Below are 72,089 nucleotides of genomic sequence, written 5' to 3' on the forward strand. Positions count from 1 at the left end.
ATCATGAGAATGGGACTGCTTGTTTTATAGGAAGAGTAAGAGAGACCTGAGCTAGCATGTGAACTCATGCAGTCCCCTCACCATGTGATCCCTGCACCGCCTCAGGACACTGCGGAGAGTTCCCATCAACAATAAGTCCCTCACTAGAGGTGGTGCCTCGACCTTAGACTTCTCAGTCTCCATAACTATAAAAAAAAAAAAAAAATTCCAGTCCTTTCTTTATAAATTACCCAGTTTCAGTTCTGTTGTAAGTGACAGAAAATGAACTAAGACACAGGGACAATCAATAGCTGTACTTAGGATTGTAAGTTGCCTGTCAGAAGGTATGTCAGGTGGGCAGGTAGACATACAAGTCTGAAAACTGGTGAGGAGGTCAGAGTATTTAAATCTATGAAAATTTGAAGAGAAACACAGACCTCTGGTAGAGAAAAAAGAACACAACCAGCCGGAGCCCCAGGATGCTTCTACAATGAAAGGATCAGGAGCTGCCAGTGTGTAGGAGCCAAATTAGGCACAGTGCCCTGGAAGCCGAGGGAAGGAATTCTTTCAAGATAAAGAGATTGTTCGGCTGTATCAAAAACTACATTTTGGGTAAATGAAAAAAAAAATGACGTTGTTGCTAAATTTGTCAAGGTAAACAGTGATAATGAGAATGGTGAAGTGAAGTGGTGGGTTGGAAACCCTGACAAGAATGCGCTGAGGATAAAATAAGAGGTGAAGAAGGAGCAGCTAGCGGAACCAGCTGTTCCAAGATGTTTGGCTAGATCAATGGACTCCAAAAAGTGTGATTCTTGGAGGGTTATTAAGAGTTAAGGATGGTTTTCTTTTGTTTTGCTTTATTAAGAAGTGAGGACTGCAGAACTCTCAGCATGAAATGACTCCATTCAAACATTTGCACTAAGAGACAACCCAACTCTAGCATGGCTCCTAGCAGCATAAGGCCCTGCCTCCTGGATGCTCCCTCCTCCTCCCCATTAAAATGCTTGCTTTTCTTATTTTCTTAAAAGGGGTTACAACTGAGAATCCTTCCTTTTCTCTGTAAGGTGTATATATGTCTCCCATAACTCAGGAGTGTCTTTCTCAAAGACAACAGCGCCCCTCAGGAAGAATGGAGCCTCTGTCTCCCAGTGTTTGTGGAGGACAGAATCCTAACTTCGATCATTGCCAGGTAGAGTGCACAGCTGGCCCAAACGCACTTCCACTGATCAACCTCTTGTAATTTTTTACTTCCCTGACTCTACTGGACGTCTTCTCACCCCATCCCTACTCCCTTCACAACACCCAGTCACCTCTGCACAAGCTGGAATCGAGCTCAGCCCTTTGCCCTCTTGTCAGCAATTACTGAAGAAGATCTGTTTTCACTGTTTTGACTAATGTCTGACCTTGTTTATCTTTGACAGTAGGGAGAGATTGCAGCATATGGGCAGGTGGACGGGATCACTCCAACAGAGAGAAGAATGATGGTATAGGAGAGAGACTAAGGTAATTTGGGGACTCGAGACCTTGAGTAGGCGAGGGTCCCTGTATACGGCATGAGATTGGCAGTCCATCAGCTGCGTGACGAACGCAGTCTAGGGCTTAGGGTCCCAGTAGGATAGTAGCGTTAATGGCAAGAAACCTGAAAATTTTCTCGGGAATGTTTCTAGATTTTAACTGAGGTAAGGGGCCAGGCCATAAACTGAGAGTGACGAAGAGAAGGAAGCTTTTAGAAGTTTGAGGAGAAGAGAACATTGTGAAATAGTGTCTTAGAAAGTGGGAAAGCAAATTGGCAAAGGAAATGCTTTGTTCTCTATCACTGCAACCGCTATCAAAGCCCCAGGACAATAAGACTCACAAGTGAGATGATTGAGTTTTCTTGCTTTATACATAAAGTGTTGTGGCTGCCTAGCCAACAGCCTTTCTCTGGCCCAGCCTTTCTTCCTTTTTAGACCTAAGCTTGCCTCCCACTACTGGTGCTGAAATTCCAGAAACTTGCTTTCCTGCTAGTCTTTCTTTCAACTAAGTCTTTGCTTATTATCTTTTTTGGCCAAGGAGACCGGAAAAGAAATCCATTCTCGGGGGTGGGACTCTTCTTGGAATTATTTTCTTCATTGATGAGAGGGAGATGCTCTAGGAGAAGTGCCTGCTCCTGTCTTGTGGCCTTTGAATTCTGTGACATGGGGTGTGGGGTGTGGCTGTGACAGCCACCTCACAAGGGTGAGTGGAAGCAGAGACTGTGCAGACTCAGTGGATCCAGAGATCTGCACTGTGAACCTGCTGACACCTCTGCCCTGGAATTGTGTTACTTTAGTTTTATTGACCTTTAACCACCTTTAACTCAGTGTTGTTTTACTTGAAACCAAAGCATCCAAGCAGATACAAAACGTGGTTATAGGTAGATAAATTAGGAAATTAGGCCACAACCAGTGATATTCAGAACATATAATAGACCAACATCACAATTATATTGTTCTTTTAAATGTTGAGACAGAGTAAGGCAAATGGTTTAAATACTTCGAATTCTTCTACATTATATAAATAGAAAATCTAATTTACTATATTGAATTGTTAGTATTCCACCTTTAAATTTCATAGTGTATCACACAAGGTCTAATATTAACATATCCTAAATTCACTTAAGTTATACATGCATGCATTCTATAGCTGAAAGTAATAATTTGAATAGAGGAGAGATATATGTGTGAAATACGTTTACTTATAATTGTTTTAAGAAAGAAATTATTATTGAAATTATGATTGCCAGAGATCACTAAGCTTAAGATCTAAAGTTAGAGGAACATAGCCTATGATATTGAGCTGCTATTAAAGAACAATTGCATTTTTCCACAATTCTTTCCTGTTTCTCTGCTGTGAATAAATTATAGCTATCAAAATATAAGGATCTCTGTGGATTTCACAGAAGATCAGTACTTCTCTAAGCCTATATGCCTTCAATTTTAGATTAAATACTTGTGGGGATTGTGGGAGTGGGGATAAAGAAACATAACAACAATAACAACAAAAAGCCCTGGACTACTGTGGTTTCCTAGCACTCTTGGCTACTACCACCTAGCTCTTCTGAGTTTCTGATGTTGGATAGAGCATTATAATTATGTACATATTGCAATCTTAGGAATGCCCTCTACAGTCTTGTAAAAGAAGAATTGTTAACTACATTTAAGGATAAACACCTTTTGAAAAAGGAGCACTTCCTTTCTTTAAAGTGTTATAGAACCCCTATCAATCTCAAAACAAATTACCTGCAGAGGTAGAGAAGAAAACAATCCCCTTTATGGTAAACTGCTTTTCTTCAATGAGTTAGAATGCCTCAGCTATTGAAAGCTTTATAGCTTTATTTGTTGGAAACATGGCAGAAATAACTCATATAAATTCTATTTGTATAAACTGCTGTTTCTATTGCTACAAGTGTTTTAGCTGATGTTTTATGTATTTGATCTTTATGTAGTGTCCCATTAATGCCAAAAAGAATTGCATAGACAGAATGAGATCACCTCCATGAGTTTTCTAAGGAACAGATTTAGCATGGAAATACTTGCCAAGAATAATCCACAGCAAGCTCTGGGAAATCAGTATTGGAATTAAAAGTCACAGCCGGTTCAGCCTCTTATTTTTTTGCATTTGTAGTCCCCTAGATTAAATTATGGAGAATGTGAATCGTTGAAAGAAGAATTCATGTCAGAATTGTGTTTTCATAATACTCTCTGGGATATACATTTGTTTACTTGGGCTAGTTTGCAACAATGTAAAGTTTTAAAGGTTAAATTGAGAAAATTCAGAACTAGGACAACCTGTGATTCTGTATTTTATGCCCTGAGACTTCAATATTTTATAAGAATAAAATTTAGAGGAGGCAGAATCACAATAAACAATTAAATTTTTTCTTACTGCATCTCAATAAGACCACTGGCAACCCAAACACATAAACATCCAGGTGAAGAAAATGTCTGACTTTTTACAGATCTATCAACATATTTCAAATTATACAGCGTCTATATTTTTAAACAAATTTCATTTCTTAGAATTTATAATCCTCAGGAACTAGGTCCAAATATTTTGCTGCATTAGTATTGTTATTAATAACCAAAAATAGGAAGTGGGGAGAATTATGTAAATTGTTAATAAAAGAAAATTTGGCTAAAGAAGAAAGTAGTAAAACTGTACATTGAAATACTCTGTATGCTTTAAAACTTATTGAACAAGTCGGGCACGGTGGCTCATGCCTTAATCCCAGCACTCTGGGAGGCCGAGGCAGGTGGATCACTTGAGGTCAGGAGCTCAAGACCAGCCCAACCAACATGGCGAAGACCCGTCTCTACTAAAAATACAAAAATTAGCCAGGTGTGGTGGTGGCAGGTACCTGTAATCCCAGCTACTTAGGAGGCTGAGGTAGGAGAATCGCTTGAACCTGGGAGGTGGAGGTTACAGTGAGCGGAAACTGAGCCACAGCACTGCAGCCTGGGTGACAGGGTGAGACTCTGTTCAAGAAAAAAAAAAAAAAAACTATTGAACAAAAGCTTAAATGACATGGAAATATTTGCAATACGTATGCAAGCATGTGACAAAACACTATATAAAATACTATGTGCACTTGTGTATTGTTGGAGTAATGGCTGTCTCTCCCACCTGGGAAAAAACTTCATTTTGTTCATTATGTCCAGCACAATGCCTGGCACATTGTAATCAATGAGTAAATATTTGTTTATATATAGTATATATTTCCCTCCCCTCGTAATGAGATTACTGAGATTTATGATTAATGAGATACATAAGATTATTTTCTTATTTTTTATGTTTTTCTAAAATTTTCCACAATGAGTATGTATATCTTTTATAAATACCACGCTACAATGCAGGTTTGCCATCTGTGTATTTCACATAGTTCCTTTTTCTGCCATCATTTAGAACAATATATGTCACTAATTCAGATGACTTTAACTACCAACCTGAAATATAAAAAAGATCAACAAAGGAAAGATGAAGTAGAAGAACGATGCAGAGCAAATCTGCTGCTGAGGCATCCCCTGAAAGTTTCTGCCTTGATAGTTGTGTTGGCAGAGGTGAACTTTTTAAAAATGTAAATTGAACTTTTATTTCCTCAGAAAGCTCTTGGACAAGGTCTTCATGTTTATATTTGTCCACTACTGCCTTCTCTCTGCTTTGTTTTGATCTTTAAAGTCAACTTTATTGATGAATTGCACTCATTTTAAATGCACAGTGTAATTAGTTTAACAACTGTGTAATGTACACCTGTGTAACTACAGCCAGACTTGAGATTTAAGACACATCACCCCCAGAAATCCTCCTGTTACCCTTTCCATTCAACCTCTTTCTCTACTACGGCCACTAATCATTTTCTGATCAGCTTTCAGTACTTACAGATTCATTTTGCCTGTCCTAATATGTAAAAAGACTCATACTTTAAAAAAAGCATGTACTTTTTTAAGTCCGACTTTTTTTGCTTCATTAATTTTTTGAAATTTATCTATACTTTTGCATATATTGACAGTTCATTGCATTTTATTGCTGCGTAGTCTTCCATTGTGAAGATACCCAATAGTTTCTGTGATAAATTCCCACTTGACGGATTTTTGAGTTGTTTTCAGTTTGTAGCTATTATAAATAGCATCTGTATGAATATTTAAAAACAAATTTTGTGTGGGTATGTGTTTATTTCTTTATGCATAAATATAAATATCTAAGAGACCGCTTGTTCAGCTGTATGATGTATTTAATTTTATAAGAAAAGACCAAAACATTTTCCAGTGTGCTTGTAACGCAGACATTCTCTCCAATAACATGAGAGTTCTAGTTGCCTTATATTCTTGCCAACACTTGATATTGCCTTTTCAATTCTAGCCATCCTAATGGTTGTGTTCTGGTATTTCAGTGTGGTTTTAATTGCATCCATTAAGATACTCATATTTTCCCTTTATTCTGCTAATATGGCGAATTACACTAGTTAATTTTCAAATGTTAAACCGACTTTATATTTATGAGATACGTTCCATTTCTTAATGATTTTTTAACCTTTTAATATATTGCTGGATTCATTTTGTTAAAGATTTTCACATTTTGTTAAAGATTTTCATTTGTTTAGGCTATAGTGTCTGTCTACATGATAAATCTGTCCTTATTAAATGAGTAGGGATAGGTTTTTCTTTTACTTAAAGCAGTTTGTGTAGGATTAGTAACATTGACAGGTGAAGCCATCTGAGCCTGTGCTGTTCTTTGTAGTGGCTATAAGGTTATTCAGATGTTTTATTTCTTCTTTTCTGAATTTGGGCAATATATGTCTTTAGATAATTTCATTTCATCCAAGTGATTGAATGTATAAAACAGCATAAAATTGCTCATAATACCTCTGTTAACCTTGTAATATTTGCAAGATCTGTAATGATATCTTCTTTTAGATTTCTGATATTACTAATTTATGTCTCCTCTTTTTTGCACTACTAGTCTATAATTTATCAATTTTATTGATCTTTTAAAAGAACCAACTTCTTGTTTCATTAGTGTTCTTTATTTTGTATTCCTATTTCTTGCTTTCTTTTTTTCGGATTTATATTGCTCTTCATTTGCTAACTTTCTTGGGTCATTGATTTTAGATCTTTTGTGTTTTATAATGTAATCATTTAAAACTTTTAATTTTCTGTCTCAATACTATCACATAAATTTCTCTGTGTATTTTTTCTTTTTATTTAGTTGGAAATATTTTCCAATTTCCCTTCTGTTTACTTTTTAACCCATGTGTTAATGAGAGAAGTACCATTTAATTCCCAAATACTTGGAGATTTTCCAGATTTTTAAAAATTTATTTCTAGTTTAATTTTGTTGTGGTCTGAGTACATGTTCTGCATGATTTCACACTTTTGAAATCCATAGATTGTTTTAGTTATTTTTATGGCCTAGCAAATGGTCTATCTTGGTTAACAGTCTAAGTGCACTGAAAAATATGATGTTATTTGCCTTATTGGGTGGAGCATTCTATAAATGTCAACTAAGTCTAGCTCATTAATATTATTGTTCAAATATTTTATGTATTTCCTCATTTTTTGTCTACTTATTCTAACAGTGACAGAGAGAGGGTGTCGAAATCTTCATCTACTCATAAATTTGTCTTTTTTTAAGTTCTTTCAGTTTTTATTCCGTGCATATTAATGGTCTTTAATTAGGTGCATACAGATTTAGGATTGTTAGGTCTTCTTAAGGAATTAACTTTTTACCATTACAAAATGGTCCTTCTTTACTATGGCTAATATTTCTTGTCCTGAGTTCCACTTTGTATAATAGGAATATAATCCCTCCAGTTTTCTTATAATAAATATTTACATGGTATATATATTCTTCTGAGGTAAGGCTCCTCACACTTGAGGGCATTAGCTGCGGGGGTCTGCCCACAGACCTTGACCCAAACAATGGATGAATAAAACATACACTGACACACAGATACTCTGTTTTGCCAGTCCAGCTGAATGTCCGACTGCCTGCACACCAAGAGAGGCTTGTCACTGCGGCTGGCCCTGAGCAGCTCACACTCCAGGCATTAATTTCGTATACAATTAACAACAGAATCTCTGAGTCAACATACTTGTGGATAATTAACACGGTTAAGAGAGTAGTTCTACGAATGATTAAAGCTCAGGTACTGTGGTCTGAAGTAAATACCATTGGGGGCAATATGCTTAGTCGACCTCCTCCTGAGAGGGCCACCTGGCTCAAAGGTTAGTTAATGGAGGTCCGGTAAACAGACTTAACTGGGGAAGCCTTTATTGTCCCTAGTATTTACACTATGACCTAATGCTCTAAGGTAAGAACCAGTTGTCTTCAGCTTGTTCAATTATTACAAGCTATGTAACCTTTTGGCCTTCCAAAGGTTTGTGATTATTCCCTATAACTTTCCCTAATATTTCCCTTTAATATTACTGCCACCATTCTGATTGAATCCCAACATTCTTCTATCATTATTTTAAATTGAACTGTTTTTTAAGGTGCATTTCTTCCAGATAGCATATACAGTTGAGCCTTGAACAATGTTGGTTTGAACTACATAGGTGCACTAATACATGGAGTTTCTTCAATAAACATATTGGAATTTTTTTTGAAGATTTGTGACAATTTGAAAAAACTCACTGGTGAAATACATAGCCTAGAAATATCTTAAAACTTAAGAAAAAGTTAGGTACATCATGAGTGACTAAAATATATGTAAATATTAGCCTATTGTATCATTTACTACCACAAAGTATACACATATCTATAATAAAAATTTAAATTTATCAAAACTTACACAAACACAGACCATACATGGCGCCATTTGCAGTCAAAAGAAATGTAAACAATTTAAAGATTCAGTATTAAATCATAACTGTATAAAATTAACTGTAGTTCATACTGTAATAATTTCCTAGCCACCTGCTATTGCTGTTGTGGAGAGCTCAAGTGTTGCACATCTCTGCTTAAAATGCCATGTGATGTAATCAACTCCACCTAAGCAACTTATCTCTCTAGTAAAGAGCTATCACAATAAAAAGTGGTCTTTCACAGTCCTTGTGCATTTTTTAAATCATGTTTTGTGCAATATCTTAAACCTTTAGTAACATCATGGGACCCACACACAGTTCCACCAGTGATGCTGGCAGTGCTCCTAAGAAAAGTCATGACATTACAAGAAGAAGTTGATTGCTTGATAGGTACTGTAGATTGAGGTCTGCAGCTGCAGTTGCCACCAGTGGTTGCTACCAGTTCAGATAGACGATTCATCTTGTAAACAGACCATAGAGCTTACAGTATCTAAATACAGTATAGTACTCTTCCTTATGACTTTCTTTTTCTTTTCTCTAGCTGACTTTATTTTAAGAAAACAGTATATAACACATATAACATACAAAATATGTGTTAATTGACTACGTTATCTATAAGGCTTTGGTCAACAGCAAGGTATTAGTAGTTAAGTCTTTGGGTAGTGAAGTTACATTTGGATTTTTTACAGTGTAAGTGTTGGTGGCCCTGACCCCTACATTGTTCATCTGTAGTTAGGTTTTGCTTTTTTATTCCATCTATAAATCTCTGTCTGCTAATTAGAGTGTTTAGACCACTTTTATTCAAAGGAATTATCAATTATCAATTATTCAATGACTGGTTCCAAGACCATCTTGTCATTTGTTTCCTATTGATCCCATCTGTTTTGTTCCGTCCTACCTGATTTCTTGGATTCGGTACTTTTTAATTTTTAGTATTTGATCTCTACTATTGGCTTATTAGCTATGACTTGTTATATTTTCCATTGTTTACTCTAGAGTTTACAATATACCTCTTCAAATTATTATCATCTACCTTCAAATGATATTATATCAGTTTCTGTATACTGTAAGCAACTTACAAAAATAGTGGTTCCTTTCTCTCTTCTCACTCTTTGTGCTATTGTTGCTATACATGTTGCTTCAACATATGTTAGAAACCCTTCATTACACTGTTGTTAATTTTTTCTTGAAGTCAATAAGATCTTTTTTTTAATTTAAAGGAAAATATTCTTGTGTGTCTACCCATCTTTCAGCTGTTTTAAACGCTCTTCATTCCTTTGTGTAGATTCAAGTTTTCATTTGGTATAGCTTTCTTGAGTCCAAAAAGTTCCGGACATCTCTTACAGGCAGGTCTTCTGGTAAAACAAAACAAAACAAAACAAAACAAAAAAACAAAACAAAACAAAACAAAAAAAAAGTCTCTCACCTTTTGTTTATCCAAAAAGTGTTTTTATTTCACTATCATTTCATAGGATATTTTCACTGAATATAGAATTCTAAGCTGCAGTTATTTTACTTTCAGTTATTTAAAGCTGGTTTCATAGTTTCCTGGCTACAATGTTTCTGATATGAAGTTCTGAGTTTATTCTTATATTTGTTCCTCTGTATATAATGTCGATATTATCTGTCTGCTTTTAACATTTATTCTTTATTTTTCTTTTTCAGCAATTTGATGATTATGATGCACCATGGGTTCATTTTCTTTGTGTTTTTCATGCTCGAGCTTCTTGAATGTGTGGATTTCTGGTTTCCAACAAACTTGAAAAATTTTGTGACTGTTTTGTCTTCTTTTTTTTTTTTTTTCTGTTACTCTCGCTTCTTTAGAGGCTCTAACTGCACACATATTAGAACATTTGCTCTTATCCTAAAGTTCAATAAGGCTCTATTCTTTTCTTTGTTTTTCCCAGTCTTTTCTTTTTTCTATTTTTGGGCAGTTTCTATTGTCTATAATCAAGTTAATTGATTTTCTTCTGCAGTGTCTTCTGTGAATTTTATGTTGAACATTGACTTTTTCATCTCTAAGCATTCCATTTATTTGTTTATCTTCCGTTTCTCCTCATTGTGTTGATTTATTTAAATTCTTAAGCATATTCTTAATAACTATTTAAAGTTCTTGTCTGATCATTCCATTATTTCTGTCATTTTGAGGTCTCTTTCTCTTGATTCATTTCTCTCCTGGTCACATTTTCCTTCTTCACATGCCTAGTACTTTTCATTGGGTGCTAGGTGTTGTTAGTATTACATTATTGAGTGTTTGAATTCAGGTATTTGTTTTTTTTTTTTTTTTTTTTTTTTTGAGACGGAGTCTCGCTCTGTGGCCCAGGCTGGAGTGCAGTGGCCGGATCTCAGCTCACTGCAAGCTCCGCCTCCCGGGTTTACGCCATTCTCTCGCCTCAGCCTCCCGAGTAGCTGGGACTACAGGCGCCCGCCATCTCGCCCGGCTAATTTTTTGTATTTTTTTAGTAGAGACGGGGTTTCACCGTGTTAGCCAGGATGGTCTCGATCTCCTGACCTCGTGATCCGCCCGTCTCGGCCTCCCAAAGTGCTGGGATTACAGGCTTGAGCCACCGCGCCCGGCCCAGGTATTTGTTATTTTAACAGTATTGACTTTGTTTGACGTGGCAGGTAACTTTTGCATCAACTTAATCCTTTGGAAGCTTGTTTTGAAGATTTTCAGGGGTAGTCTGGTAGAGTCTTTAATCTAGAGCTATTTGAGCTCTACCACAAAACCTAACCCTTTCAGACTCTCTGTTGAATACCTTGGATATTTAAGTCTCTTCATTCTAGATGGCTGTAGTTTTAAGGTCTACCAGTCCTTAGGGAGCCGTTTTTGTCTAACTTTGTGGACGTTGTCTACGTATGCACAGCCTAGAATTCAACAACAGAATCAAGAGATGCCATGAAGATTTCTTTGTTTCTTTGTACTCCCTCTGTCCTGCAAATTTTAATGTCCTCAGAAGCCTGGGACTCTAATCTCTATCTTCTCAACACACTTAAAACTACACGCCCTCCCCGAATTCTCCCTTCCTGCACTACTTTCTAGAAAGTGTCCCAAGGCAGAAAGCCAAGGTAATAAATGACTCACTTCATTTCATTCCCTCAGGCATCATAGTCCTTGTCAGGCTTCTGAGCCCAAGTCAAGCCATCGCATCCCCTGTGACTTGCACATATACACCCAGATGGCCTGAAGTAACTGAAGAATCATGAAAGAAGTGCAAATACCCTGCCCCGCCTTAACTGATGACATTCCACCACAAAAGAAGTGAAAATGGCCGGTCCTTGCCTTAAGAGATGACATTACCTTGTGAAATTCCTTTTCCTGCCTCATCCTGGCTCAAAAAGCTCCCCCCACCCAATGAGCACCTTGTAACCCCCACTCCTGCCTGCTAGAGAAGAACCCTCCTTTGACTGTAATTTTCCTTTACTTACCCAAATCCTATAAAACGGCCTCACCTTTATCTCCCTTCGCTAACTAAATCTTATAAAACGGCCCCACCTCTATCTCCCTTCACTGACTCTCTTTTCAGACTCAGCCCGCCTGCACCCAGGTGATTAAAAAGCTTTATTGCTCACACAAACCCTGTTTGGTGGTCTCTTCACACAGAAGTGCATGACAGTCCTGTGTTGCATATTGTCCAATGTCTGAACACTGTTGTTTCATGTGTTGTGTCAAATTTTCAAATTGTTTATGTAGAGAGGGCAAGCCCAATACTGTAAAGGTAAACTGAGGCTGGAGCCAAACTGGGAACGAAGACACAAGGCAAATGGCAGTGAGAATAGCTTTTATTAGGGCTTGCAGGCGAGGTTCCTCGGTCCAAAGGTGTGGGCCGAGGAAGTCGCGCTGAGGGAGGAGGGTAGGGGCTTCTTATAGCCTGAGAGGTAGGGAAGCTGATTGTGCAAACAGGGCCTGGGGGGTCTTGAAACTACTAGGGCAGGAGTTGAGTAAGGGTCATGAGGAAGGGGTCTTTGGAAACTGTCAACCGAAACTGCTGTTTACTAACTTGTGGAATGCAAGTGAGCTGCAGTTCGTGGGGGAGTATGACTGCCTAGCCGGAACGCTGACACATGTAAGTCTGTGGGTATGTACAGGGGTGAAGGGAGTCTTTAACAAAAGGTCTGCTACGCCAGGTAACGCCACCATGTTGGGTCTAGATTCCTGCCTAACAAATACCATTTATTCTGCCATGGTTGAAGAAGTTTAGTCTGTACTTTGCTGCAATTCTGACTTTTGTTTTTCCAAGACAGACCTGCAAGGAGGCAGCCCTGACATAATTTGCCAGTGGACTGTTGATGAAAAAAGTCAACTCTGTAAAATATTTGAAGAGATCTATTCTAAGTCAAATATGAGTGACCATGACCCTAAACACAGCCTTCAGGAGGTCCTGAGCACATGTGCCCAAGGTGGTAGGGGGTAAAGCTTGGTTTTATCCATTTTAGGGAGGCATGAGACATCAATCAAATACATTTAAGAAATACATTGGGGTCAGGCGCAGTGGCTTATGCCTGTAATTCCAGCACTTTGGGAGGCCAAGGCAGGTGGATCACTTGAGGTCAGGAGTTTGAGACCAGCGTGGCCAAATTGGTGAAACCCCATCTCTACTAAAACTACAAAAATTAGCCAGGTGTGGTGGTGCATGCCTATAATCCCAGCTACTCAGGAGACTGCTTGAACCCGGGAGGCAGAGCTTGCAGTGAGCCAAGATCATGCCACTGCACTCCATCCTGGGTGACTGAGTGAGACCCCATCTCAAAAATAAAAAAAACAAAGAAAGAAAGAAATACATTGGTTTGGTCCAGAAAGGCAGGACAACTCAAAGTGGGGGTGGGGTGGGGTGGATTTCCAGGCTATAGGTAAATTTAACATTTTCTGATTGACAGCTGGTTGAGTTTGTCTTAAGACCTGGGATCCACAGAAAGGAAATGTTCAGGTTAAGATGAAAGATTATGGAGACCAAGGTTCTTTTGAAGTCTTAACAGTGACTGCCCTTAGAGACAATAGTTGACAAATTGTTTCCTATTCAGACCTTTAAAAGATGATAGACTCTTAGTTAATCTCTTGAGGACTGGGTGGGCCTAGAAGAAAAAGGTCTAGCTATGTTAATAGAGATTCTTTACAGCTGCAAATTTTCCCCCACAAAGGACAGCTGTGCAGGGCCATTTCAAAATATGGCAAAGAAACATGTTTTGAAGTAAAATATTTTGACTTTCTTCTTTGTCACATAATGTTATACCACAGTCAGATTGGAGAATAAGTAATGACATATAGGGTTAAATAAAACCTCCTTGATGAGAATTTATGGTTTGTAGGGCATGAATCCCCAAACCCCTTAGATGGGAATTTGGGCAAGATAGAAAAAAAAAAACAAAAACAACTTAGTCCTCAAGATGATCACATTGATTCACTTTACTAAGGGAATGAGAAAGAGTAGCAAGAGAAGCCCAGCAAAGGCCTTGGAGAGGCCACAAGAGGCAACACAATGAACACAAACTGGGGTGAGAACAATTATAAAAGTGATCAGAAGTGAACTGAGATAAATCATATAGCCTGTTGGATATAAAATACTTCAGGAATAAATGCTCAGTGCCACAAAGTAAAACCAGTACTCAGGCAAAAGTTTAATTCTCTCAGCAAGGCAATTTACTTCTGCAGAAGGGTGCCACTTGCATCAATCAAGACCACAAGAGCACAGGGAACAAAGGAGATTAGGGGTTTTTAAATCCTTAATGCAATCCCTACCTCTGTGTCCTTCCCTCATGGGCTGGGGTCAGACTGTACAATCTGAGCTGACCTGATTGGCTACTTGCACATATTTTTCTAAATATAGAAGGGGAGGTGGACTTGAGGTACAGAGGTGGAGCATGTGAGATGTGCAGTTTCAGGGGAACAATGGGTGCAGGTAACCAAGGGAACAGATGTGAGTCATTGATTAGAGCTGATGGGAAAGGGGTAGGCTCTTTTACGGTAACTAGGGGGCAAGGAGGAACAGGAAAGTTGAGTTTGAGAACAAAAGACAAGGAAGTTAGCAGGATAAATTTTTGGAGAGAAACTCGAAGAAATTCATTGTATCTTACATAGCCCAAAGTTATCAGTTTATCAAAACGAAAACTACAGCTTAGTAAAGTTGCTATTTGCTCATTGATACACAAATAATTAATATCAGAGAAGTATTCTAAATCTTTGTCCAAAAGTCTGTCTATAATAGAAACTGACAAGATCTTCAACAGCCCATAATCCTTAATAAGAAATCAAACTTATTCCATCCTAGGAAATGTTCTGGGGAAACTGTGGTCCACAAAGACTATCTGTCTTAGTTCTATAGCAATCTATGCTTTTAAACGGCAGGAAGGCCCACCCAAGCCTCATTCCCAGTAATAGCTTGGTAGTCTATTAGACTTCCTCTTGAGTCTGGGCTTGGAAGATATCACCTCTACTTTTTTTTTTAATAAAGAAGTCTCATCAGGCTAAAGGATAACCAAAAGAGTGACCTGTGTCCTTCTGACCCCCATATAGACCATACCCTTCAGAAGGTCTCCTTAAATTCAACCCATTTATCTACGGGTTGTCTATGGCAAGTAATTGATAATCAGGAGTGGGTTGGCTTTTGGGGTCTCACCTATACATCTCTGAATTGACAGACTGAGTTTTGCAGAGCCCTGCAAAGAGTAGATCCAGTAGTTTTGATAGGCCTAATATGATTTCTCACCTACTTCTTAATAAGAATTCAGGTTTTTACTGGTCTGTCAGTGAATATTTGGGTAACTTGACAGCAAGGTAATATAATTCTAATATTCAAAGGCAAAAATTAGGAGTTGGTGATCCTAACTGCACTCTGTACCTTCAGTGTTGGGACTCAATTATTCATTTACTTGTCTACCTCCTCATCTCTTTATCAGAAGTGGGAGGCTGGGATGTGCAAGGGTCCAGGTGTCAGCTGATGGGCTGAAACTGGAAACATCAAGTTGCACTGGGGTGGTTTGATTTGGTTCTGAAAAGAGGGAAAAATAACTTCTAAAAATAGATGAAGGAAAAGGTGGAGAAAGGCAGGATTTGTTTTCTTTTATGGTAGTGAATAAATTGGAATATTTCTTGACTCTTCCTTCTTACCCTCAATCTCAGCATGCAATTAATTTATGATTCCTTTCCAACTAAAATCTGTTACCTACTCTCAGTTCAACTTGCAATCTTCTAATCCATGACTGCTTATCTCTTGCCTGGACATTTGTGATAGTCTTATCTCTTGACCCTTATTCTTTTCCTTCTGCGGTTCACCCTCAATACTGCTACTGTAAGTTAACTTGTCAAATCAATGCTCAGAAACCCTAAGTAGATTCCCATTAGAAGTAAGATAATATCCAAACTTAACTTCATTCTAAGTCCTTAAAAATTCTATCTCTCACCAATGCCCCAGCTCAACAACCTGCCCCATGCTCCAGCCTTAAATACCATTCCCCCAATGTGCCATTCACGTTCCTTTTCTCTGGTCTTTGTTCCTAGTATTCCCACTATCCATAAAGCCCTTTCTTTAGTTTCACAAAGTTCTATTCATTTTCAAGGTTCTTTTGGCCTGTACTTCCTCCGTGAAGCCTGCTCACAACTTCCCAAGCAAGAATACCGTTTTTCTGAAATTATGTAACCTTTTAACAACCACTAGAACACTTGCCCTGAGTTAGTGTTCAATGGGTCTGCCTACCTTCTACGTTATCTTTATTTCTCTATCACGTAGCACACAGGAAGTGATCATTAACGTCTATTTAAATAAATCAAATTGTATAAGAGTTCACAATTAAGGCACATTGTAATCTAAAATAGGTGTGACTGAAGCCTAGAATCCATATAGATATATCAGATTACAGGATACTTGTGAAAGTACTTTGGTGATGTAGCTAATCAGGGGATTATGCAGGTGATGTGAGGGTGAGTGGAGCTGATTCTTTTCATTAACTAGAATTATTATAAAATGTAGTACTGGAAGTGACTTGAAAAATCATCTAATCTCAGTATGATTTCAACTCTTACGCTTATACTAATTGTTTGGTGGAGGCTCCCTGGGATACTACATTAGGGATTCTGTGGTCATGCAGAAAGGACAATTACTAACATGCTCTGACATGTAAGTAATGTTTGACATGTGTATTTGTGAAAAGAGAGTGAAGGGGGGAAGTACTAGTGTGTGAACCTAATAGTTGCTAGTCCCTGATGACTAATCTATATGTTTCTTTAGGACCACAATGTAAACATCTTAGAAATATCCATTTCTATCACATTTTTAAGACTTCCATAAAAAAAAAAAACAAATCTTGCTATATGATTTGCTGTGGTATATAATTTTTAATATATAAAGATTTGTGTCCTCTCTAATCCATAACTATGCTGTGGGTTAACAAAGCCTCCTTAACTCTGCCTTTGGGGAACATAGAAGCCTGTGTTATAATTCATGTAGGAGCTAGCTATGGTTTGGATATTTGTTCCTTACAAATTTCATGTTAAAATTTGATCCCCAGTGTTGGAGATGGGACCTAGTGGGAGGTGTTTGGGTCACAGGGATGGATCTCTCATGAATGGCTTGGTACCATTTTCCCAGGAGTAAGTGAGTTTTTGCTCTACTGATTCACGCAAGAACTGGTTGGTAAAGCCTGGCACCTCCCTCCCCTCTCTCTTGCGCCTTCTCTTGCCATGTGATTTCTGCATGCCAGCTCCCCTTCACCCTCTGCCATTAGTGTTCCACTGAGAATAGCCTGAGCCCTCACCAGAAGCAGATGCTAGTGCCATGCTTTCTGTATAACCTGCAGAACTGTGAGCTAAATAAGCCTCTTTTCTTTATAAACTACTCAGCCTTAGGTCTTCCTCTATAGCAACACAAATGGACTAAGACAGAGCTCCTACAAACCTGAAGGTCACTGTTATTTTTCCCCACTATTTCTGTTTTCATCCATCCATTACCCCATTACCCATCTGTATTTGTCAGGATTCTCCAGAGAGACAGAACCAGTAGGATATATGAAAAAAGATTTATTAGGGAAAAATTGGCTCACACAATCAGAGAAGTAGAGAAGTTCTATGATAGGCTGGTCTGTAAGCTGGAGAAACAGAAAAGCCATTAGCATGACTCAGTTCAAGTCTGAAGCCTCAGAACCAAGAAATCTGATAGTGCAGCCTCCAGTCTGAGACCAGACCTCCAAGATCCTCCAGGAGGCTGTGTATACAAGTCTCAGAATCCAAAAGCTGAAAAACCTGGAGTTTTATGTCCAAAGGCAGGAAAAGAAGAAGCACACCTCTCCAGAAGGAAGAGAGAGAGAGCAGAGAGAGCGCAGTCCTCCTTCTTCTGCCCATTTGTGCTAACCTCCAACAAATAGGAAGGTGCCTGCCTGCACTGAGGACTGGTCTTCTAGTCCATTGACTCACACATCAGTCTTCTCTGGAAACACTCTCACAGACACACAGAAACAATGTTTTACCAGCCAACTAGGCATCCCTCTATTCAGTCAAACTGACCCCTAAAATTAACCATCACACCATCCATCTATCCATCCATCCAGTTCGTATTTTATTAAATGAGATAGTAAAAATAACATAGTTGACCCTTGAATAACTCAGGGATTGGTGTACTGACCCCTGCACAGTAAAAAAAAAAAAAAAAAAAAAAAAAAATCCATATATAACTTTTGACTCCCTCAAAACTTAACCACAAATAGTCTATTATTGACCAGAAGCCTTAGGGATAAGAAACAGTCCATTATCACAAATTTTGTATATGTGTTATACACTGTAGTCTTACAATTAAATAAGCTGGAGAAAAGAAAATGTTGTTAAGAAAATCATAAAGAAGAGAAAATATATTTACTATTCATTAAGTGGAAATGAATCATCATAAAGGTCTTCATCCTCATTGTCTTCACATTGAGTAGGCTGAGGAGGAGGAAGAGGAAGGGTTGGTCTTGCTGTCTCGGAGTAGCAGAGGTGGAACAGATGGGAGAGGTAGAAGGCAAGGCAGAGAAGGCAGGCACACTTGGTATAACTTCCATTGAAAAAAATCACATCTAAGTAGATCCATAAAGTTCAAGGATCACCTGTATTGGAAAGGCACTGTGCAAAGGCTAAGAGGTGCTAATAAGGATCTGCTAAGCATTGATTGGAAGGGGAATATTACTGTCTTGGATCTAGCAGTTGACTCATTGCTGGCTTACAACTCACAATCATCTCTGTGTCACTGACCTTCAGTTCCTGGTGCAAGCCAGGCTATATGACATTCTAGTCCACAGCTAACCCTTCTTAGTTTCTTGACTAACATCGTTTGCACCAGCACCACACTGGGATTTTGAAATTCACTTTCTGTTGCTCTAATTTGTATCACTGCCACTTCTGCTTTGTTATTAGAAGGCCTTACAAATGTACTGTCAATATGAAGCCACTTTATAGAAACAATAGACTTTCTACTGCTCTATTTAGTATGCAGAGGCGCTCCAACCTCCCATCCTTAAATAAAATAAAACCCTTCTAGCCACTTTAATCTCCTTCCTTCTACTAACAGCAAAACTCCAAAGAGAGGACTCCAAGTTCACTGTGTCTGCATCCTTACCTCCCGAATCAGGACCATCCACCACTCTCCAAGGTCCCCAAGTACCTTTTTTTGCTGAACCCAAAGAATGTTCTTCAGACTTTATCTTTGTAACTGAAACGTTAACTTGAGTTACTTTTACCCCGGAGATTTAGATCAGATCTAAACTATATGCCACCACCCAGGACATGTGGGAGCATAATACAGTCTCCAATCTTTCCATGGTTACCCCAAACTTGGGTCTGCAGCTCCACTCTACCAGTTCTGCAGTGGATTATTTTACAGCCTATGCATATTTTCCTACTCCACAACAATCCATATTTGCTATTTAATCCCTTTCCATTATTTATGCAAACTACACTCAGAAAGGTCTGTGTGTGGGCAGCAGAATTTACTATAGTTTAGTAGATAGAGAGGAGATGAATTATGCTGAGGCAAACTCAACAACTTCAAACATGGCGTTAGTCATCCCACTTTTCAGCAGCTCTTCAGCCTCCCCCTCACTCCTTCATCCCACTTGTTTAGCATCAAGACATATCACTGGCTCCTCTTTCTTCCTTCTCCTCTGATCCCTCCCTTTTACCTCATTCCTAAGTTTCTCCTTGTCCCCTCTCCACACTTAGGATCCCAAATTCTCATTCTATTAGGCAAAGTAATTCAGTTATCTCCAAGTTTTACTCCTAAACACTAAACTAAGCCCACTTAATTAAGCCTACGCCTAGCCTGGCAAAACCACAAAGATTTCTGTTTGGCAAATTCAAGTCCTCCTTCTAAGGCAATTGGGGTTTTACACATATTTTTTCCTCTACTACATCTTACAACCTCTCCATGGCATTTGACACTTTGATAATTCTTTCTCTGAAATGTTTTCCTCCTCTGACACCTTTCTGTCTTGATTTCAATCTCAGTTCTCTATTTTTCTATTTGGAAGGCTTTTATTGCTTTGCATACTTTTTAAAAGTTGATTCTAACCTTGCCCCATGTATTTTACTCTAGATCAGCTCCCACTTTGTTTAATAGAAATATAATGCAAGCAGCATATATAAGTTTAAATGTTCTAGTAGCCACATTGTGAAAAGTGAAAATTGACAGGTAAAGTTAACTTTGTAACATATACTGTCTAACCCAATGTAGGTAAAGTATTTTTATTCATCATGTAATCAAAGTGAAAATTATTAATAACTATATTTTATGTTTTTTAAACAAAATCTTCAAAATCCAGCATATATTTTATACTACAATGTGTCTCAATTCAGATGTTATATTTTCATGAAAATATTTTATTGGTGCTTGGATTCATAAACTTTGGACTTGAAAAAGTGGATGTACGGACCAAATTGTTTGAAATGTAACCTTTCCAATAATTGAATGCACACCAAAAATCATTATCTTTTCATATTTACATCCATTTTGACAAACCTGGTTCATCACTTTTCAAAGAATGGATTTGACTTTGAAGCAAAAGCATAGCTGTCCAAGCTTAGTAAATTTTCTTCTCTTTTTTTTTTTTTTTTGAGACGAAGTCTCACACTTGTCCCCCAAGCTGGAGTGCAATGGCACAATCTCGGCTCACTGCAACCTCTGCCTCCCAGATTCAAGCGATTCTCCTGCCTCAGCCTCATGAGTAGCTGGGACTACACCCAGCTAATTTTTATACTTTTAGTAGAGAGGGAGTTTCACCGTGTTGACCAGGCTGGTCTCAAACTCCTGATGTCAGGTAATCCATCTGCCTCAGCCTCCCAAAGTGCTGGGATTACAGGAGTGAGCCACTGTGCCCGACCAAAGCTTAGTAAAATTTCTAATTCTTATGCCAACTTGGTGTTATTAACATGAAATTCAAAGGTCTATTACAGACATTGAAAAGCAGCTCTACATGTACTATTACAAACAAAGCATTCCTTAAATTTTTCATGTGGTTCTTATAGCCAATATACACAATTCTGTCAATTACAATTAAAAGCTTGTACATATTGATTCATATTGTAAAAACATGTAAAGTTTTTTTTTTGGTTTGTGTTGTAGAAGGTTTCAATTTCAACATAAATGATCATACCTGTCTTAGCTAAATCATAAATAAGCTTTTCTTTCCCTTGGCACTTAAAATTTTGCTCAGTTGTAATATCTCCTGTTTCATCTCTGATTTTATTTATTTTGGATCTTCCCTCTTTTTTTCTTAGTCTGGCTAAAGGTTTCTCCATTTTGTTTAAGTTTTCCAAAAATCAACAGTTTATTTCATCAATCTTTTGGATTGTTTTCATTTCAATTTTATTTCTTCTCTGATGTTTGTTATTTCTTTTCTTCTACTAATTTTGGGTTTTGTTCGCTCTTGCTTTTCTAGTCCTTTAAGATGCATCATTAGGTTATTTCTTTTAAGTTTGTCTTCTTTTTTGATGTAAGCACTTATAAACTTCCCTCTTAGTATTGATTATTGACAATGTAGCAAACATTCCTTTCATGGTTACTGGGTACTTGAAATGTGGTTAGTGCATCTGAGGAGATGAATTTTTAATTTAATTTTATTTTAATTATTTTACATTTAAAATTTAAAACCAAGGCTATGTAAAATATTTTTCTTTGTTGTTTCAGTAAACAAAGTTTTACAAGCACTGCAACATGTAAGACACCACCTATATTCTGTTCATAGCAACAGGAGGCAGCCAAATGCCTAAGCAGATCGGGGTGGGTATCTGGTGAAACCCCACCTTCAAGACAAAAACAGCCTGAAGGCTGAAAGACCAGACTGCTGGTCCTGGATGAAACCCACAACCCAGAGTGAGAACTTCTGTTCCTGTCTGCCCACCCTTTCCTGATTAAATTTTTCTGAATAATGCCTTTTAACCAATCAAATATTGCCTTTTCAATTACTACCTATGTTCTGCCCCTCCCCCATTCTGAGCCCATAAAAGCCCAGGACTCAGTCACACTGGGGGGCACTTTCCTGCCTTTAGGTAGGGGAACCACTGCCATGTCCCTTCTTTGCCAAAAGTTGTTTCATCACTCAATAAAAACCCCTGCCTTGGGCTTAATACCTAGGCAATGAGTTGATAGGTGCAACAAACCAGCATGGCACATGTTTACCTATGTAACAAAGCTACACCTCCTGCACATATATCTGGAACTTAAAATTAAGTTAAATTAAATTTAAAAACCTGCCTTGCTCACTCTTAGATTGTCAGAACATTCTCATTCTTCTGGATGTGGGACAAGAACTTGGGGACTGGTGTGCAAGACAGACTTGTCCCTGGCAGCTGAGTGGGTGGGCCATCTCCTGCAGTGGGTAGTGTGCCCAGGCAGCGTGGCACTGGCCAGAGGTCCCTAGCTTGCAAAGTGACCAAGAAGAAAACCCTGTTTCACTAGATAGTGTGTGTCGAGCATCTGCATCATTTCTTGTTATTGTCAAAGGGTTGATTCAGTTTGAATGCTTATTTTTTATGCACTGATGTAACATTGTAATATATTTATTAGAATATTTTATATGTGGAGCACAAGTTACAGTGGTACCTATGTAAATCAAAATTAGTAATTAATTTGAAATACTTATTATTTTAATTATCTCATAATTAAAACATTTTTCTAGATTGTTTATCTTTTAGCCTCTTTGGGCTTGACAAAGACTCTCTCCTTTGACCAAAATCTCAGGCTCCTCTGAGTGCTGAACTTGGCCTGCTTTTGCTTCAAAATCAAATTCATTCTTTGAAAAATGATGAACCAGTTTTGTCAATATGGATGCAAATGTGAAGGACAATGATTTTTGATGTTCATTCAGTTATTGGAAAGCTTACATTTCAAACAATTTGGGTATTTACATCTACTTTTTCAAATCCAAAGTTTATGAAAACCAAGTACCAATAAAATATTGATGAAAATTTAGCATCTGAATTGAGACATATTGTAAGTCTAAAATACACACTAGATTTAGAAGATTTTGTTTAAAAAACATAAAATATAGTCATTAATAATTTTCATTTTGATTACATGATAAATAAAAATACTTTATAATGAGTTAAATCGTATATGTTATTAAAATTAATTTTACCTTTCAGTTTTCACTTTTTGCTATGTGGCTACTAGAACATTTAGAATTATACATGCTGCTTGCATTATATTTCTTTCTTTCTTTCTTTCTTTTTTTTTTTTTAGATGGTGTATCAGTCTGTTGCCTAGACTAGAGTGCAGTGGCGCAATCTCTGCTCACTGCGACCTCCACGTCCCTGGTTCAAGCAATTCTCCTGCCTAAGCCTCCTGAGTAGCTGGGATTATAGTCACATGCCACCTCTCCCAGCTAATTTTTGTATTTTTAGTAGAGATGGGGTTTCACCATGTTGGTCAGGCTGGTCTTGAACTCCTGACCTTGTGATCCACCTGCCTCGGCCTCCTAAAGTGCTGGGATCACAGATGTGAGCCACCACACCTGGCAATTTGCATTATATTTCTATTGGACAGAACTAGAGCTACTCTAGAGTAAAATACATGGGGCAAGGCTAGAATCAACTTTTTAAAAATATGCAGTTATAAAAGCCTACTGAACAGAAAAATAGAGAACTAGGAATGAAATCCTGTGTCCTTACGGAATCTAGCTTGAGCAGCAATCCTGCTAAATCAGATTAGTGAAAAAATCTACCACCCTTGGTATCTGACCACTTTAATATCTTATCGTCATGGCCTGCCTCCAGCAGTCCTATCAAGTCAGTTTAATCAGGAACTCCTTATCCTTGATGTTTCTTCTAGTAATTTTCCATCCACTGACCCCACCCTTGGTTATAAATTCCCACTTACCCTTGTTGGAGTCGGAGTTGTCCAATCTCTCCACTGCAAGACCCTGTGGTGGTGACCCTATCACCATAGCTCTCTTGAATACAGTCTGCCTTACCATCTTTAACAAGTGTTTGGAGAATGTTCTCATTTAGCAGGTGGCAAGAGCTGTGTCTTTTCTGCTCCATACTTCTAGTGCCTAGCATAGCACATAGCAAAGAACAGGTGCTCGATTAGCACTTGTTGACTGAACAGTCAGGGCTCACCATGCACCTCTTCCCTCCCATTCTTTCCTCTAGCTGACTTGCCAGTATTGCAGCACTGCATTAGATGTCTAGATACGCTCCTTATTTAACATATGGCATATCTAGCAAAAAGAAAAATGAAAATGCTTAAAAGGAATTCTGTATACATATTTTCTCAGTGTGGGTCTCAAAACTTGGAGAGTTGAGATATTCAGAATGCTATCTATACAAAGATCAGAAAAGAGTTGTTTTCAATTGCAGGCTTTATATATTTCCTTGAGAAGATCTGTGCTTAACCCACAGGATCAAAACAACATATACTGTACTTGTCATGACTAGAGGCAGTTTGAGACGTCAAACAGACCTGACGTTCAAACCATGCCTCCTCTACCTGATAGCATAATCTCTGGCAAACTACTTAGTCTCACTAAGTCTCGCGGTGCTCAAGGGTAAATTGGCAATAAATCTAACTATCCCCTGAGGTCACTGTGGAGATCAAGAAGCATGCAAAACACACAGCACAGCACTCACATGGTAAGATCGCAGTATACCTTAGCAATTTTTAGCAATTTTTATTATGAATAATAGTAATAAACAAAATGTGTCAGCTAGCATATTTTATTATAAGCATCAGAAATAGAGTCCGATTAACTTAAGCAAACAAGGGGGAAAGGAAGATTAGTTATAAATGCCGTAAAGCAGCAGAGAACAGAAAGGAAGACTGAATCAGGAAAAATAGGAAGCAAGGATGCTCTGGGAAACTACATTTCATAAATTAAAAAATTTACTCAAAGTGCCATGATCAGAATGATTCACCTCGGATGATTGTTCTGCCCTGTGCTGCTAGGTTAGATGTTCAAGTTACAAATTCATGGAAGAGAGTTTTATCAGCCTAGTACGGGTAATTTTATGCCAACCCTTTGGCACGGTGGCAAAGGTGGCAGGGGTGGCTTGCAGGTCTGCACCACCTTGATTGACAGTTTCTTCAAGAATATATTCACATGGTATGGGTTATACCTCTCAGTAAAATTGGAGTGCTGCTTTCAAAACGAGGAGTAAGGAATGCTTTATAGGTAAAAACAGCAGATGTTCTCTACACATCATTTTATCATAAGCTATAGATTACACAGTCTCTGCAGTGTTTGTACAGGATATAGAAAAGCTTTTGTTATTATCTGGTTCACTCCAGTGAAACAGAAGTAAAACAGGTGGAGAGCTGCCTGCTGAGGATGTGGCCCTGAGATAAGGATTCCTGGAATGTTTGAGCTGGGAGGGGTGGATTGCCCAAAGCAATCTATATTATTTGAAACTTTAGGAAAATTTGAATAGTGGTGGAAGGATGCCAAATTCTAGATAGAGAGACATGGCCATTGAACTCTAAAGCACAACATGAGACAAGAGAATGAGCAAAAGTGAGAGACTAAAAAATAGAGAGTAAAATGAATTGGGTTTGAAAGACTTAGAGCATCTAGTGCAGTTAAAGCTCTGAATACGAGTAAGGTGGTTTATTTCTTGTTTTTCTGCCTCCCAGAACATTTCCAGTGACTAAAGATGAGTGCTTCAAGGACTCATCCGAAGAGGTTCTGCAGGGCTAGAGAGACTCCAAACACAAGAATTGGGCAAACACTGAAATGGATGTGGTTGCTGAATTGTTTCTGTCCTTATCTTGTCCAGATGTTTTATATCTTTCATCAGGAAATTTCTCCACTGTCCTTGAGCTAATGTTTTCCAAATGCCCGTCAATAGAGCAGTGCTGATCTGTGACATTTTCACTCATCTGTAGTCATATCAAAGAATAGAAAAATAGGCTGGACGTAGTGGCTCATGCCTATAATTTCAGCACTTTGGGAGGCCAAGACGGGCAGATCACTTGAGGTTAGAAGTTCAAGACCAGCCTGACCAACATGGATAAACCCCGTCTCTACTAAAAATATAAAATTAGCCAGGCGTGGTGGCACATGCCTGTGATCCCAGCTACTCAGGAGGATGAGGCAGGAGAATTGCTTGAACCCTGGAGTCGGAGGTTGCGATGAGCCGAGATTGCACCATTGTACTCCAGCCTGGGCAACAGGAGCAAAACTCCATCTCAAAAAAAAAAAAAGAATAGAAAACTAAAAATTCATATTTCTCAAGTGAGGTTTTCATAAAATTAAACTTCCTCAATTTGAAGGGTTTTCTTTTATTCTAAAATTATGTCCTTCTTCATTCTGGTTTCTCTTCAGATTGTATAAACCTTTTGGTTTTTACTAAAATTATGTCCTCACACATTTTGATGTTAAAATGTCTATTTTTAGTGGGAAGATGGCAAGAATGGATCATAGTTTTTATAAATATCTTTACTTGGCACAGTAAATACCTGGCAACTCTATATTGGTTTCCTCTCTACTTTTTTTTTAAAAATCATGTTAGTCTGTAAAATATAAAACCTGAAAACCATGGCTCTAAATGCCTCTAACTCGCTCATGGCTTACTTCCCACGTGAGTGCACACGGGGAAAGTTGTTACAGTCCCCATCAGCAGGAGAAACACAGGAGACCCAAGTTCAAATCCTGCTTCTCCACTTACTGGTCCTTTGACCTGGAATAAGATGTTTGGTTTTCGGCCGGGCGCGGTGGTTCAAGCCTGTAATCCCAGCACTTTGGGAGGCCGAGACGGGCGGATCACAAGGTCAGGAGACCGAGACCATCCTGGCGAACACGGTGAAACCCCGTCTCTACTAAAAAAAAATACAAAAAAAAACTAGCTGGGCTAGGTGGCGGGCGCCTGTAGTCCCAGCTACTCGAGAGGCTGAGGCAGGAGAATGGTGTAAACCCGGGAGGCGGAGCTTGCAGTGAGCTGAGATCCGGCCACTGCACTCCAGCCTGGGCGACAGAGCAAGACTCCGTCTCAAAAAAAAAAAAAAAAAAAAGACGTTTGGTTTTGTCTGTAAAACAGCAATGAGTATTGTACCTACCTTATAATGGTTCTTATGGGGTGCGCAGTAGATGTTTGCTCTAATGACTACTATTACTAATTTCAGGTAAATTTTTTTGTCTCTCAAATTATAATTAGAGTTTAGACTTTAAAGACAAGATCTTTTCATCTAAATTTTTATATCTCAAAATACTATCTAAATAATGAACAAATCCCTCCTTAAGGTAACCATTTAAATTCATTCTCCAAAAAAAAGTATTGCATCATGAAATGAAAATCACTTTTAAAAATAGAAATTGCAAAGTGAATGGTGATTTTCCTTTGACTTTCCACTGATACCAGAAGGAGCTGGATTGTCAGAATCCTTTAGAATTGTAAAGAAAATGGCAAAGGGGACCCCTGTCTGTTCCTCATTTGTTGTGAGTAGATACTTATCACCAATACCCATAGGTCTAATCCTGTCTAAATCTAGAAATAAGAGCTTATACTCAATAACTTTTAAAAATTCCCCAGATCAGAGCAATTGGATTTAAGCTTCATAAGCAGACAATATTGTATAACTTTTAATTGCCTAATTGTAGGCTCAAGCATGTTAAGTTATTTTCATTTCGAAGTTTAAAGCCCAAGTCTATTTAAATAAGCTGAAATCAATGGCACTTCATAAACTGCCTCTTTTACAACAATTCCACAGTCATTCTCCGTCCTTTTTTTCTTTGCAACAGCTTCAACTTTCATCCTTTCAGAACAGATCACTGGCAGAATGTTCTTACAGTAGAAATAACTACTTTGTAGTTTTGTTTCATTATCAAGATCTGAAATATTTTAACAAATGTAAGTCGGTTGGTGGGACCTGGCAAGCTCTGGAAAGAGCTCTGGAGAGGAACCAAAATATGTCTCTCACATGTTCCCACGCCTTCTTATGTAATAAAAGAGAACATGCTGCCTGAATGTCTTTCATCATTATGATTCTCTAAGGCTGTCTGAAGTGTATGGATAATTCCATTGTTACCTAATCCATCACAGTACTTAATATGCCCAGGAGCACCCTTCCGGCTTTCCATGGAAAATTTTGGTTTCAGAAACCTGGGTTTGGAAAACTCAACATTCTTGATTTCAAGCAACGAATTGAGAAGCCTAGTGAGCAGGGTAGACTTGAAGGGTGGGGCTGGTATTCAGATCTGGGTATTTTCACCTACAGTTCCCTCAGGTGGGTTTTGCGATTAGATTTGACAGTCTCTGGAGGCTGTATCTCCATAGGCCTAGAGCAACAGGCTCACTTTCAAACAGTAAAAGGAAATCTGATAGAATGCAATGGGTGATAAGGTCATGTTTTCCTGTGCAGTATTTATTTGTTCTGCTCTGACACTAGGTTTTATGGCTCAAATTAAATTTTAACAAAGGCTGTCTGAGAGTTTCCCCTGGGAAGGGGCTGAGTCAAGTTGGGAGGGTAGAGCACTGTGGCGGATGAACTTGGGGCAAGGCTGGACTGAACATTTGGATGAAAGCTAAGGGCTCAGGATGACCGCTCCATGTGAGCAGGGGGACAAGGTCACACTGCAACATCAGCCAGGTGTGCAGTGAAGAGTGGGGTTCAGGGCGGGTGCAGTGGCTCACACCTGTAATCCCAGCACTTTGGGAGGCCAACGTGGGCAGATCACTTGAGGCCAGAAGTTCGAGACCGGCCTGGCCACCATGGTGAAACCCCATGTCCACTAAAAATCCAAAAATTAGCCAAGTGTGGTAGCACACACCTGTAATCCCAGCTACTCAAGAGGCTGAGGCATGAGAATCACTTGAACCCAGGAGGTGGAGGTTGCAGTGAGCCAAGATCACACTACTGCACTCCAGCCTGGGCAACAGAGCCAGAATCCAGGTGCTGAAGATATAGCAGAAAACAAAACAGACAGTGTCCCTGTCCATTAAGAACCTGTTTTTTATTGAGAGTTGTGTATGATAAATGCATAACAAATAAAGCAGAGTATAATTTCAGGAAGTAATAAATGCTAAGAAGAAATCTGAATAAGAACCACAAGATGGAGATAATGAAAAGAAAGCCACTTTAAGTATGCTTATCATATTTGAGGGACAGCATCTGTGAGAAGAAGAAATTTGAGTTGGGGGGAGCTGATTAAAACCAGGGAATTTTCTATGTAAAGATCCCATGGAGCAGTTCTCAGGGAGAGCAGCACATGCAAAGGCCCAGTGGTGGAACAGTTTGGCATGACTGAGAAATAGCAAGCTCAGTGTGTCAAGAACAGGTTGAGCAAGAGGAAAAACTGGCAGGCAATGAGTTTGAAGAGAGACAGCAGGCAGGTTTTAGGGCCTTCCAGGCCCTGGTTAAAAGCTTGAATTTTATTTAAAATGGAATGAGACATCACTGGAAGATTTTTAATAGAAGAATTATTTGATTAAATTCCATTCTAAGAAAACCACTCTGGCTATATGTTGTAGCACAAATTGGAGGTAGACAAAGAGTCATGGCAGGGAGAACAATTAATAAACCAGACTGGACATTATGGACCAGGATCGTGAAAATAGAAATAAATATCTCAAAAATATGTACAAAATTAGAGACAGAAATAATAGATCTTGCTAACAAATTAGTTGTAGGGGTTAAAAAAATAAGGACAGAATCAAGAAAGGGTCTTTGAATTTCAGATCAAGAAGGCAAGGATTCTGAGCAGGTTGTTCTCCTTATTTATTCTCCCTTAAAATTATAAACCACCATTTCTTGGTTACTGTAGATTTTTGCTCTCAGCCTTGTAACTGTTCATTTTTGTCACTTGCAGCATAGCTACACTCTGCAAATGATCAAAATCAGCATCGCTCACTCTGTGGGGCTCTTGGAAACAAGTCCACTTAGCTCTCCCCAAACTCCACAGGGTTCCCCCAAATGGCAGCACTGGGGCCCAGCATGAAGCAGCTAATGCTGTGTATGGGATGCAATTTCAAAACAACCCAGATTCATTCTAGCTAATCAAGTAGGCCAGAGGGGAGCGCTCCTCAGATGTCCACAACCACACAATCCCCATAGCCCATTTTATATTCTCAAATATATTTCTTTGAATAATTTTTTGAAGTGAAATTGTTTTGAATTCCCATAATCTTTCTGTTGAAGTTTATGAAAAAAATGATTCATGTGCTCTTCTGGATATAAAATATAACTAGAAAAGTAAAGCAAAAATCAATTCCATGTTAGGAAAGGAAATTCAGAATTTATACATTCGATGAAGAAAGCTGGGACATAATTAATTAGCAACTATTCTTAAATTTGGATGAGCAAATGTGTTCTGTTTTTATTGTGGAACGCTGAGCTGCGGAGACGTTCTGGATCTGATGCCAATTAGCCTCCCATTTTTACTTAATTAAGTGTCATCTAGAGCTCCTGCTGGCATAAAATGGTTTCAAGTTCTCCTGTTTTTCTTTTGCTTTCTTGTCAAAATCCATTTACTAAGTGGTACCAAAAACTATCTTTTAATACAGAAAATGTAGAGGTGTGGATAGTTACGCAGAACAGGATCTGTGGCAGCAGATAAACTCACCTGAATCCAAGCTCTGTCACTTTCTACTGCCAGCTCTTTGCTATTATTTCACCTTTCAAATTCTTAATTTCCTCACGTGTAAAACAGGTAAAAATGCTCACCTCATAATGCTGTTGTTAGGACTAAATGACATAGAGTAAGGACTTAATGAATGAATGGTTGTTCTTTTGTAATAATTATAGACTCATAGGAAATCGCACAAAGAATATGGAGATGTCCCTGTGTGCTTCGCCCAGTTTACCTCAGTGGTTTCTCCTTACATATAGTACAATATCAGAACCACAGGATTGATTTTGATATAATGTGGATGTATATTTTGAGGTCATTTTATCACACATATGTATTCCTATAGTCACCACTACAATCAAGATAAAGAACTCTTCCATCACTACAAAGGTCTCTCCCTCACGCTACCCATAAAGTCACACCCACATCTTTCCCTCACTCCCACCAACTCTAACCTCTAGCAACTACCAATCACTATAGTGATGAGTTTTCCATAGCTGTAATTTTGTATTTATATATAAATGAGAATGTTGATGTAAACGGAATAACAGTGTATGACCTTGAGACTGGCTTTACTTTTTCATACAGCATAATGAACTTGAGATTGATCTATGTGGTTGCATGTGTCAATAGTTCATTTCTTTTTATTCCTGAGTAGCACTCAATGGTATGCATATACCACAGTTCGTTTAGCAATTCACTTATTGAAGGACATTTTGCTTGTCTTTGGGTTTTGGCTATTACAAATAAAACTACTTGGGAACACCTTATACAGGTTTTTGTCTGGATGTAAATTTTCAGTTCTCTGAGATAAACACCCAGGAATGTGATTACTCATTTTTGTGAACTTTTTATCAAATTCTCCTGTTACGAGTCACAGGATTGCAATTGTTGCAATACAAGAGATTGCCAATAAGCTCCACCAAAGGCAAGGAGAGAGAGTTGGATAAAATCCTTGGGTAGTACATTAGTCCATTTTCTGTTATTTAGAATACCTAGAACTGGGGAATTTATACAGAAAAGAAATTTATTTCTTACAATTATGGAGGCTGAGAAGTCTCAGATTGAGGGATCACATCTGAAGAGAGCCCTCTTGCTGGTGGGGACTCTGCAGAGTCTTGAGGCAGCACAGGGTGTCATATGGCAAGGGGTTAAGCATGCTTACATGCTAGGTCAGATCTCTCTCCTCTTCTTATAAAGCAGCAAGTTCCCCTCCCATGGTAATTTATTAACTCATTAATCCCTTAATGGTTTAATCCATTCATGAGGGCAGAACCCTCATGACCCTCTCACCTCTTAATTTTAGGCCTACCTCTTAATACTGCCATGGTGGAGATTGAGTTTCAACATGAGTTTTCTAGGGGACATTCAAACTATAGCAGGTAGGATTGGAAAACTACTACATGTTAGTCAGTATAATCAATATTAGCTACTCTAACAAACAGCCCCACAATCCTAGTAGCTCAAAACAGTAATCATTTATTTCTTCCCCAGTCAATGTCCACTGTGGGTTGGGCAGCTCTGCTGAGTGGCTCTCTCTGTCTACTCTGTGGCTCCACCCATTCCAGGGCTCTAGCAGCTCTGCTATCTTTGCTTTTAGCTGGGTGGATGGGAGAGAAAGGAGAGCCCATGAAAGATCAGTCTGGATGTTTTTGGACTCAGGCCTGCAAATGGCATACATTGCTTTTGTTTACATTCCATTAGCTAAAACCAGTTACATCACCTCCACTAACTACAAGCAAGATTAGGAAATGCATTCTCCCGAGGAGAGGTAATGAAGCATCTATCTGGCTAGGCTCTGTCTCAGAGAAGCATTGTATCACTAGTAAGCAGCAGCTGTGAACTAGCAGAGAGACAGACATTGTGTTATTGCTATTAAAGCATCGCAAGTTGAACTTATATTTTGTTTGAGGTAAACTCAGTAGCAATCCTTGAATCACTTTCTATGAGGATGACTGACAGAACTAAAAACAAGGTAATACCTGTAACAAAGATAACAGTGCCCACTATTTGGTAGTCACAATCATGAAGGCAGCTGATGCATACTGCATATATTAAATGCTCCTGACTGGAAGCAGGTGATCTTTGGGAATTTCAGGAGTGAAGAGGGGATGAAGAAAGAAGAGATGGAAATGTGCCCAGACCAGACTCACTGGCCTCTCTTGACAGCTTTCAAGGATTCTGCTCATTCTACAAGATATAGCCAGGCTAAATCCAGGTTAAGCCAGGATCATCCAAGGGTCACGTCCAGCCCTCTGACTGTTTTTGTATGGCTGTGAGCTAAAGACAAGGTTTGTATGTTTAAATGTTTTTTTTAAAAAAGTAAAAAAAGGAATATTATTTTGTGACACTGAAAATTACATGAAATGCAAATTTCATTGTCTATAAGTTTTGTCAGATCTCAACCAAATTTGTTTGTTTCCATATTATTTACAGTTGCTTTCATTCTACCCCACAGAGTTGAATAGTTACAAGAGAGACTGTATGTGGCCTACAAAGCTGAAAACATTTACTCTCTGGCCCCAGTTTGTCAACACCAAGTATAAGCCATCTGGGCCTCATAGCTTTTCAAAGTTTTGAAAATGTTATTATGTTCATGGAAAGCCATGCCTCTTTTATGCCATCTTTATTTAATGACTTTTTCACATTGGAAAAATAGCACTGTTATTTTTTAAAATCCACTTTTAACTAACCTTCATCATCTACTTGTCAGAGGAGCAGTCATCCTGAGCATTAATAATCCTACTGCTGAGCCAGCAGGGATAATGGTATTATCCTTGGAATCTACCAGCATCGACCTTAGAGTTTTCAGTCCTGAAAAAGAACTGCAACACATCCAACATTGCACCATCCTAAAATGTTACATAACTGTAGCATAGTCATATAATGTGACTAAAAACCTTCACTATGAAAAAGACATTCCCTGGGCATAAAGTGTGCAGGTTTTTAACTGTATTTATAAATCGTTAGCTTTTTAAACTTGCTTGTTTCCCTTTGAACAACAAGTTCAAAAGTGTCAGAAAAAAATACAAAGTTTTCTTTAAAGAAAAATGTTCCCATACTGGCAGTGTTGTGAAATACTTCATCTTTTAAAATAACCTCCAGAAACTCAGCTGTAACACCAAAATTGACAGAAATGAATAAGTAGCCCTTGGGTTATTTTGGTATCCTGAGAGAATACCTGAATCTCTCTTCCTCTGATACCTTAGGAAAATTACCACATTTCATACCTCCTCAACAGCTCATGAGATTTCCTTTTCCATATCTGTTTTTTTTTTTTTTTTTTGACAGGGTTCACTGCCATCACCCATCACCTAGGCTGGAGTGCAGTGGTGTGCTGTAGGCTCACTACAACCTTCACTTCCCAGGCTCAAGGGGTCCTCCTGCCTCAGCCTCCTAAGTAGCTGGGACTATAGGTGTGCACCAACACACCCCGCTAATTTTTGTATTTTTAGTAGAGATAGGGTTTCATCATGTTGGCCAGGTTGAACTCCTGACCTCAAGTGATCTGTCCACCTCAGCCTCCCAAAGTGCTGGGATTACAGGCATGAGCCACTGTGCCCAGTCTGGTTCTGTTTTGACAAGAGCACTGGCTTAGAAATCAGACTGCTCCAGATTCACACTCTCCTCTGGTACTTAAGCTCTGTGACTTTGGGTAAACTACATGCTGCCCTGTGTCTCAGTTTCCTCCTCTGTAAAAAGGAGGTCACGCAGGGCTGACTTCAGAGAGTTACTGTAGAATCAAAGGGGGTATATCATAGAAAGTCCTTACCACAGTGCCTGGCACACAGAAAACTGTCAATAATATTGTTTATGATTAGTGATTTTTGTAGACTCACTATTTTTCAACTGCATGGTTGTAAAACCCAGAAATAGTTAGAGACAAGTAGTGACCATTATCAACAAAATGTAAACCATCTGTCAGTGAATTAAACAAATTCAAACAAAAAAAAAGTGTCTCTCATTTAGCAAGGTACAGAGTGAAATATATCAGTTACATGGTCAGAAATATTACAGGTATTAACTTAATCCGACATAATCATTTTGCATAATGCTGTCTTAAACGCTTAGTAAATCTTAAGATTTATATAACCACCTGATTAACTCATCCTACCCCTATTTAAGTCCTTCTCATGATGAGGAAAACACTGTACCTTGAAGCAACCCATTATGATTTGAAACAATCTTCCTTAAACTGAGCTGAAAATTGTTTCTCTAGTGCTTACAACCTTTGGACTAAGTCCCGCACTCTGGAGACAAATCTAATAGTGCTTACCTTTGACAGGCCTTCAAATGTTTGATAACGTCCACACTTCTGAGTTAACTTCTCCATTTCCTTTAACTCTTCATCACACCACAGGATTTGTGGAGCCTTCATCATCTTGGCAACGAATCCCATTGTGCTTTAAGAATAACATAACCCCCTTTAAAAAAAAAAATCTCTAGACCCTGCCCTGTGGCAACTGAACAACCACCTAAATTAACCCAACTGTGCAGTTGGAGAAAAGGATTCTAAGTATGTTCTCAGAGCAAAATTCAAAGCAACTTATTTAGTGTTTTCACTGGTTCTGTTCTGCAGGTTAGAATAACATAACAATAATCCTGAGAGACAGCATGAGAAACTAGAGCTTTAGGACACAGTGTTTAGATAATTTAAAATTGGAGGTCTTGTTTATTTAGTCCCCCATACCTCTAAATAGATTCTGAATGTCTGAATGATATTGAACCCAGCAATTAAATGAATGTGCTTTTCTTTCCAACACTATGTCAAGAACTGTGAAGGTCTGAGATTTTATCCTATTTGCAAACTAACAAGTGAGCTTGCCACAGTTTTGTGGATGCTGTCAGAAGACACGCGACTCCTGGGTCAGAGCCAAGGGAGTTTATTACCAAAGCATAACAAGTAACCTAAGCTTCATGTTCCTATTGTTTCCATTTGCCCCTGTGTTCCATGGGTGTGAGGTGGAACAGTGTATGTGGATGGTAAGATTGCAGTGGTTTGCATTACAGCTGAGAAACCTGTGGCTTAAACATCCTTCAATCTTTTATAACAGACTGCAAGCAAGCTTACCCAGCTTTTGCCCCAGAGAGAGACATTGTCTTTATTACACTGTACAGTAAACAAGCCTGCCCTCTGCTTCAGAGGAAGGTACTAATCTCTGTTTTCCATGGCTGTACTCTATGCAAATATCCTTGAAAAGAGAGTCTATGACAAAAGCTGTCAAGGCCTCTGCTTGCAAGATGTGTGCAGGGCAAGAGACGCATGGAGAGTGGTCTCTCAGCACACCATAGGGTTTTATTAGAAGGAGTACTTACTTCTCTAGAACATTAAACCAATCAGTAAGTATTTGCTGAATGTCTGCTTTGTGCTCAGCAGTTTTCTAGGTACTGTGAAGAATGAAAATTCCATGATCTCTTGATTCCAGGTACTTAGAATTTATCAGGTACTACTTGACCCAAAACAATAGGAAACAATGCAAGATAAGCAAAAGCTAAACTAGGACTTACGCATTCATTCATACAAACACATATTGCATGACTTGTGTAAACACTAGCACTTACTTAGTGCCAACAGTATGCCAGGCACTAATCTAAGCCCTTTACATTTATCAAGACAAGCATGCGAAATACCTCCTAGTATACTCCTTTTTACAGATGTGGAAATAGAGGCACAAGCATGTCGAGTAGCTTGTCCATAGTCACACAGCTAGGAACTCTTCATTGTGCCCAGACGCTGACTCCAGAGCCACAGTCTTACCCTGAACACTGATCTGCCTACCTCGTCACAGACACTTATCCAAGCTGGAGCTCTAAAGTCAGGGCAGGGACAAACCCTGTCTTCGCAGAGCTAACAGCCTCAAATGGCACACTTACTAGTCAATAATAGCTTGATGACAGGGAGAATAAAAGGGCATTTTTGACAGGAAGCCCAGTCAGAAGTGATTGCAGAAATCAGTCCAGAAGTGTTGATGGCCTGAGCCAAGCAGGGGCAGGGGAAATGGGGAAGAGGGCACAGAAGAGGGAGAACAGAGACATAAAGCATGAGAGATGTGAGTAACTGGAGGTCAGAGGTGAAGAAGAGAGAAGTGTCCAGATGGACCCTGGCATCTGGACTGGGTTCTGCATGCCTGTGTCATCTGCATGCACAGATGGCCCAAATTAATGAAAGTAGGAGGAAGGGCAGTACTGGGGAAAGGACACTGATTCCATTTGGGACATGTCCAGTTTGAGGTATCTATGCAATGTCCAAGTCAAACGTCAGTTCGATCCAGAACATAGATACTAGTTGCCACCATGGATGTGTGATTTGGCCCAAGGTGTGTGTGGAGCATGCCAAGAGTACAGAACCAACCAGACAGCAGAAATATACTCCGGGGACAGGGAGAGAGGAAGAGAGAAGTTCAAAGAAAGGAGCGATCAAGCAAGCCTGTAGTAGCCAGGGAAGCCCCTGGAGCAGGGTTTTGAGTGAGCATTGGCAGGAGCAGCCTTGGTGCCATCATCCTGGAGAGTGGAGTGCACGAGGCAGTGCAAAGAGCTCATGCAGGCCAGAACATGCATCGTGATGGCATCAATTATAGTTCTGGGCCCTGGTAACTGGATGTGTCTTTGTTTCCTAAGTGCTCAGAAGGTGGAGATATGCAGGTTTGAAGGCAGAAGCCAGGAGATTTTCAAGTATGAAGGTATTTAAAATACAGTATGTCCCATAATAGGAACTCAGGAGGAGAGAGATATCAATGTAGGATTTAAAAAGAGTTGGCTCCCAGCACACATAGTTAAACTCTCTTATCCATCCTCCTTATAAAATACAGATTTGGCTCTAATGCTGAGCTCTTTCAGGGTAGTCTTGGGCGAGAGCAGTGGCTGCAGAGGGGGAGAGTAGACAACTACTTATACTATGAGGGTCTTCTCTGGGAGCCTTGGAGCACATGTCAGATTACTTCATCCCCCTGGTCACCAGTGTTTGGACGAATGGAGGCAAGATGGCGCAGTTCCGGGATCTTCACCGTCAACTTTCCCGTGCCAGGGAAAGGCACCCGTCGACTGTGCAGGCGCAACCCGACCTCCGACAGAGAAAAACCGGAACCCGCCTAGCCACGCCTGCCGCCCGCCCCGACCCGCCTATGTCCTGACCACTGCCCTCCCACTCCCAGGCCCAGGACATAAAAGCCGCTCCTGGCGGGCGCCCTGCGTGCACTTCCTCAGCCCTCACTCCTGTCGGGACTGTAGGAACTCCGCCCGAGAGTTCCACCGGGTGACTCCCCCGGCCTCCCCTGCCTGAGACCGACAGACCTCACCCCTCCCCCACACCTTCTTTCCTGAAGCTGAGGGACCAAAAATAAATGTGCAGTTTTGCTCCTAGCCTTGCCTACTTGCTGGTCATTTAATACTCGCCCTGGTTTCCTGGAAAGCAAATCAGCTTCCTAGAAAGCAAATCAGCTTCCTGGTGAGCCTAGAAAGCAAATCAGTTGGTGCCGAAACCCAGGAGGAGACCCCTCCTCTCCTCAGGCCTCTGAGGATTGAGGAACCTCCTCCTGCTTCCATGCTGCGGATGGACCAGGACCTGAGACCTGTTTCCCTCACTCTCACGGCCTCTCTGGGGTAAGTGCTCTTGTCTCCTCTTTACCTCCCTCGGCCAGAAATCCTGCGCAGGTCCGAGGCCCACTTTTGAGCCACCAAGTGGCTCAGGAGACCCGTTCAGGACGGAGACGTCTGCCTGAAGGTAATCTCCACCTTGGCTCCAAGAGCCTCCAGTCTGTCTCTGCTGGTTCCAAAGGACACTTTGAAGCCAGGCAGAGATCCACTTCCACTTCCATTGTGTCCATTGTGCAAGTAAAGAGGAAACAAATGGGAAACCCCCAGTCCAAATTTCCAAAGAGCACCCCTTTAGGGTGCCTCCAGGCCAATCTAAAAACTCTGCAACTCGAATAAGACCTCAAAAGAAAGCGGTTAATTTTCCTCTCCACTGTGGCGTGGCCCCAATCAATGGCCACCAGAGGGCACCCTAGCAGCAATTTCTGCCAGCGACTAGGCAAGTGGTCTGAAATTAATTACATTCAAGGCTTTTGGGCCTTACGCTCCAGTCCCGACCTGTCCTATACTCCTCCTTCTCTCCCCGCTCTCTCCACCCCCTCCCTTCCTGCCTAGACTCCTCTTCCTTCCTCCTCATCGACTGGTGGCCCGCTCGCTCCCGTGCCCCCTTCCACGTCCTCAGCCGGCCGCCTTGGGTCCCCTATCTCTGCACACACCAGCTCTAAGTGCCCTGCTGACACCCCCACTCCTGCCCCACACCTTTCTACAGTGTTAGCATCTTTGCAAGAGGTAGCTGGGGTGGAGGGGGTAGTCAGAGTACATGTCCCTTTGTCACTGGCTGACCTTTCCAACATTGAGAAGCGTTTAGGGGATTTCTCAGCTAATCCCACTGTATACATAAAGGAATTTAGATACCTTTGTCAGGCCTATGACTTAACTTGGCATGATCTCCAGGTTATCCTAACCTCTACCCTAAACCCTGAGGAGCAAGAGCGCATCCTAGTGGCCGCCAGGCAGCACGCCAACCAACATTTAACCGACGCCACCATTCCACTAGGGGACCAAGCAGTCCCCTTGGCAGACCCAGACTGGGACTACCAGGTAGGCCAGCCTGGGTGCCGTAGGAGAGACATCATGGTCCAGTGCCTGTTGGCTGGTATGCAAATGGCTTCAAACAAAGCCATAAATTTTAACAAATTGAAAGAAATTTCTCAAAATCCGGAAGAAAATCCAGCCACATTCCTAAATAGGCTAACTGAGACTCTAACCCAATATACCCGGCTAGATCCAGCCTCCCCCACAGGGGCCACTATTTTGGCATCTCATTTCATTTCCCAATCAGCTCCTGACATTCGCAAAAAACTCCGAAAGGTGGAAAATGGCCCCGAGACACCAATACAAGACCTAGTTAAACTAGCCTTTAAGGTCTATAACTCCAGAGAGGAGACGGCTGAGGCACAGCGGCAGGCTCGCCTCAAACAGAAGGTACAGCTCCTAGCGGCGGCTTTACAGCCCAGTCGTAACCCCAAACCAGAGAGCACACACCCCGCAGACTCCAAGGCTAAAAAAGGAGCCTGCTATAAATGCGGCGAGGCAGGACACTATGCCAACAGGTGTCCACAAGGCCCCCGAGCCCCAACTCAGCCTTGCTATAAGTGCAAGGCGTCAGGACATTGGGCCAGCGAATGTCCTAACCCTCGTCCACCAGCAACCCCCTGCCCTGCTTGCCAACAGGAAGGACACTGGAAGTCTGATTGCCCCACCCTGAGAACAGGTGCCATGTCTCAACGTGACCCCCTTCCCAGGATCCTGGGAGCTCCTTCCAGCTCCTACATCTGGACGACGACAACTGAAGGTGCCGAGACTCGGGGACCCCCATCACCCTCGCCGAGCCGCGGGTAACTCTCCTGGTAGTGGGTAAGACAATTAATTTTTTGATCGACAGTGGGGCTACCTATTCTGTTTTGCCATCCTTCTCTGGACCTAGCCTTCCATCCAATATCTCCATAGTAGGAGTAAACGGAAAGCCATCCACTCCACGAAAAACTCCCCTCCTTAATTGCTGCCTGGCCAACAACCACTTTGCGCACTCGTTCCTCATTATACCCTCATGCCCTACCCCCTTATTAGGCCGAGACATCCTGAGCACCTTAAAGGCCTCCATATCCATTCCCACCAACTCATCTACTCCCCTTCAATCCCCTCACGACCTGTTGTTCATGCTTTGTGCATGCGCACACGTTCCTCCTATGCCACCCCCACCCCCCATCTTCCCAATTTTTGTACACCCTCAAGTGTGGGACACTTCCATCCCAGTCATAGTGGCCCACCACCCACCAGTTCTCATCAAGCTCAAAGACCCCACTCGTTTCCCAAACCGCCCCCAATTCTCTCTCTCTCCGACACATCTACAAGGTTTAAAGCCAGTCATCTGGAAAGAGAGAGGGTTTTTAACCACCTGCGGTACCCCTATTATCAACAAAAAACCAAATACTCAAACTACTGGATGCACTGTCGGAACCTTCCAAGGTAGCCATTATACATTGTAAAGGCCACCAAACTCCATCTAACCCAGTAGCAGCTGGCAATAGTTTTGCCGACACCACTGCCAAATCGGCTGCCGGATTCTCCACCCCCACGCTTCCCTCTATTTGTTTTCTCTCTCCTCAATATACCCCTATTTACACCCAAGAGGAAAAGGCCAAACTATTACAAAATCCAACAGCCAAACTAACTACAGACGACTGGATATATATTGATAACAAATTAGTTATTCCTGAAACACAACTCCATACCATTCTAACAGACATACATAATTCTTTACATATAGGACCCAAAGCCTTATACAATTTTCTAAATCCCCTCCTCCACTGTCCAACACTACAAAAACACTTACTTATAATCAACCAGCAGTGCTCTATCTGCCTAAAGGCAAATCCTCAAGGCACATTGTGTAATCCCCACCCCAGCCACCAACTCAGAGGACACCAACCAGGCGAAGACTGGCAAATTGATTTCACACATATGCCAAAACATAAAAAATTCAAATACCTCTTAACCCTTGTGGACACCTTTTCAGGGTGGATAGAGGCCTATCCCACCACAGGAGAAACCGCTAACGTTGTTGCTTCAATACTCACTGAATATATTATCCCTAGGCTTGGCCTCCCGGTCACCCTTCAGTCCGACAATGGTCCAGCATTCATCTCCAAGGTAGTCCAACAGGTGGCAGCTCTCCTACACATCACCTGGAAACTCCACATCCCTTATAGACCTCAGTCTTCTGGTAAGGTAGAAAAGGCTAACGGACTCATCAAACAACAGCTCACCAAACTCTCCCTCGAGACTCGACAATCGTGGGTAACTCTCCTTCCTTTAGCCCTAATCCGGCTGCGAGCAGCCCCACAGAGTCCAACAGGCCTCCGTCCGTTCGAATTAGTTTACGGCCGGCCCCTCACCCTCCAGCAGTTACCCACCCTTTCTTCCCCGCTGGCAACTTCTCTTCCATACCTCACCCTCTTGAGACAACTCCTGAGACAACATGCAGAACTAGCACACCCCCCTCCAACAGACACCTATAGCTCACATCTCTCTCTCAGCCCAGGAGACCAAGTATACTTAAAAGATATCCAAGCCAAAGATCTTCAACCCAGGTGGAAAGGTCCCTATACTGTCCTCCTATCCACATACACAGCAGCCAAACTTCTAGGACACACGCACTGGGTCCATATATCACAATTAAAAAAGGCCCCCACAGAAGACAATCAGTGGACATCTACTAGACTTACCCCTACCCGTCTCAAATTCACCAAACTCTCCCAACCACCACATGTTCCCTGACCTCTTACGCTTATCCCGATTTCTCACCATACTCTATATAGACATAACAGAATTCCAATATCTTACCCTAGATCCCTACTTGCCTCCAGATAATAGCCCATCACAGTGGTTCTCCCACTTACCTTTATAGAACATCTTCAGTGACAAGGTGTACCCTGTGATTACACTGAAGATGAAGTACTATTTCATACTAATATTACTATCTTTTTCTTGCATTTCAATCTCTATTACTAACCCAACTTTCATATGGAGATTCTCTACAGTTGAAACCTGGTCACGCAAAAATAAACGGCACTTACAGCTGCAAGGCACCGCTGACTGCCCCCCTTCAGGCTGCCAACCCCATCTTACTATAAATTTCACCCTATCGTGTTGCAGTGCAGCCAGAGCTAAGGCTCTCTGCTTCCTGCATGATCAGACACATTACAATTGTAAGACTTACTGGAAACAAAAGAACCTAGGATGCCCTTATATTTATTGTAAGATCCATTATGCAACCTTGAGACAGGAGAAACCCACTGCTCTCTTCACTGTTGCGAATCCACGAACCCCCCTTCAATACCAATTAAATATCAAAGACCCATGGGACCCCCGATGGGCAGACGGAGTCAAAGGCGGACTCTACACAGGCTACACAATTCTTAGTTCATTTCCCATGGCTACTCTCCTGATAAAAAGAACACTTGTCCAGCAAAAATCCCTTCCCCAAAACATACAAGTCTTACAGAATTTAACCTTAGCCATACAATCACAAGAACAGGCCTTACAAGATCAATTACACTCCTCCAATAAAGACCCCTTCTCATGGTTAAAACTAGTCCATCAAGGGTTAAACCTAACACAGGCAGCCAACATAACAAATCTCTCCCACTGTTTCCTCTGTGTGGCCCTTGAAAGAGCCCCCTTAGTGGCAGTCCCTTTATCTCCTGCTTTCAAGGCCACAACTAACTCTGCAAGCGCCTCCCAAAAACCATTCTTACTCCAAGTCCCACTATACCAAAACCCAGAAAGTCCAATCCTTCCTTTCTGCTACTCTACTCCAAACACCTCCTGGTGTAATTATACCCAGCCACCTGCTAAGACCCAGATGGCTCCCATCGGAGGTTATTTCTGGTGCAACAAAACCCTCTTCAAGGTCCTTAATCACACATCCATTAGTTAATCCCTCTGTGTCCCAGTGTCCCTAGTACCTAGTTTAACCTTATATAGCAAAGCAGAAATAGCTGAACTTGTCATACAATTTAACCCTCCTAATGACCTCCAAAAATGGGCTGTCTTCCTTCCCCTAGTCATCGGAGTCTCCCTGGCCTCCTCCCTAGTGGCATCAGGGCTTGGAACTGGGGCACTTGCCTACTCGGTACAGTCTACCCGATCTCTAACAGCTCAAATTCGAGAGGCCACAGAGGCTTCAGCTGAAAGCCTGGCCTCTCTACAGCGTCAAATTACCTCAGTGGCCCAGTAGCAGCACAAAATAGGCGAGCATTAGATTTACTTACTGCCAAAAAAGGAGGAACATGTCTCTTCTTAGGAGAAGAATGCTGCTATTACATAAACAAGTCAGGCCTAGTAGACACTAACATTCAAACCCTAAACAGGATTAAAGCGGAATTAAAAACCTACAATACCCCCTTCACCCCCGGACCACTGATATGGCTGCTGCCTGTGATACAGCAGATGCTCCGGTTCCTAATTCCCATACTAATCCTCTGTTTTGTCTTATGTCTCGCTCCTGTTTTAATCAAATTTCTCCGAGCCAAAGTTCAAGAGATCACGTGCGTCACCTTCAACCAGATGCTTCTTCATCCATACGTCCAAATACCAACCATAGACCCCAACCTTAACGAGGTCCCTTAACAGCAGGAAGTAGCCAGACAGACCACGGTGCCCCTTATCACTATTATCAATAAAAGGTTGGACTGTTTGGATGAACGGAGGCAAGATGGCGCAGTTCCGGGATCTTCACCGTCAACGTTCCAGTGCCCGTGAAAGGCACTGGTCGACTGTGCAGGCGCAACCCAACCTCCAACAGAGAAAAACCGGAACCCGCCTAGCCACGCCTACCACCCAGCCCCCGACCTGCCTATGTCTCGCCCACTGCCCTCCCACTCCCAGGCCCAGGACATAAAAACCGCTCCCGCAGGCACGCTGCGCACATTTCCTCAGCCCTCACTCCTGTCGGGACTGTAGGAACTCCGCCTGAGAGCTCCACCGGGTGACTCCCCTGGCCTCCCCTGCCGGAGACCGACAGACCTCACCCCTCCCCCACACCTTCTTTCCTGAAGCTGAGGGACCAAAAATAAATGTGCAGTTTTGCTCCTAGCCTTGCCTACTTGCTGGTCATTTAATACTCGCCCTGGTTTCCTGGAAAGCAAATCAGCTTCCTAGAAAGCAAATCAGCTTCCTAGAAAGCAAATCAGCTTCCTGGTGAGCCTAGAAAGCAAATCAACCAGCCTGATGCCCTTGTGACTGTCAACAAGTTCATCACTCTGGGAAGGTAGATTTACACTGGCAGGATCTGTGATCATCCTTATGCTACCACCTTGCAGTCAGAAGGAAGTTACAGTGACTGAGCCACTGCCCAGCTTTGGGGGAGTCATGGTGCAGGAGTGGGCATTTCAGATGGAGTGAGCACGGTCAGCCTCACAGGAGCTTCTAAATTGGTAAATGTGAGAAACTCCCTTGGCAAGTGGCAGGCTGCAGATGACTTTTAAACAAGCCTCAAGAGAGGCTGAAACACTTAAGAATTGAGAGTCATTTCAGGGAGGGAAGAAGTACATCCTGACAGACAAGGCTGACCTGTTTCAGAGTCTCATCCTTGGATGACTCAGAGATGCTCTGCTGCCAGCAAGCACTGAGGAATCTGATCAAGGCTGCAGAGTGCTCCAGACACTGGCAGTATAGCCAGGGAGTCAGTGCTATGCACTAGAGAGGAAGAACATGGAGTAAGTTGGAATAATACGACATTAAAATATAACAAAGGTTTTAGAGAGGCAACAGAGACTCATGGAAACATTTCAGGGTCTGATGTGGGGAATTACACACATCTTGGAGCTGTGCATCCTTCTCTTTGGCAGAAGGCTGAGAGTGGTCACTGAACAGTTATCCATGAAGTCACAGTTCTCCAGGAGGGTCCCCATCAGCTTTTCCACGTGCTACGCCTTCTATCAGGAAGATTCTCCAGCCCACTGCTTCCTCCTGCTGTTTGTGAAAAATACCTACTCATCTTTCCACACTAAGCTCAAGAGCCCCTCTTCTCCTCCCCAGGAAGGATAATCCTTCCTTCTTTTGTGTACCCCAGTACCCCATATGTGTCTCTGGTTGAAACTGGTATACTTTATGGGACCTTTTCATTTCCAGGTAGAATTCCTCTGGTAAATTCCAACCCTTAAAGGACACTGACCATGTCTTATTATCTGATTCCTCAGCCCCTGCCCCAGTGCTTGGTATAAAAGAGGTACTTGGCAAATGGTGGGTGGCCACCATTCTCCACCCCCTGTTCCCACCGCCTCCAGGAGAGCAGAGTGCAGTGTGGGAGCCAGGACCCGAGCTGTGAGAACTGGGGACCTAGAGCAGTTCTGGATTTCTGGGATGGATTGGGAGGAAACTGGAGAACTCTAGAGGAGGCAGGAAGCCAGAGTGACTGTGTGGGAAGCCAGCACTTACCCAGCCAGCCCCTGTGACTGTGGAAAGGACCCCTGAGAGAGGGAGTGGCCAGAGTAAACAACTGCTTCAGAGCCCAGAGGGGGAAACGGCTGGGAAGAAGGAGGTGGAACCAACTTCCTGGTGCAAAAGGCTGCTAAAGGCCTACGTGTTTTCTTTTCACTTTCCTGGATCAAAGAGAAGATCTTGAGATAGGAAAGGTGACTGACTGAGTCAGGAACACTAGTCACCACGAATGCTTCCCTCGTCCTGCCTGAAACCCCACCAATCAGAACACCAGGAGGTTGAGACAGTTGTGCAATGCAGTGCCTTGATGTTCTGGTGGTGAATGGGGTGGATGCACAGGTTCCATTCCTGTGGATCAGGGTTGGGGATGTGGGGAGGCATTGTGTGGGAGGGCTCCTATTCCAGGGATATCACAGTCCAAGTCCAACACAAGCAGACAGAGCCTGGGTGTGCCGGCCCCAATTTGTGTGCCTTCCCGGTTTTCTCTAACTGATCTTCTGCTGTGTGTTGGAGATGGTCCCCTAGATGCTAGGAGATGGCCTGGCACCAGCCCCATTCTCATCATTCTTGTAAGTTCCATATGCAAGCCCCGGATTACCATGAGGGTGGCTGGGCCCCATCACCAGGGGGAAGTCCATGTCCCCTCCTGCCACCTGCTATGGCCACAGTCTTGGGCTGGCATTACACACGCCTCCATCCCTATAACTGCTGCTTTAGGAACCAGCTTTCCTGATGACTACCAGGGGCCCAGGGACCATGGGGGAAGCAAATGTGGCCAGAAGCAGGTGGAAGGCTATAGCTTTTTTCCTTTTCCTTCTGCCTTTCTCTCCAACATGTAATGTTTGAAAATGCAGCAGCCTCAGCCTCTCTGAAGATATCCTGGGAGACCCGGTAGGCAGCTTGGGAACATACTTTCTTGTATTTACTCTCTCCCTTTCTAGGCCTCACCCTATATTTGCTCTGGCACCTGCTTCCCTGGAATTTCATTTCCCAGCAGTGTTAGCTGTAAACTTGCATCTCAGGCCTTAGTCTAGGGCCTGCAGGCTCAGACCCTGGGAGCCAAAAAAAGGAGGGTCTAATAATCAAAGAAAGTACCACGGAAGAAAGGGCAAGATAGATTCTAATATTCCAAAAATACAATGGCTTGGGCTCTTCTGGACCCTTATTCTCCAGAGGTCACATGAAACAAGTTACTTGCCTTCAGGGTGCTCCCAGTGGTATCTGGACACAGGCCCCTGCATGTGCCGTGGTTCCAGAACCTGGTGCTAGAGATATCTCATGCTGGGAAGAGGGAGAGAGAGCTGAGTGCTCTGCTTCAGGGGCATGAGGACATGAGGAGTGGGGCTCCCCCGGAAGACGGGCACAGAACTTGGCTCTTCTACTAGACTCACCTCAAGAATCCCTTTTCTTTCTTTGCAGCCTGAGCTGAATAGAAGGCCAACATGGGGAATGCAGCCAGCTCTGTCGGGGCCAGGGAGGGCGAGCCCCCACTGGTGAGGAACCCAGCAGATCTGGAGGCTCACCAACCCTGGTATGTAAAGACCTCGGCCACATTAGTCAACATTTTAAGCTTTGGTTTACTCATCTATCCAATGGAAAAAATATTCAGAGAAATTATGAAAGACTGAAATGGGCAGAAGAGATTCCTGGGAGAATTTTCAATGGAGAGCCAGGCATTAACTGTCCCAAGAACCCTCCCGGCCTTTTAGATTCTGTAGATCACCTTTGGTGATCTCTGAGGAGGTTATTTCACAACTTGCTAGAGATAAAAGCTAATTTATAGAAAAATGATAGAGATGCAACTATGTCATATTACTCTTTTTTAGGGCAATATGAATCAAATCTGTCTGGTTGAAAATATAAGTCTCTACAAGTTAAATTCAAATTTGAACTAGTTTTACATTTTGTCAGTTCCCTTATTAATGAATGAGCTAAGTAAAATCTTTGCTGCATGTTCATTTTATATGAGTCATAGTGTTACCATTTTGAAAATTATCCTTTATAATGATATCAATTGAAAAACGTTGTCTCAGAATTAACTGAGATCACTTACATGAGGTGTCCAACATTGAAACACTAAAATACAGGTCAGGTAAAGTTTATTTTAAAGTAAAAGATAACAGCAGAAAGGAAAGAAAAGGAGAAAATTACAGCTGAGCTGTGAGTTTAACTGCATAATCTCATTTAATATTGACATGACCGTGTGTGGTAGTTTTTAAAACCTCATATTATAGATTAGAGCCCAGGCTTCTAGGTGCTTGGGAACTTGATCCAGGCCAGGATGGTAGGGCATAGAGCTAAAATGGAAATCCAGGTCTGTCTGACTCCAAAAGCCCATGCAAACCCCCACCAAACTTTGGCACAGGCCAAGAATCAGCAGTATAGTGTTGTGGCGAGGACATCTCCGTTCATCACAGTGGGTGCTGCAGGTGGGGAGGGAGAGGACAGCTGAGAACACTGGGCACCCAGAAAGGGCACCAGAACGAACAAGGCAAAGAAGAAAGCTGTCAAAACTGAGGACTTCCAGCCTTTGGCTGGCACAGGCTGTGTTCCCCACTGTGTTCTTCCTACTTTTCTGCCCCATAGAAAGCTGAGTTCAAGGAAATTCAAGTTCACACTAACCTTATACCTTTATCTAAGCAGGGACATTAACATTTTCAAAGACCTAAAAGTCACTCTTCTAAGCCATGGGCGATTGTCAGTGACAAAATAGAACTGAGGACCCCTGACTCATAGGATCATGTACCTGCCCCCAAACCACATTCCTCTGAAGGCACTAGAGAGCCATTATTCATCAGAGCGGTGAACTCTCTGAGAGTCATTTATAATATGATTCATCAAACCACTGGCCAATGTGTCAAGGCTCTTAAAAGGCTGAATATTTCCCCGTTTGTTTTTCAATGTAAAAATAGATAAGAATGCACAGCTAGTAGTTAGGGAAAAGTTAAGACTGAGGATATATTAGCACATTTTAACTGTTTCACCATTATTTTTATTGGCAAAGAAAGTGAGGGCCACAAAAAAGCACAACCAAGAAACATCTGTGGGAGCTCTGTTGCGTACCAGTCTGCTTAAATGGATCTGCTATGGGCTTTCTGGTTACACTCCACATCTAGCTCTGCACATCCTTGATATCAAAACTAATGTCTGCCTCAGACTCCGTGGGCCTTTTCAGTGATTTTTTAAGTTTATTCTAATGTATCCTCTTTCCAGGGTAGTATATGGTCCCAAGTGCTCATTCAAATTATCATTGCAATATTTTAAATTACTATTCCTTTTCCTTACCTTATACTCTGACTAGTGATTTGGAAATACATAGGATTTTTTTTGAAGAAGAAAAAATATTCTGGGTATGTTCTTGGTAAGTGAGAACAAAATGTCAAACTTTCAAAATGAAGGTATATTTCCTAAATTATGAAACAAGGGACAGTTCCAATGGACCATTTTTCTACTCCTGACCTACTGGAGGTCATTTCAGTTAAAGCCCTTTGAGGATGAAGTGGCTACATTTTTATCCAACTGCATGCCCAGGAGTCAGGGAAGGGAGCCTCTTCTCTTTCCTTAACAGGCTTTTGGACAACTAATGTAATCTCTCATCTAAAACAGACTCAAACCTTATTAGAAGTGACACCAAATATCCTTCAAGTGATTGTGAAGATAACAGTGGATTATGCTTCCTGACGAGGTACAGTAATAATTGCTTAACTTCCTAGAATTTCTGTCCTCACATTTTTCCTGAAGGATATACAGCATACAAAATACAAAAATCATGAATAATAATAAATTACTAATAATCAACTAGAAACTTCTCCTAATTTGATTCCTTAAAATGATAACTTGGACTTTATATACTAGCATAAGAAAAATGCAACCTACTTGATATTAGTAATAACATTTTTGACAAAATATTACTGTCATTTAGTCACTTGACATTTGTCCAATCAGTTAAAGCAACCACATTATTTAAAAATACACTGTTGAAGAAAAAATTAGTAAGGACACCATGGTCATTAAAACAGGTCATTTTCTGGTGTTTAGTCTTGACTAAATCTACTAAACTTACTGAGTGAACCACTTAAAGTGACCAAAAGAGAGAAGCAATATTCATTTCACAAACTGTTGGCTGATTGATTTTAAAATAGAAACTCATTAAAAGATATATAGTGATCTATATACATCTGCTCCTTTTAGTCTCTACATAGAGAGAAATTGCTTATCACTTGGCCCAAACCAGGAATAAGAAAGATTTTCCATATGGTGGGCAAATGATCCATAGTAAAATAATAATAATAATAATAATAATACCAACTATTAAATAGGTCACGCCTTATATTAAATATTAGTTGTTTCTGGATACATACTAATGGCAATAATATTAACTACTAATCTTATAATCAATATATCTTAGTAAATTGTAGTAAGACAGTTCCATAATCATAAACTAGGAATGAATACACGAACAGTGCTGCTAAAATCCTGCATTATTTATTGCAAATCCTCTCTAAATAAGGAGTGGGTCAATCTCAACACTAGACTGTGAATTCCCTCCCCAGAACTGAAGTACCAAAACATTTTGGGAATAGTAGAGAATCCTTGTTTATTTTTAAGGAAATACTAACTTCTCTGAGGATACACAATTTCTTACCAATCCTGGCAGTACATTCCAGAATGCTCTGATGTTAGGATATCTCTTTATGATAAAGGCACGTCTCTTCTCCTTAGTCCTTTATCCCAAGGTAAGGACCTTGGGATGTCATTATACACCTTGTTCTGTGATGGCTTCAATGTGGGTTGTGTTCAGTGGTGCTCAAGCACAGCTGCTGGGATTCCCTAAGCATGAAACTTGCTTGACTGTCTGCCTGTACCCAGCAATAGAAAAAGAACACTTCATTCTCCTTTTCCTGCCATCCACAACAAATACCAACCGATGATTCTGTAAATTGTGCCAAGAGAACTTCTAACTTGTCCCTAAGTTTAACAGATGTTCACTGATGGCATAAAGAATGGAAGCACATTGCAAAACATATTGGGTCAGAGGCTACTCTGGTGTCTCATCCCAGGCACAGCTTCATAGGACTTTTTTCCATGTTCTTCTCTTTGTTTGGGTGGCCAAGTTTTGTTTTAACCATTGTAATTTGACAGGAACACTATAGCAAAGATTACAACAAAACTAACCTGTATTTTCAGGTTTTGTCCTAGAGAGTTTATGTGTATAGATATATTTGTTGCCTCGACAAAGAGACTAGTTGTTTCACTGCTATGAAATATAACTCTGCAACTAGCACCATGTTTACTTAGCTACTAGATAGCTGTGAATGGAGACTTGATATATACCAAGGAATTGCCCCTGGTCAGTTAGTTCTAAGAATAAAGGGAGACACTGGATGGAAATGCTCTCTCAAAGAAATTATCTTATACTTTCAGGCTTAATAAATTTGTTTTGCTTTAAGATGATTATGATTAAAAATGAAAAAATAGGATATGTCAAGAATATACCTTTGAATTACATTCTTGCAATAACTAAGTTAAAGCACTTATAAATGTGTTCTTTAAGCCCACATTGCCAAGACAATCCTAAGTCAAAAGAACAAAGCTGGAGGGATCACGTTACCTGACTTCAAACTATACTACAAGGCTACAGTAACCAAAACAGCATGGTACTGGTACCAAAACAGAGATATAGACCAATGGAACAGAACAGAGTCCTCAGAAACAATATCAAACATCTACAGCCATCTGATCTTTGACAAACCTGACAATAACAAGAAATGGGGAAAGGATTTCCTATTTAATAAATGGTGCTGGGAAAATTGGCTAGCCATAAGTAGAAAGCTGAAACTGGATCCTTTCCTTACTCCTTATATGAAAATTAATTCAAGATGGATTAGAGACTTAAATGTTAGACCTAAAACCATAAAAACCCTATAAGAAAACCTAGGTAATACCATTCAGGACATAGGCATGGGCAAGGACTTCATGTCTAAATCACCAAAAGCAACAGAAACAAAAGCCAAAATTGACAAATGGGATCTAATTAAACTAAAGAGCTTCTGCACAGCAAAAGAAACTACCATCAGAGTGAACAGGCAACCTACAGAATGGTCGAAAATTTTTGCCATCTACTCATCTGACAAAGGACTAATATCCAGAATCTACAGAGAACTTAAACAAATTTACAAGAAAAAAACAACCCCATCAAAAAGTGGGCAAAGGATATGAACAGACATTTCTCAAAAGAAGACATGCATACAGCCAACAGACACATGAAAAAATGCTCATCATCACTGGCCATCAGAGAAATGCAAATCAAAACCACAATGAGATACCATCTCACACCAGTTAGAATGGCAATCATTAAAAAGTCAAGCAACAACAGGTGCTGGAGAGGATGTGGAGAAATAGGAACACTTTTACACTGTTGGTGGGATGTAAACTGGTTCAACCATTGTGGAAAACAGTATGGTGATTCCTCAAGGATCTAGAATTAGAAGTACCATATGACCCAGCCATCCCATTACTGGGTATATACCCAAAGGATTATAAATCATGCTGCTATAAAGACACATGCACACGTATGTTTATTGCGGCACTATTCACAATAGCAAAGACTTGGAATCAACCCAAATGTCCATCAGTGACAGACTGCATTAAGAAAATGTGACACATATAAACCATGGAATACTATGCAGCCATAAAAAAGGATGACTTTGTGTCCTTTGTAGGGACATGGATGTAGCTGGAAACCATCATTCTCAGCAAACTATCGCAAGAACAGAAAACCAAACACCTCATGTTCTCATTCATAGGTGGGAATTGAACAATGAGATCACTTGGACTTGGGAAGGGAAACATCACACACCAGGGCCTATTATGGGGAGGGGGGAGGGAGGAGGGATGGCATTGGGAGTTATACTTGATGTAAATGACGACTTAATGGGTGCTGATGAGTTGATGGGTGCAGCACACCAACATGGCACAAGTATACATATGTAACAAACCTGCACGTTGTGCACATGTACCCTAGAACTTAAAGTATAATAAAAAAATTAAAAAAATAAATAAATGTTTTCTTTATGAAAAATGTAGTAAATTAAGAAGCAGTGTAAGAAAGAGGTAAATAATACGTGTTTTGCATCACACAGAACCTGGATTTGTGCCCTGGCTTTGCTATGCACCAGCTTTGTGACCTGGCATAATTATTTAACCTAAGACTCAGATTCCTCACATGTGAACTAGCAAGAAGAAGGAAAACAATACCTTTTTCATAGTTTTGATGTCTGGCAAAGAGTAGTTCTCAATAAGTGTTCATTGTCATTATTACATTTATTAAACATTTAACTAACATTCCTTTATTTAAAAAACATTGACTGAGAATCTATTGTGTACCAGACACTCTTCTAGATGCTGAAGACACAACGGTGAAGGAGGTAACGATTGCTATTATTTACTGAGGTTTGACTTTGTGCCTGGTATTGTGCTAAAGGTGTTTTACATGCATTGACACATTTCAAACTCACAACAGCTCATTGTTATGAATATTCGCATTTTTCAGATGAAAAAACTGAAGAAAAAGCTAAATAGCAATAAGGGGTGTAGGCAAAGAAACCCTGCAGCCTTCAACGTGGTACAAGTTCTACTGCCTAAGCCAGGTAATGAACAAGTGAATGAACAGGCAAATTCACAGACCAGTGGTGGCTGTGAACAAAATAAACCTTGGGATAAAGGACAAAGGAGAAGAGAATGGAAAGGGACTGGTAGAAGTGTAGGTCATGCACCACAGAAACACAAACTACCATCAGAGAATACTATAAACACCTCTATGCAAATAAACTAGAAAACCTAGAAGAAACGGATAATTTCCTGGACACTTACACTCTCCTAAGACTAAACCAGGAAGAAGTTGAATCCCTGAATAGACCAATAGCAGGCTCTGAAATTGAGGCAATAATTAATAGCTTACCAATCAAAAAAAGTCCAGGACCACATGGATTCACAGCCAAATTCTACCAGAAGTACAAAGAGGATTTGGTACCATTCCTTCTGAAACTATTCCAATCAATAGAAAAAGAGGGAATCCTCCCTAACTCATTTTATGAGGCCAACATCATCCTGATACCAAAGCCTGACAGAGATACAACAAAAAAAGAGAATTTTAGACCAATATCCCTGATGAACATCGATGCAAAAATCCTCAATAAAATACTGGCAAACCGAATCCAGCAGCACATCAAAAAGCTTATCCACCATGATCAAGTGGGCTTCATCCCTGGGATGCAAGGCCGGTTCAACATATGCAAATCAATAAACATATTCCAGCATATAAACAGAACCAAAGACAAAAACCACATGATTATCTCAATAGATGCAGAAAAGGCCTTTGACAAAATTCAACAGCTCTTCATGCTAAAAACTCTCAATAAATTCGATATTGATGGAATGTATCTCAAAATAATAAGAGCTATTTATGACAAACCCACAGCCAATATCATACTGAATGGGCAAAAACTGGAAGCATTCTTTTGAAAACTGGCACAAGACAGGATGCCCTCTCTCACCACTCCTATTCAGCATAGTGTTGGAAGTTCTGGCTAGGGCAATCAGGCAAGAGAAAGAAATCAAAGGTATTCAGTTAGGAAAAGAAGAAGTCAAATTGTCCCTGTTTGCAGATGACATGACTGTATATTTAGAAAAACCCCATTGTCTCAGCCCAAAATCTCCTTAAGCTGATAAGAAACTTCAGTAAAGTCTCAGGATACAAAATCAATGTGCAAAAACAACAAGCATTCTTATACACCAGTAACAGACAAACAGAGAGCCAAATCATGAATGAACTCCCATTCACAATAGCTTCAAAGAGAATAAAATACCTAGGAATCCAACTTACAAGAGATGTAAAGGACCTCTTCAAGGAGAACTACAAACCACTGCTCAGTGAAATAAAAGAGGACACAAACAAATGGAAGAACATACCATACTCATGGATAGGAAGAATCAATATCGTGAAAATGGCCATACTGCCCAAGGTAATTTATAGATTCAATGCCATCCCCATCAAGCTACCAATGAGTTTCTTCACAGAACTGGAAAAAACGGCTTTAAAGTTCATATGGAACAAAAAAAGATCCCAGCTTGCCAAGACAATCCTAAGCCAAAAGAACAAAGCTAGAGGGATCACGTTACCTGACTTCAAACTATACTACAAGGCTACAGTAACCAAAACAGCATGGTACTGGTACCAAAACAGAGATATAGACCAATGGAACAGAACAGAGACCTCAGAAATAATACTACACATCTACAGCCATCTGATCTTTGACAAACCTGAGAGAAACAAGAAATGGGGAAAGGATTCCCTATTTAATAAATGGTGCTGGGAAAATTGGCTAGCCATAAGTAGAAAGTTGAAACTGGATCATTTCCTTACTCCTTATATGAAAATTAATTCAAGATGGATTAGAGACTTAAATGTTAGACCTAAAACCATAAAAACCCTATAAGAAAACCTAGGTAATACCATTCAGGACATAGGCATGGGCAAGGACTTCATGTCTAAAACACCAAGAGCAATGGCAACAAAAGCCAAAATTGACAAATGGGATCTAATTAAACTAAAGAGCTTCTGCACAGCAAAAGAAACTACCATCAGAGTGAACAGGCAACCAACAGAATGGGAGAAAATTTTTGCCATCTACTCATCTGACAAAGGACTAATATCCTGAACCTATAAAGAACTCAATCAAATTTACAAGAAAAAAAAACAATCCCATCAAAAAGTGGGCAAAGGATATGAACAGATACTTCTCAAAAGAAGACATTCATACAGCCAACAGACACATGAAAAAATGCTCATCATCACTGGCCATCAGAGAAATGCAAATCAAAACCACAATGAGATATCATCTCACAGAAGTTAGAATGGCAATCATCAAAAAGTCAGGAAACAACAGGTGCTGGAGAGGATGTGGAGAAATAGGAACACTTTTACGCTGTTGGTGGGACTGTAAACTAGTTCAACCATTATGGAAAAGAGTGTGGCTATTCCTCAAGGATCTAGGACTAGAAACCCCTTTGACACAGCCATCCCATTACTGGGTATGTACCCAAAGGATTATAAATCATGCTGCTATAAAGACACATGCACACGTATGTTTATTGCGGCGCTATTCACAATAGCAAAGACTTGGAATCAACCCAAATGTCCGTCAGTGACAGACTGGATTAAGAAACTGTGGCACATATATACCATGGAATACTATGCAGCCATAAAAAAGGATGAGTTCATGTCCTTTGTTGGGACATGGATGTAGCTGGAAACCATCATTCTCAGCAAACTATCGAAAGAACAGAAAACCAAATACCACATGTTCTCACTTATAAGTGGAAAGTGAACAATGAGATCACTTGGACACAGGAAGGGGATCATCACACACCGGGTCCCATTGTGGGGAGGGGAGAGGGGGAGGGATAGCATTAGGAGATATACCTAATGTAAATGATGAGTTAATTGGTGCAGCACACCAACATGGCACAACTTGAGGTCAGGAGTTCAAGACTAGCCTGGCCAACATGGCGAAATCCTGTCTCTACTAAAAATACACACAAAAGAATTAGCCAAATGTGGTGGTGGGTGTCTGTAATCCCAGCTACTTAGGAGGCTGAGGCAGGAGAATCACTTGAACCTGGGAGATGGAGGTTGCAGTGAGCTGAGATCGCACCACTGCACTCCAGCCTGGGCAACAGAATGAGACTCTGTCTCAAAAACAAATAATAAATAAATAAATAAATAAATAAATAAATAAATAAATAAAATATTTAAAAATTGTAATGGTGTGTACTCCAAGCAGCTGTAAAGAGCTGGTAAAGGGGCAGGCGCAGAGGCTCACACCTGTAATCCCAGTACTTTGGGAGGCTGAGGCGGGTGGATCTCGAGGTCAGGAGTTCAAGACCAGCCTGGCCAAGATGGCGAAACCCCATCTCTACTAAAAATACAAAAATTAGCCTGGTGCAGTGGCAGTTGCCTGTAATCCCAGCTACTCAGGAGGCTGAGGCAGGAGAATCACTTGACCGTGGGGTCGGAGGTTGCAGTGAGCCGAGATTGTGCCATTACACTCCAGCCTGGGCAACAGAGCAAGACTCCGTCTCAAAAAAAATAAATTGCTGGTAACGACCTTCAGGTGTGACAGCCCTGGCTGAAACTGCCTGAATATGAACTAGGCCATCTTGAGGTTAAAGGTACACTGAGCATATGCCTCAGTGAGCCCAGGAGAAGCCTCTTATATAGGCCTAATTTTTTAATGCTTTTTTCACTTTTAATTCTCTCTTAACTTAGATAGCCTGGTAAAAGGGTACTCTATCAATGAAAGTATTCAATTAAAGTGTGGTAACCAACTAGGAGGATGCAGAAGAAGGAATTCTAGCATTTTGTTGTGGAGCTGCACTAGTGGTTTCCCAGGTCCTGTTGTCAGATTCTTACAGCTATGGTGTATTCAGTTATGCTGGGGCCCCTGCATCCTCTCTACAGCTGAAGAAGTGCTTGTGGAACTGCGTATACGCTTATAAATTTCCCCAACCCACTTTCCTTATGATATCGTGGTCTTTGCTTCTACTAACATCCCAGCTGATGCCCAACATGAGGCAAACACAGCTTGTCTTGGTCATGGACTTTTGGAAAGCACACAAGGGGCTGATTACCACCTTCTCCCACTCAACACACAGCTTCACCCTATCCGAGATGGGGGAGGTGAGACAGATTCCCACTGGGGATAGAGAAGAGTCACTGGTTGGAGTTGGATTCTCCAAAACCATGAGATTTATGTGGCTTATTCCCATAGATCATGGAAGCCCTAGCATGGTGGGGACACTGTTAAAGGAAATATAATTATATGCTTTGACTCTGTCTGAGTCTGTGAGTTCTCTTGACCTTAAGGATAATCAAGAAAACACAACAGTCTCCAAATCATCCCTAGGCAATCTTCCAAGTGGCTGGGGCGGTCTGACCACTTGGGCCTGAAGCCTTCCATTACCCAGCACAATAGCCAAGGGTTTTTTGGAGATAAATAAGTATGAGTAGAATTTGACAATACATAGAAAGAGAATTAAGCTCCTCTGACTGTTATATCTATTAGGATGAATTAAAGATCGTTCATTTTAATGATGAAGTATTCACATCAATGCAATGGAATGAAATCCCATATTAGGTAAGGGAAGGGGGTGATTAATTCAGGACCTTTAGTTGCAGAAATAATTTTCTAGACTTACCAATAAAATATTTCTAACTCATTTTTGAATTAGGGAATCTGCAAAACCAGGTTTACATTTGTGAACAGAGGAGACTTGTCCAGAAATCTACATATAAAATTGGATCATTAATACAGAGATGTTAGCTTCCTTAAGAGTGCTTGAGGTATTTAACATGGTTGTATCCTGGGAGTCAGAGGGGACCTCCTGACAATATGTTTTTACTGCAAAAATGCTGGCTTAGTTAACCTGAGCAGGGCCTTTAAATTAAGTGTCCATATTCTGACTACTTTGGCAGTGTGTGAATGTGAGGTCTTGTAAGAGATTGAACAGTTATTTATTTATCTATTTTTATTTTTTGTTTTTCTTTATTTCTTCTTAAAAAAACAAACAAACCGGGATACATCTGGAGAACATGCAGGTTTGTTATATAGCTATACATATGCCATGGTGATTTGCTGCACCTATTGACCCATCCTCTAAGTTCTCTCCCTCACCCCCGACTCCCCAACAGGCCCTGGTATGTGTTGCTCTCCTCTCTGTGTCTATGTGTTCTCATTGTTCAACTCCCATTTGTGAGTGAGAACATATGGTGTTTGGTTTCCTGTTCCTGTGTTAGTTTGCTGAGGATGATGGCTTCCAGCTTCATCCATGTCCCTGCAAAGGACATGATGACATCACCTCATTGCTTTTTATGGCTGCATAGTATTTCATGGCATATATGTACCACATTTTCTTTACCCAGTTTATCATTGATGGGCATTTATGTTGGTTCCATATCTTTGCTACTATAAACAGTGCTGCAATAAACATGTGTGTGCATGTGTCTTTATAGTAGAATGATTTATATTCCTTTGGGCATATACCTAGCAATGGGATTGCTGGGTCAAATGCTATTTCTGATTCTAGATCCTTGAAGAATTGCCATACTGTCTTCCACAATGGTTGAACTAATTTATATTCACATCAGCAGTGTAAAAGCATTCCTATTTCTCCACAGATTCACCAGCATCTATTGTTTCTTGACTTTTTAATAATCACCATTCTGACTGGCATGAGATGGTATCTCACTGTGGTTTTGATTTGCATTTCTCTGATAATCAGTGATGTTGAGCTTTTTTTCATGTGTTTGTTGGCCACGTAAATGTCTCCTTTTGAGAAGTATCTGTTCATATTCTTTGTCTACTTTTTGATGGGGTTGTTGGTTTTTTCTTGTAAATTTGTTTAAGTTCCTTGTAATGCTGGATATTAGACCTTTGTCCAATGGGTAGATTGCAAAAGTTTTCTCCCATTCTGTAGGTTGCCTGTTCACTCTGATGATAGTTTCTTTTGCTGTGCAGAAGCTCTTCAGGTTAATTAGATCCCATTTGTCAATTTTAGCTTTTGTTGTCATTGCTTTTGGCGTTTTTGTCATGAAGTCTTTGCCCATGCAGGTATGGTTCTTTAGGACCAATGAATTCCTTAAAGAAAATGTAGCTAAGAATCTCCAAATGTAATCCAGATCTATGCTTAAGGGGAGAGAGCAGAGTTGTGTCCTGTTGGTTCATGCTTTCATGATGGAAAGGCTTGCGGGTCCAGGCTGTTTCTGCCATCCCCAGCTTACATTCTTTTCCACTTCAGGGGCTTTCCTAAAGTTGAACAGGTAGAACGATATGCCCCTCTGGCTGTGTCATTCCACTCCACCTTGAGGCTCTTATATTAGAGCTCTGAAAGTAGGAAATAATGATAAAGCTGCCTCCTGGACCTACTTTTCTCTCATGTGCAATGTAAAGCAAGCAGCTCTTGTTGCTTTCTTGTGTTTATGGCAAATGCTTTTCAAGAAGATGCAGGAACCTGCAAAATGCATGCTGGAAAATTACTTGGGGGCACTCAGTTCCACCCTCGGATATCCTGAGCAGTGGCAACATTTCTCTATAGGAATCATGCTCAAGTAACCTGAAGACAAAAAGTCCTTAAAACGTCACAGCCTTTATACTTGGGAGATAAACATCCACAGGCCAACCCCAACTGCATCATACCAAGATAAATATGGACCTGCACGATAGCCTAGGCTGTACTGCAGTGACAGACCAATAGAAATATCAAGGGTTTCAACTCATAAAGTTTTGCTTATTCAAAGTCTACTAGGAGCCCATTGGTTCTGTAGAGTAGCTTCTTTTCAAGCAATGACACAGGGATCCAGATTGTCTTCATTGAGGCTGTCTCTTCTCAATGGTGGCCAAACCGATCAACATGGGAGGGAAAGTGGGAGCTGCAGGTTGCCTAGAAGCTTTATGGCACCTTAATGACCAAGTTGAGGCATAGCTCACTCCCTCCCACATCCCATGGGCCAGGACTAGTCACATGGTGCCAGCTAACTGTAAAGGAGACTAGGAAGTGGAGGGCAGCACCTGTTGTGTGATGAGCATTAAATGTCTCTGCTACAACCTTTTGCTAGGTCAGGGAAAACGAGAAGAGAGACTCTCCTTTAGCAACATCAGATTTAGTAATATTAGACATGGATGCACAATACTCATTCTGTGCAATACCAGATTATTCAGGAACACAAGAGAGAAAAAAAGATGGAGCTGTTCCCATATCAATAGCTACAATTATGGCCTTTTGATACAAGCTTTCTAAGCTCGGTTACATTAACTTAGCTCTCTCATTATAAATGATAAATTTTATTGGTTTTCCCAATGTCCTTGATTCTTTGTAGAGAAGTTTAACAGTCATCATAGCTGATTATAATGTACTTGTTAATGTTTTCAATTTAATTCAAACAAGAAGTGGGGTTTATGACATTTCTACAATAAATCTCATTATTAATTCATTGTTTCTTTCATCTGACATCCTTGTTTTCTGTTAGATTTAATTAAAAATCCATTTGAAACACATCTAAAGCCTTACTAATATAATATTCAAAAGCTCTACACTATATCAGAAATGCATGAATCATCTCTCCATACTGCATCATTCTCTCATTGTAACTATGCTTTGTATTATTTAGCACTTAAAAATTCAGAAGGTTCATGAGGTTCATTAATCAGTTCATATTTAATCATGTCTTCATAATTTTAGAAGGGTGTAAGTTTTTCATAAATTAAATAATGAGCTTCCAGTAAAAATTACCTGGAATACTTTTGGGTTGAATTGAGAATATTAGGCAATGGCCCTTACACAACACCAAACTGATTTGATAATAAATTAATAATATGTCAAGTAAATGATAAGATTAACTATTACTTTACTCCTTTTCTTCACAAACGTCTTCCTATCTCCACTTGAAGAGCTGTTAGCTCACTCAAATTTAAGACAGAGGATTTAAACTCTTCAATAATAAGAGCATTTATAACTATTCATCTGGGTACAGTTGTGATGTACTACCTTACTGCTCCAAGATATACAATGGCACTTGAATTACAAAGTCATGTTTTGGTATCTGTGAGAAGAGTAAGAGGCTGAACATACCTAATCTTACAAATAACAGTTTCCCAGAGTTTCAAGAGTCATTGAAGGTCATTTAATTGACTCTCCTATTCACTGTGTCATTCCTTCTAAAAATATTACTGTCAGGTAACCATCTGGCTTCTGGAATGCTTTTAATGAAACGGGGTTCACAATCTTTCCAGGTCATTGCAATGTTGAAGTTCATTGTTGGATGTAATCTACTTTATTGGAACAAAAACATATCTTTATATAACTTCTTTCCAATGATCTTAACTCTACCATGTCTAGAAACACAATTTCTCTCCCTACTGACAGCCATGATGTCTGCCTTTAATCTTTATTTAATGGAAAGCTGAAATCCCTCAACCATTAACAATGAGATGGTTTACAGACTCCTTACCACATTGATCATCCTCTGCATTAGTGGTTCTCAGCTGGATGGGGATAGCCACTACTTGGAATGGGGAGATTGGGTTTGTCTGGGAGGACAGTAGGGTTTTTTCCCCTTACCTCAAGATTCTAAGATGCTTCCTAAGGAGGAAAGCCTTTTCTCCATTCTGGGAATGACTGGAGTGAGTCCCCATAACTGACGATTTGTGTGAGAAGCCTACTAAATGTCAGCTAAAATTTGTTAACATACTCTCCTAATATGATGTCCTAATTGTAATACAGAACTCCAGATGTAGCTTGATAATTACAAAATATAATAAAACTATTATATCCTGTATTATTAAGATCCTACCTATAGTGATATAGCTATCACTTGAGTTTCTCAGGCCCTAAAACCTATAAATATACATGATTTATTATTAATAGCAAAAATACAAATTTTATTGACTTTCATCTGTGCTGTCTCACTCAGCTACTTAGTGCCTCCTGCTACCCCACCCACAGACACAAAGCAGGTATATCTTAGAATTTCACCAAGAAGTTAAAAAAACCAACAAACAAAACTGTAGTCAGTCTGATGTAATGCATTTTATCATTTAATTCCCACAACAGCTCTGTTATGTGAGTTACTTTACAAAGCAAAAAACAACATCAGAGAGACTAAGTAATTTGCTAAGGTTCCATGTCTCTCAAAAGGCAAATTACTGTATAATTGCATAAATAATCATGAGATGTTGTGCAATAGGATAACAGATGATACAATCATTTAGCATAACGGCTTTAAATTATCTTGTCTCAAATTTCTAGCAACCTAGATCCTAGATGACCATTCCAAATTATTATTGGTTTCATTGGCTATATTTTCACAGGACTGCAGACTCGCACAGCTTGTTCTGTGTGGTGATCAAGGTCAAGGCTGTAGTCAGGGTCTACAAACTGTTTTTCAAGGTGAAGGGCACTCACTAGGCATGGTCAAGCTATGTATTCAAGACAAGTGGAAGTGAAAGGTCATGAACATGGTGACTGCTTTGAGTACTTGAGCATCTAAGGCCCTTCACCTCCCTCAGAGCTGTCTCAAATGTATCCTCAAACCACATTACCCAAATCTCACATCAATCTGAGTTTTGTCTCTCTGTCTCTAACCAGCCAGGTCAGAGACCTTTGCTTTAGGCTCCTATACTTTATAGAGCAGAGAAGTCATTCTGCAGCAGGTGGAATGTGACTGCCAGACATTTCATGTCTGAGCTTTTATAATGCATGAGCAGGTCCAACTAATACTAATTGCAGGGAAAATGTTTCAGTGTTTAAATCAGAATATGCTCCTTATGATTACTTTTTAAGTCTATCATGTCCAAGCAGCTTATGACTGAGAACTCCAGAAAGTCAAGAAAAAAAAATCCTAGTTTTAGAAACTTAAAGTCCTATGAAGGGCGGGGCATGGTGGCTCAAGCCTGTAATTCCAGCACTTTGGGAGGCTGAGAGGGGCAGATCACGAGGTCAGGAGATCGAGACCATCCTGGCTAACACGGTGAAACCCCGTCTCTACTAAAAAATACAAAAAACTAGCCGGGCAAGGTGGCAGGCGCCTGTAGTCCCAGCTACTCGGGAGGCTGAGGCAGGAGAATGGCGTAAACCCAGGAAGCAGAGCTTGCAGTGAGCTGAGATCCAGCCACTGCACTCCAGCCTAGGTGACAGAGCGAGACTCCGTCTCAAAACAAATTAATAAATAAACAAACAAACAAACAAACAAAATAAAATAAAAAGTCATGTGAAGAACATGGTGCAGTTAATGACTCCCCCACAACTATGATGTCAAGTTGGTTGGGAGCCACCCCAGGAATATCCTGAGTTCTTTTCCTTGGGCTTTGAGCTAAAAGTATCTCTTTGATGAAAGCTACTCCTTCATGTAAAAAGAAATAGCTCCATAAAGGAGGCAAGCAAAATCTTCTGGACTGATTTCTCGTTTGGGATCAGATTTCCGGATACGGATAAACAAATTTTCCAGCCAACTTTACCATACTTAATGCTTTATGTAATTCTTAAAAATCTCACCAGGATAAATTTTTTAACAGCTCTGAATTGAGTTGTACTCTCCCCTCATTAAAAATAATAATAAAATAAATAACAACAGATCAAAACACCATCATCAAAGCAGGAAGTTAGCTCAGGGCATAGAGCAAACGAAACACAAAACACACTCTCCTAGAAACTGACATAGCAGAAAAAATATGGCATTAAATATCAAATCCATAGCTGATTGATCTTGTGAAGATCATATGAAAATTGGCATACAACAGAAAATGCTATTGAAATATGGTCATTAAGTTTAAACCTCTCACTTAGAAATAGGCATATATATGGGCTCATGCATTTATTCAATCAACAAATATCTGTAGAGTACCCAGCACATCCCACTGAGATAAATGTTAGGTATTTATTCTGACTTAGGTTACTGGAACAGTTTTTCTAATTTTATCTATGATTTTTACAGAGAAGAAAATAATTTTCTGTTGCATGATTTATAACTCTCAGCAACAAGCTGCAGTAACAAGTCATCTAAAGCACATCTGTTCACTTTTGGACTTCATGCCACCACTGCAATCCAATTATATGTTACTTATCATAAAAACTCAGGGTTTCTTCACATTAAGGTATTTGTATTCATGGAAAAATTGAGGTATGAGGCCTATTTTTGATTGTTTTAACATGTATGGGTACCTGTGTCCCTGATTTCGGATCAAGTTGAGGAGACAGAATAAACTGAGAGAGGAACATTAAGAGATCAATCTTTTGTGTGAGTAGGCCCAACAGAGCAATCCAACATGTTCTTTTGAAAAGTGTGAGGGTGGGAGGAGGGAGAGGAGCAGAAAAAAATAACTATTGGTACTAGTCTTATACCTGGGTGATGAAATAATCTGTACAACAAAACCTCCGTGACATGAGGTTACCTATGTAATAAACCTGCACGTGTACCCCTGAACCTAAAATAAATTTTTTTAAAAAAAAGGAAGAAGAAAAACTTGGTTTTGGAAGGACTGTGGGGGAAGGGTAAAGAATAAAGGCACAGTTGAGTGGATGTACCTCAGCGGGAGAGTGGGGAGTGATGACACTGTTTCTCCCAATGGATGCCCGGGTTAATTCCCAGCTATAATCCCTCATAGTGGAGATGATGAGGTGAGCATTTCTCTCCACATCCATCTTGCAGAAGGTGAGAGACAGCCACCCTCAGGGCTACAGTGAGAAAGAGGATGTGTTGTTAGTTATTTAAGGCTGGGGGGGAAGGAAATGGGTATTCTTTTGGCAAAGCAAGAATAAAAATAGCAGTGGTGTATCTTTTTAAGTGGGGGAACATTCAAGGATTTTCCAGCAAAATAAAAAAAAAAAAAAGCAAAAGATTAACACTATCTCCACACCTCTCTATAATTGTATTGAAGGTACTTACCATGCAACTGGCCAATATGAAGTAGTTATAGGCATAAGAATTAGAAAGGAAGAGATATAACAAACTGTATTTGCAGAAGGTATAATTATTAAGTACCTGGAAAACCTCAAAGCATCCATGAAAAAACACTACAGAAATAACAGATTTCAGTGAACATAGGGAAATTATTTGTCCCTATACATACATAGGATAACCTAACAAAGATAAAATGGAGGCAAAGACTCCATTTATAGTAGTAAAAATAATAACAGTAGTAATAACAGAAAATCTAGGCATAATTTAACAGTACATATCTAACACCTATGTGAAGACAATTGTAAAACACTCCTGAAAGACACAAAAACAAACCTGAGCAAATGGAATTACACTTACCTTGTTTAGGATAGGAAAGCTCAATAACTCACTATGTCAATTCTCCCTAAATTAATTTATAAATGAAATGTGTTCACTACAAAAATATTCTTATATTTTTTTCCAGAGTAGGATAAGTTGATTACAAGAAGCAAGAATAGCCACAAAAAAAGTAAGAAAGAAAGAAAAAAAATCCTGAAAAGCAGAAAAATGGAAAGGGGCAAGAAATATATCATGGAAATTACTTCATAGCATAAGGTAAAGGTATTATCTAATATTAAAACATATTATAGTGCTCTCTAAGTGTAGTTCTGTATTATTAGAGAGTGAACAGACAGACTAATAGTAAACTTAAAAATAGATTCAATGGCATCTTGTCTCAATGGAGACAAGATGGACTTTTTAGTAAGTGTTGGAGTAAGTAAGTGGATGATTATATTTGTAAAACAATAAAATTGAATCCATTGTACTATGTACCAGAATAAACTAAAACATACCAGAGATTTAAATGTTAAAAATAAACCATATAGGTTTTAAATTCTGGTTATGTGATGTATCACATTTATTGACTTGCATATGTTAAACCATCCCTGCATTCCTGGTATGAAACCCACTTGATCATGATGTATTATCTTTCTGATATGCTATTGGATTCAGTTAGCTAGTATTTTGTTGAGGATTTTTCCATCTATGTTCATCAGGGATACTGGTCTGTAGTTTTCTTTTTTTGTTATGTTCTTTCCTGGTTTTGGTATTAGGGTGGTACTGGCTTCATAGAATGATTTAGGGAGGATTCTCCCTTTCTCTATCTTTTGAAATAGATTCAGTAAGATTGCTGTCAATTCTTCTTTGGATAGCTGATAGAATTTGGCTGTGAATCCGTCTGGTCCTGGACTTTTTTTTTTTGTTTTCAATTTTTAAAATTACTGATTCAGTCAAAGACTTAAATCTAAGACCCCAAGTCATAAAAATTCTAGAACAAACATCAGAAAAAATTTTCTAGATATGGGCTTAGGCAAATAATTTATGACTAAGAACCCAAAATCAAATCCAACAAAGCCAAAAATAAATAAATGGACCTAATTAAAATAAAAAGCTTCTGCACAACAAAAGAAATAATCAGCAGAGTAAACTGACAACCCACAGAGTGGGAGAAAATATTCCCAAACTATGTATCCAATAAAGGACTAATACCAAGAATCTACAAGGAATTCAAACAAATCAGCAACAAACAAACAAACAAACAAAATGAATAATCCCAACAAAATGTGGGCAAAGAAACTGGGCATGGTGGCTCACACCTGTAATGCCAGAACTTTGGAAAACTGAGGCCGGTGGATCACTTGAGGTCAGGAATTTGAGTGAGTCCAACCTGGCCAACATGGTGAAACCGCATCTCTACTAAAAATACAAAAAAAGTTAGCTGGGCATGGTGGCACATGCCTGTAATCCCAGCTCCTTGGAGGCTGAAGCACAAGAACCGCTTGAACCTAGAAGGTGGAGGCTGCAGAGAGCCAAGATGGTGCCACTGAATTCCGGCCTGGGTGAAGAGTGAGACTCCATCTCAAAAAACAAAAAATAAAATAAATAAATAAATAAATAAACAAATAAACAAACAAATAAAGTGGGCAAAGGATATGAATAGACAGTTCTCAAAAGAAGGTATACAAACAGCTCATAAACATATGAAAAAATGCTCAACATCGTTAATTATCAGGAAAATGCAAATTCAAGCCACAAAGAAATACTACCTTACTGCTGCAAGAATGGCCATAATTTAGAAATCGAGATCATGGCAGAGGGAGGCAAGACTAGATTGCAGTTCCAGACAGATCAGCAGGTGGGGACTCATTTTGCAAATTTTAGCTCTAGATCGACTGCAAGAATAAACCAGCAATCTAGATAGGACCCACAGAGGCGCTGAAGGAAGTGGACTGCTCCTGCGGGACCCAGGAGACACCCCCAAAACAGTTAGTGCCCCAACTGCGGAAGTGGGAAAGGGAGACCATCCTCTCCCAAACACACACCCCTACTGGAGAAGCAAAGGTCTGTTTGAGGAGAGGTTCCCAACTTTACCTGGAGCTGAATCAATTTGGAGAGCTGAGCAAAATACAGGGGTAGAGAAAGCAGAAAGGCCTTGGGAGCTTGCTGGGTCCCCTAGCAGGCCATTCCTGTCTGGCACCACAGGCTTCGAATGGGAGGGGAGCAGGGGGGAAAACTACACAAGGAGAAAGAAATCTCTAGCTGAACTTTGTAATAATTTAAATGGGTTAAGAAGTCTCCTGGCCAGAACTCAGCACAAATCAGTTGTGCAGACTCCACAGCAGGGGAAGAACCAAGCCCTCTTCTTTTGCTGCTGGGAGGCGGGTAGCCTGGGGCGGGTTTTCAAGCCGGTGTAGCTCTCTGCCTGGAAAGGACTGAGGACTGTTGTTGGGGCACAGTGGGAATGAGACCCACCCTTCGGTTTGCATGGGAGCTGGGTGAAGCTTGTGACTGCCGGCTTTCCCTCACTACCCTGACAACTCACATGGCTCAGCAGAGGCAGCCATAATCCTCCTTAGGTACACAACTCTGGTGACCTGGGAATCTCACCCCATTCTCCATAGCAGCCACAGCAAGACCCACCCAAGGACAGTCTGAGTTCAAACATACCTAGCTCCACCCCCAACAGATGGTCCTTCCCTACCCACCCTGGTAGTGGAAGACAAAGGGCATATAATCTTGAGAGTTCTAGGACCCTGCCCACTGCCAATTCTTCCCCATACTACCACAGCTGATACTCTCTGGAAAGTGCCACCTCCCAGCAGGAGACCAACCAGCACAAAAATAGAGCATTAAACCACCAAAGCTAAGAACCCTCATGGAGTCCATTGCACTGCCCCACCAGCTCCACTGCAACAAACACTGGTGTCTAGGCTGAGAGACCCATAGATGGTTCATATCACAGGACTGTGCAGACAACCCACAGTACCAGCCCTGAGCCACATAGACTCACTGGGTGGCTGGACCCAGAAGAGAGACAACAATCCCCATCAGAATACCAGGACCGTTCTTCACAGACTTAGAAAAAACAATTCTAAAATTTGTGTGGAACCAAAAAAGAGTCTGCATAGCCAAAGCAAGACTAAGCAAAAAGAACAAATCTGGAGGCATCACACAGCCTGATTTCAAACTATACTAATAAGGCCATAGTCACCAAGACAGCATGGTACTGGTACAAAAATAGGCACATAGACGAGTGGAACAGAATAAAGAACCCAGAAATAAACCCAAATACGTATAGCCAACTGATCTTTGACAAAGCAAACTATAAACATAAAGTAGGGAAAGGACACCCTTCTCAACAAATGTTGCTGGGATAATTGGCTAACCACATGTAAGAGAATGAAACCGGATCCTCATTTCTCACCTTATACAAAAGTCAACTCAAGATGGATTAAGGACTTAAACCTAAGACCTGAAACTACAAAAATTCCAGAAGATAACAGTGGAAAAACCCTTCTAGACATTGCCTTAGGCAAGGATTTCATAACCAAGAACCCAAAAACAAATGCAACAAAAACAAAGATAAACAACTGGGACCTAATTAAACTAAAGAGCTTTTGCATGGCAAAAGGAACAGTCAGCAGAGTAAGCAGATAACCCACAGAATAGGAGAAAATCTTCGCAATCTATACATCTTGACAAAGGACTAATATCCAGAATCTACAATGAACTCAAACAAATCGGCAAGAAAAATACAAACAATTTCATCAAAAAATGGGCTAAGGACATGAATAGACAATTCTCAAAAGAAGACATACAAATGGCCAGCAAACATATGAAAAAATGCTCAACAACACTAATGATGAGGGAAATGCATATCAAAACCACAAGGTGGTACCACCTTACTCCTGCAAGAATGCCGTAATCAAAAAATCAAAAAAACAATAGATGTTGGTGTGGATGCTATGATCAGGGAACACTTCTACACTGCTGGAGGGAATGTAAACTAGTACAGCCACTGTGGAAAATAGTGTGGAGATTCCTTAAATAACTAAAAGTAGAACTATTATTTGATCCAGTAAACACACTACTGGGTATCTACCCAGAAGAAAATAAGTCATCATCATATGAAAAAGAGACTTGGACATGCATGTTTATAGCTGCACAATTCACAATTGCAAAATCATGGAACCAACCGAAATGCCCATCAATCAATGAGTGGATAAACTAATTGTGATATATATATATACACACAGTGGAATACTACTCAGCCATAAGAAGGAATGAGTTAACAGCATTTACAGTGACCTGGATGAGATTGGAGACTACTATTCTAAGTGAAGCAACTCAGGAATGGAAAACCAAACATCGTATATTCTCACTGATATGTGAGAGCTAAGCTATGAGGACGCAAAGGCATGAGAATGATACAATGGACTTTGGGGACTTGCGGGGAAGAGTGGGAGTGGGGTGAGGGATAAAAGACTACAAATATGGTGCCGCTTCGGTGATAGGTGCACAAAAATCTCACAAATCACCATTAAATAACTTACTCATGTAACCAGATACCACCTGTACCCCAATAACTTATGGAAAAATAAAATTTTAAAAATCAAGGTTTATTAGTTTTAAAAAAGATTTTATTGTTGGCTTTTAATTAACATCTTTACTGATGATCTGAGGAAAGGGTAATCAGTTTGCCAAATTTCTACGTTATTCAATTAGTAACTATTCTAAAAATAAGTTGGAGGATAATAAAGTGATACTAGTAGATTAGAGAAGTCAAATATTCTACCAGGAAAGGTAAAGAATAGACACATTTACTATCTAAAGAATCATTCTCTTTTTTATGAACAAAAATTCAGAAAAAAATCCCAAAGCATTTTAAATTAACTTGATTTAAAGCAAAAGCTGGAGAAAGTCCTAGCTAGAGCAATAAGACAAGAGAAAGGAAAGAAGGAAAGAAAGAAAGAAAGAAAGAAAGAAAGAAAGAGAAAGAAGAAAGAAGAAAGAAAGAAAGAAAGAGAGAGAGAGAGAGAGAAAGAAAGAAAGAAAGAAAGAGAAAGAAAGAAAGAAAGAAGTTAGGGAGGAAGGAAGGAAGGAAGGAAGAAAGGAGGGAAGAAAGGGCATCCACATTGGGAAGGAAGAAGTTAAATTATCCTTGTTTTAAAATGATATGATCTTATATTTGGAAAAAGCTAAAGACTCCACCAAAAAATTATTAGATCCAATAAAAAAAATTCAGTAAAGTTGCAGGATAGAAAAATCAACATACAAAAATCAGTAACATTTCTATATGCCAACAACAAACAATCTGAAAAAGAATCAAGAAAATCCCATTTACAATAACTATAAATAAAATAAAATATCTATGAATAAACTTAACCAAATAAGTAAAATATCTCTACAATCAAAACTGTAAAACATGGAGAAAGAAATTGAAGACACCAAAAAATGGGAAAAAAATCCATGTTCATGGATTGGAAGAATTAATATTGTTAAAATGTCCATACTATCCAAAGCAGTTGTGAACCCAGAAAATCTGAGACAGGGCTCAGTTAATTTAGAAAGTTTGTTTTTGCCAAAGTTGAGGACATGCCCATGACACAGCCTCAGGAAATCCTGACAACATGTGCCCAAAGTGGCTTGGCACAGTTTGGTTTTATACATTTTAGGGAGACATGAGACATCAATCAATATATATATATATAAGAAGTACATTGGCTCATTCTGGAAAGGCAGGACAACTTAAAGCAAAGGCAAGAAGACTTGACATGGAGAAGGAGCTTCTAGGTCACAAATAGGTGAGAGAGGAATGGTTAACATTCTTTTGAGTTTCTGATTAGCCTTTCCAAAGGAGGCAATCAGATATGCACCTATCTCAGTGAGCAGAGGGATAAGTTTGAATAGCATGAGAGGCAGGTTTGCCTTAAGAAGTTTCCAGCTTGAGTTCTCCTTAATAATTTTGGGGGCCCAAGATACCTTCCTTTCACACAATCTACAGATTCAATGCAATCTCTACCAAAATACTAATGACATTCTTTACAGAAATAGAAAAAAAAATCCTAAAATTTATATAGGACCACAAAAGACCCAGAAGAGCCAAAGCTATTCTCAGCAAAAGGAACAAAGCTGGAGGAGTCACATTACCTGACTTCAAATTGTACAACTGAGCTATAGTAGTACCAAAACAGAATGATACTGGCATAAAAACTGACACATAGACCAATGGAACACAATAGAGATCCCAGAAATAAATCTATACATTTACAGTGAACTCGTCTACAAAGGCACCAAGAACACATATGGGGGCAAGGACAGTCTACTCAAGAAACGATTCTGGGAAAACTGGATATCCACATGCAGAAGGATGAAACTAAGCCCCTATACAAAAAAATCTAATCAAAATCAATCAAAGACTTAAATCTAAGACCTCAAATTATGAAGCTACTACAAGAAAACATTGGGGAAATATGTCCAGGGTATTGGACTGGGCAAAGATTTGTTGAGTAATATCCCACAAGAACAGGCAACCAAAGAAAAAAATGGACAAATGGGATCACATCAAGTTAGAAAGCTTCTGCACAGCAAAGAGAGCAATCAACAAAGAGAACAGAAAACCCACAGAATGGGAGAAAACATTTTCAAACTATCTATCTGACAAGGGATTAATAATCACAATATATAAGAAGCTCAAATAATTCAACAGGAAAAAATCCAATAATCTGATTAAGCAATGGCCAAAAGATCTGAATAGACATATCTCAGAAAAAAACATACAAATGGCAAACAGGCATATGAAAATCTGTTCAACATGACTGATCAACAGGAAAATGCAAGTCAAAACTACAATGAGATACCATCTCACCCCAGTTAAAATTTGCTTTTATCCTAAAAACAGGCAA

General features: G+C 40.2%; 1 long non-coding RNA gene across 1 annotated transcript; it reads left to right on the forward strand.

The window, feature by feature from the left end:
• The first annotated feature begins 21,251 nt into the window (after window positions 1–21,251).
• LOC117079279 lies at window positions 21,252–25,649 on the forward strand. Its single transcript, XR_004435349.1, has 2 exons — window positions 21,252–22,654; window positions 25,385–25,649. It is a non-coding gene; the product is annotated as an uncharacterized LOC117079279 (long non-coding RNA).
• Window positions 25,650–72,089: the final 46,440 nt, after the last annotated feature.

This window comes from Trachypithecus francoisi, unplaced genomic scaffold (genome assembly GCF_009764315.1).
Source record: "Trachypithecus francoisi isolate TF-2019V2 unplaced genomic scaffold, Tfra_2.0 Lachesis_group7, whole genome shotgun sequence".
NCBI lineage: Eukaryota > Metazoa > Chordata > Mammalia > Primates > Cercopithecidae > Trachypithecus > Trachypithecus francoisi.